Raw genomic sequence first — 57,500 nt, 5'->3', positions numbered from 1 at the left:
AGAGAGAGAGAGAGAGAGAGCGCTAGAGAGAGAGAGAGAGAGAAGAGAAAGAGAGAGAGAGAGAGAGAGAAGAGAGAGAGAGAGAGAGAGAGAGAAGAGAAAGCGAGAGAGAGAGGGAGAGAGTGCTAGAGAGAGAGAGAGAGAGAGAGAGCAGTGAGAACATTCCGAGATAAATGGGGTGCCAATACTTTTTTCAGACAACAGTCTGAGATCAGTGATTAAACAATTTCAAGCTTCAAACTGACTTTCTTTTGCTCACCTTCATTAATGATTGAATCGACGGCGTCTCGGTCTCCTAGATCAGGTTTAATGCTTACACCTTGTTTAGGAGAAATGCTTGTGCTACGGTTGCTATGGGTTGCTATGGGTTGCTATGGGTTGCTATGCAAGTCATCTTACAGTCTATAAGGTTTTTAGAGAATGAAAATCTTAAGAGATTAAAATCAAATCACATATCGGACACTGATACAGAAAAGAATTGAAAGAATTTTCATCTTCTTGCATTCATTCATTCATTCATCTTCTACCGCTTATCCGAACTACCTCGGGTCACGGGGAGCCTGTGCTTAGTGGTTAGCACGTACGCCTCACACCTCCAGGGTCGGGGTTCCCACCTCCGCCTTGTGTGTGTGGAGTTTGCTTGTTCTCCCCATGCCTCGGGGGTTTCCTCCGGGTACTCCGGTTTCCTCCCCCGGTCCAAAGACATGCATGGTAGGTTGATTGGCATCTCTGGAAAATTGTCCGTAGTGTGTGATTGTGTGAGTGAATGAGAGTGTGTGTGTGTGTGCCCTGCGATGGGTTGGCACTCCGTCCAGGGTGTATCCTGCCTTGATGCCCGATGACGCCTGAGATAGGCACAGGCTCCCCGTGACCCGAGGTAGTTCGGATAAGTGGTAGAAGATGAGTGAGAGTGAGAGAGAATAAAGATGTTAACTCCATGTGGTCTTTGAGGACAACAACCCCCACATCAATGCACAATTATCAGACTTTTGTTCACTTTTGAGTCTGGTTCCTCTCAAGGTTTCTTCCTCTTCCATCTAAGCAAGTTTTTCCTTCCCACAGTCGCCTCAGTCGCCTCAGGATTGTTCTTTGGGGATAAATACAAACACATTTAAATATAAGTCTAATATTAATCTTCACTTTTTGTATAATATTAATCTATAAATAATAATAAACTTTTTGTATTGTGTTTCTTATGTTCTGTAAAGCAGCTTTGAGACTTATTGTTAAAAGTGCTATACAAATAAATTTGAATTTAATTGAAATCAGAAAGGGTGCCAATACTTTCACCCCCAGCTTGTTAAATCAGCGGTACGACCAACTACCATTTCAGCAAGAGCTAATTAACGACGAGAAAAGATGTCGCAGGTTAATGATGATGAATAATGACTAAAACCGTCCTCACTGATTAACTCATGAAGTCGTAATATTTTATTTTTCCGTTTGTGTTTTGATCGTTTGTCTCAATTGTTGTATAATCTATTGACTTATTGTGTGTTACGATGAATGTGGTGATTTTATGTGACATTCAGAGTCTTATGGGGAAAAAAAAAAACATTGGCATCTTCTTCATCAGCCTATAAAGCCTCCAGGTCTTCGGCAAGACTGATTTCCCAAGACGGCGCTTTATCGGCACACACGATCAATTCTCAGTGAAACTCGGCCCGACGTGGATGGGAAGAGAAACGATACGGTACGATACAGCTCTGTTTCTCTGCACGGGTGCATAGCTAGTGATCTGATGTTGTGCTCAGTGGCGGTAAGACAGCAGTTTACATCTCATTTGTGGTCAGCAGGCGACTAATAACTTTTCACATCTCCTGCGTTGAAATGAAAGAGAAAACAGAGCATCAGCTCTCTGTAAACTCCGGGGGAATTAATTCATCCGTGTCGTTACGGTATTATGTGTGAACGGAGATCAATGTGCACAGTGTTTATTACATACACAGTGTTTATTACATACACAGTGTTTATTACATACACAGTGTTTATTACATACACTGTGTTTATTACATACACTGTCAGAAGTAAAGGTTCTATAGAAGTCCGGAAAGATGTGTTTTTATGTTTTTATTACGATTTCTCTTTGTTATGTGATTTTTTTATTATTCAGGTGTTTTCTAGGAATCCAGTAGCAAGAACATAGATATAAAATAGATAATAATGCCAATACTTTTTCCCCCAACCAGTCATCTCAGTGATATGAGAAAAAAGAGAGAGAGAGAGAGAGAGAGAGAGAGAGAGAGAGAGAGAGAGAGAGAGAGAGAGCAAGAGAGAGAGAGACAGAGAGAGAGAGTGAGAGAGAGAGAGAAAAAGAGCAAGAGAGAGAGAGAGAGAGAGAGAGAGAGAGAGAGAGAGAGAGAGAGAGAGCAAGAGAGAGAGAGACAGAGAGAGAGAGTGAGAGAGAGAGAGAAAAAGAGCAAGAGAGAGAGAGAGAGAGAGGGCACGAGAGAGAGCGTGAGAGAGAGTGAGAGAGTGAGAGAGAGAGAAAAAGAGCGAGAGAGAGAGACAGAGAGTGAGAGAGAGCAAGAGAGAGAGAGAGAGAGAGAGAGCGTGAGAGAGAGAGGGCGCGAGAGAGAGAGCATGAGAGAGAGAGGGCACGAGAGAGTGAGAGAGAGAGAGTGAGAGAGACAGTGTGAGAGAGAGAGAGAGAGAGAGAGAGAGAGAGAGAGAGAGAGAGAGAGAGAGAGAGACAGAGAGAGAGAGAGAGAGAGAGAGCATGAGAGAGAGAGGGCACGAGAGAGTGAGAGAGAGAGAGTGAGAGAGACAGTGTGAGAGAGAGAGAGAGAGAGAGAGAGAGAGAGAGAGAGAGAGAGAGAGAGAGAGAGAGAGAGAGAGAGAGAGAGAGAGAGAGAGAGAGAGAGAGAGAGAGAGAGAGAGGGCGCGAGAGAGCGAGAGAGAGAGAGAGAGAGTGAGAGAGAGAGCGTGCGCGAGAGAGAGAGCGAGAGAGAGAGCGAGAGAGAGAGCGAGAGAGAGGGGAACAGAGAGAGAGACATCACTTAATTTAACAGGGTAATAAATCATAAAAGGAAATAGGTTTTCACAGCAATGCCATAGAAAAGCCATTTATATATAATTATGGGAATATATTCTGTAATAATTCTGCTTTTGTATTTAATTTCTGTTAAATGTTTAAGGATATTTAAGACAAAAAATAAAAATATTTTCAATTCATCTGCTTAAGCAGAATTAATTTTTTTTTTATATTTTTAAGAAAAAAATCACCCAAAACTTACAAAAAGATTTTTTTATTTTTTTTTTTAGGAAACAAGTTTTTAATACCATGAGTTTCTTCTGATTTTTTATTTTTTTTTACCCACAAAGTAAATAAATCATCATCAAATGGAAGCAACAGTTGACGGAATTCACGTTGTTTTATAATGAAAACACATTGGACTGAATTCTATCCTGAAAACACTCATGCACTTTGAGTAAAAAATAAAAAAAATTAAATGTCATGACCTTAGGATCTACTGTATGATGCAATAACGGAAGTTACAATATCCATTAAAAATGGGACTATTAAAAAAGAAATTAAAAAAAAAAAAAAACAGACATTTTATCAAGTTTACAGACATCCATAAATTTGTACCTGGTGACTTTTATTTTTTTAATTATTATCACTATTTTGCACTAAGTGCAAAAGTGAGCCCATGAACAGAAATCTCTTGGAAAAGAGAATGATGTGAAATCAACCATGCTTTTAGATGCTGGTTAAAAATTCACAACGTCAGACATGTGCTTTTCGTCCTCCCTGATTGGTGAACTATGACGCTCGAGCTACTACAACATCAGAAAAAATACACATTAAAATACCCCTTGTATATTTTCATATCACCATATTTCATAGAAAACGACCAAACATTATGTGACCACTCAACATGCAGCTGAAACAATCAAGTGTTCCCATGCAAAGAAGGGCTTCCGGAGGCAGACGCTGTTCCAGAGTCTCTTTCCTAGAAGAAACATGTTTGTTAGCTAGCGCTTTAGCAGCTCCATCGCTCTGAAGCTTCCTGCGGCTCGGGGCGGAGCCGAACGCCCGCTCGGGATCGAAGAGGACAGGAGCAGGGATCACTCTACGGGGACGGAGGAGTCTTAAGAGAGTTGCACGAGCCTGTTTGACTTCCTCCGCCGGAGCCCTGGTACTAAAAAAGGCAGAAAAGAGAAAATCTATATCAGCTGTGCTTAGGCGTACGGTTCAGATCCATTTAAGAGTGTTTTATGTCTTGCTATGACTGTTCCTGAAAACTACACTCTAAAATAAAAGAGGTGTCTATGGGGCTTTTTACACCTGGTCACTTCATGTGTTTTCTGTGATCTGATATCTACCCGATGGTAAAAAGACCAGGTCTAAATGCCCTCCGAAACGTTTTGGAGACGGATATAAATCCGACGGTACAAACCCCTTCAGGAGGTGGTCTGGGACGCATTTCAGATGAAACTGGACAGGTGTAAATGAATGTGGTTGTTCAAGCCACATACGTCAGCACTATACTCCTCCCAAACGGAAGTACGTCACTCGCAGGTGATCTTTCACCCAGGCGTCTCGTTGTGTCTTAAAACGCGCTGCTGTCGCCAGCGAAAACGCAGCAAACAGTAAACGCTGTTTTTTGTAGCATAAACGTCGTAACCAGTTTTTTCGTCTTCTTTTTGATTGCGTTCTGAAAAGCGCATACACCAAAGTGTGTTCCGTTTCAATTACCCTGGAAATGAGGTCAAATATATTAGCATTTTGGGCGGGAGTAGAAAGATCGGATCGATATCCGATTCGCCGAGACGCGTTTATGTGGCCTAATGTAAATGGAACAGTTTTAACAAATCAGATAGCTATCGGATCAGAGACAACACATGAAGTGACCAGGTGTAAAAAGGCCCTATATAGACCTCTGGGGCTCTGTATTCATCCACTAGAAACTTTACCCACCATTAATGGTTTTGTTTAGAAACTTTGTAGAGCGATGAAGCTTTTATATTAAAACGATTCTTTAACTGAAAGAATACATAAGACGAAATCCGCGCCATTCCTTGAAGTCTCAGATACAGCAGGTTTGATTGAATTTAGAACAAAATGTGAACTGTAAATTCTGACCCAGTTGTAAAATATAAAATGCAGATAGAATTCAAGATGCATTCTGTACGCTTTCACGTCAGGGGTTAAACATTTGAAGGTCTTTCTGCCGAGGACTTGTTTAGGGAAGGGGAAATCTGTGCATGAATAACACAATGCACTCGCACCAACCCCGCCTGCGGGACCACACTAACCATCTGCTGTGCGAGAGAAACGATTTGTTCCGTTTCCCCGCAGGCCAACACACAAACAAACTCATTAACATGTAATATGCCGGAAAGATCATTAATTGAACGTATGGGAAACAAACATGCTCAAGGACTACACTGTTTTTCTATCTTTCCTCTCGTTCCCATGCTAACAAATCATTAATTTCTTCTGAAGCTCAACCATGAGGATAAGATACTGTCACTACAGTGGAAGAAATGTAGAGACGGGGTCTGGGATGTATGAGTTTAGTGGCAGAGAGATGAAGCCTGCGAGGAGCGTAATAACCTTGACTCAAATGGCATGGGATGAAAATGGAAAAATAACAAATGAGCACAGTTTACAGTTCCGACTAAAATCAGGAAGCTCAGGAGAACCGAGATATGAACGTCAAGCAGGAACTGACGGCTCATTTAGCATGTTTGTTTTCATCTCTCAGCCTCTCGCTGAATTCTAAAATGAAATTGGAACCAATAAGCATGTGTATGTATGTAGGGTTTGAGTCCGTCGAACAGAACCCTTTGTTTGGGTTCCGCCTCTCAGCGTGGTCCTTTAAGATCAAGCGAGTACAGCGATCACACACAGATCTCAGGGAGGTTGTTCACTCAATTTCATTCAACTGTACTGGAAAATTTGATTCTGACTCGACTCTGACTCGACTCTGAATCGACTCACCTGGAGAGCAGGATTCCTAAAAATTCTCAGTGTAAAGAGTTTCTCCTAGTGACGAAATTTTAGGATAATTCTTAGAAATGTGGGTGTGTCCCTTTGAAATTAAAGAGAAGATCCGAGTCAAGATACTGTAAAAGTTCTTCATAAAGCATCTTAACGCTTAAAACAGCTCATAAGATCATAAAGTGTTAGAAGAAGCTTTAAGAGTTTCTTCATCAAAGGAGAAAATGGCTGAAAGGTGAAGATGGAGAAGAAATGTATTGTGTATAATATTTAATAATGATAGCGAGATGAGGGGGCATGGTGGCTTAGTGGTTATCACGTTCTCCTCACACCTCCAGGGTTGGGGGTTCGATTCCCGCCTCCGCCTTGTGTGTGTGGAGTTTGCATGTTCTCCCCGTGCCTCAGGGGTTTCCTCCGGGTACTCCGGTTTCCTCCCCCGGTCCAAAGACATGCATGGTAGGTTGATTGGCATCTCTGGAAAATTGTCCGTAGTGTGTGATTGCGTGAGTGAATGAGTGTGTGTGCCCTGCGATGGGTTGGCACTCCGTCCAGGGTGTATCCTGCCTTGATGCCCGATGACGCCTGAGATAGGCACAGGCTCCCCGTGACCCAAGGTAGTTTGGATAAGCGGTAGAAAATGAATGAACATTTATAACATTTAGAACATCTCTAACATAATCGGTGACAAACGTGACCTACACGATATAACCTCAAATATCTTAACATAGAGACAAAGTGAAGGTTTATAATAGAGCAGATTTTTAAAATGCTCCTTTTTTATTAGACAACCAATCACAGTCTTCATAAGAATGTGTCACCTAGCAACAGGTTTAGCCCCGCCTCCTCTCTAAGATAAAAGTTGTATTTTCCTTGTTCAGAGTTGCTCTATGACCTGAATCACTCTGAAGATAAGATTCACAGTTAGAGATGTTTAAGCCCCATTAGGAGCTCTCTGAGATCATTATTAGAGTCTTTATGAATACGAGCCCTGATGTATTGTATAATTATCACAATGTTTGTTTTATACAACGCTCTTACCTCGATGAGAGGATGCCAGCGAGCGATGGGTTTACGAGGGTACGTCAGCATCTCGTTCCAGTGGTCCCTACCCAGACTCTCACTGTCGTTACCCACCCGACACACACCGATGACCTCGTTGTGACCTACGCTGTGAAAGCAGCCGAAGGACAAACACTCTTTACTGCAGGTTTCCTTCAAAGTGCAAATGTACAAAGAAATATTTTTGCATGAATTCTCCCGAAGAAGCTGTTCTTCAAATGAATAAAAACAGATTATTATAATTAAGTTAGAGCAGAAATGATGAATTCTTGATTCTGATTGGTCAAAGGTGTTTAATTTCTATAACAGCAGCCCTGACAGGTTTTGATAAAAATGAATGCACTTGTTCTAATATGTTATCGTTTCCATAGTAACTGCTCATCTACAGAGAGATGAGTCATATAAACAGACTAAATCCAGTGCGCAATTGTTATGTCAGGATGATGATGATGATGATGATGATGATGATGATGATGGTCTTTTCTGTTGACATTTATCTAATGTTTATGGAAGGAGTCTCCGGTGTCAGAGGTAAAACTATAGATTTACGTTTTCTGATATTTTCAGGACAGATGAGTTTACTCTTTGTAGAAAAAAGAGAGAGAACGTATTTATATCTGCGTAACGTAAATAAGAACAGGAAGTAACTTTTTTTTGTCTGTTCCACAAACTAGATTTATGTTCTACTGATGCTTGGAGAGTATTGAGAGACTTTTATGTACACTACAGATGGAGTGTTGACGAGTGTTGCGGCTCACCGATCGTAATCCATCACAGCTATCAAAAGGCTAATCTGATCGATGTTTTCTGGTGGGACATCGAATACTATAGCCTCGTTATAGACAGGGTTCAGGGTGTTCCGCTTAGTGGAGGTCTTCCTCTTCTTTAATCTACGGCCTTCGCACATCAGAGAGACTTTCACGTAGGGGTCTGAAGAATGAGAATTAAAGAATTAAATTATTAAAGAGTTAAAGAGTAAAAAAATAGCAACAGTACGGTTCATTTCGACATTGAATTCATGCTAAGGATCAGGATTTGGTGTATAATCTCTTTCTCTCTCACTCATCTTCTACCGCTTATCCGAACTACCTCGGGTCACGGGGAGCCTGTGCCTATCTCAGGCGTCATCGGGCATCAAGGCAGGATACACCCTGGACGGAGTTCCAACCCATCGCAGGGCACACACACACACTCTCATTCACTCACACAATCACACACTACGGACAATTTTCCAGAGATGCCAATCAACCTACCATGCATGTCTTTGGACAGGGGGAGGAAACCGGAGTACCCGGAGGAAACCCCCGAGGCACGGGGAGAACATGCAAACTCCACACACACAAGGCGGAGGTGGGAATCGAACCCCCAACCCTGGAGGTGTGAGGCCCCCCTGGTGTATAATCTATTTGTTTTGAATTTAAAGCCATATCTTTGTGTATTAGAGCTTTCTCATTAAATATCTCTCTTTCATAACCCATCCTTTAAAACCTTTCACAATATTATAGATTTCAATTAAAATTCACTGGCTTGAATTTTATTGGCTTTGCACACACTGAGATATTAAACATCTTTCCTTGAACATAAAAGAAACTAAAAGAAAGAGCAAGCATCATTTGTGATGTGATGCGTTTCCTGGTTTTTATTTCCCCATGAAGAATGATATTAAATAATGAAGCTGTAGTCAAACCTGAAGCTCCGGTGATGTCCATGGCTTTAAGGTTGCGAGCTTTTATCACCGTGATGGTCAGTCGGCCAGCAGTGGGCAAGTAACAGAGCGAGAACATCAGATCACCCAAATCCACGTTGTCCTGTGAACGACAGAAGAAAAATAAGGCTGTGAATACAGTTGTATTCCTAGTGGCTCAAAGGGAAACATGTAATTAAGATTCAGCGCTAATGTCCATGTGGATATGAGTCTGAATCCCACCGATGGAACCCTGAGCGAGACCTTTAACATGAATCGTAACATCTCACCAACATCTGCAATGTTAGCGAGTGGAAACAGCTGAAATATATTAGTTTAACTTCATAGTTTCATTCAAAAGTAAGATGATCAATAAAATAAAATTAAGATTAATAAACCTACTTCAACCTTTTCTACTCAAGTTAAAATACACAGTACGGTGTAGTGAAACGCTTCCCGACTGTCTGTGTCATAAAAAAGATAAAAACATAATAAAAATAGTTAGAATAAAAAGTCAATTACCTGCTCAAGCTAAGGGAAAATATAAAAATAGAGAAAAAAAATGCTTAAAAATTTAAATAGCAAATAAACTTAATTAATAAAAAAAAAATTAATTGTGTGTTGAGCTGTTGTAGGAAAATAATCAACAACATTAAAGTAGATTATTGACATTTTTGGCACTTTGTACAAATTATTACAAATTGAATCTAGTTATATTATAATAGCTACTAATATAAGGCTACTGAGACATTTCTGGAAAAAAAAAACACAAAAGTTTAAAGTTAATCTTTAGTTTTTTGCAAAGTTTTATCTTTACACACCACATCCTCATCTCTCTCACTCATCTTCTACCGCTTATCCGAACTACCTCGGGTCACGGGGAGCCTGTGCCTCTCTCAGGCGTCATCGGGCATCAAGGCAGGATACACCCTGGACGGAGTGCCAACCCATCACAGGGCACACACACACACACTCTCATTCACTACGGACAATTTTCCAGAGATGCCAATCAACCTACCATGCATGTCTTTGGACCGGGGGAGGAAACCGGAGTACCCTGAGGAAACCCCCGAGGCACGGGGAGAACATGCAAACTCCACACACACAAGGCTGGAGGTGTGAGGCGGACGTGCTAACCACTAAGCCACCGTGCCCCCCTCCACACCACATCCATGTGGCACAAAATAAATCAATACTTCCTGACCAATCAAAATTGAGAGCTCAGCCCGAGCGCTGTGATGTAACAAATGTTAATTAAGTAAAGCTCGGTTCATGTACAAGGGTCTGATGGATTCCTACCTGACTGGCAGGTAACGGAAGGTGAAATAAAAATTCTGTTCTCTGGAGAACATCCATGAGCCTACAGATGTGCTGCAGCTTTTCTAACCTGTGTGTTAATTGCTGTCTGGTCGTTGCAGCCTGATCTCACACTGTATTAATAAAGTAAACCTCAAAGGCTTTACTCGTTACTTGCCAATGCTCGCCCAAGATGTTGCTGTAATTGTAAATGTGTAACAACTTCAGAGACACGTTTTATGATTATAGGGTTCTGCAGTTCAGGGTCTCAGGAAGTCCATTCACATTACAGACAAAACCTGAGAAAGGTTTGAGAAAAAAAACCTGAGGAAAAAAAACCCCCAAAAAAACCCCACAAGACCCTAAAATCACAGCGTCTATTAAACTTAAACATGAAAACCTTCAAATATATATATAAATAAATAAATTAATTGATTAATAATAAAGCAGAGTTAATAAGCAGAAGCTGGTTGAAAATTAAATGTAAATTAAATAATAATAATAAAAAAAAATACACAAACAAAACAAAACAAGGTCAGAGTTCATGTTATTGCAGAATTTCTATGTCTTCTGGGTTTTCTAGTTTCCTCCTCCTCACAAACACTCTGCTGACATAGAGATTGACAAAGTGCGACAAACAAACCAACGAACCGTCCTAGTGAGCGACAACAAAGATTTCGGCATTGGCACAGGACCTAACACACCAATAATACTCCAAGTTCCAAATTCTTCCTAGTCAAAAAAGAAATTGATGATGTCTGTAAGTATTAACTCCTCAATACATCTATCTATCTATCTATCTATCTATCTATCTATCTATCTATCTATCTATCTATCTATCGTTTCAGTTTGTTATTTCTTTCCTCTCCATACAAGTGATGAGAAAGAAGAAGAATTTTGACCTACTTGCTTTCTTGGGGTACATTTTTACACCTCACATCTCCACTAGCGCCTCACCATCGCTTTTTATTTTTGAACCTAACAGACACATTAACACTTGCTCTCAAAATACCTCAGCTGCAAACTCACACTGAGGTTTTCTTTCACTCGTTTATGTTACTTTTCATAATGAAAGCGTTTGGCATTACACGGGAAAATGATATGTTTCGACTCATATAAAAATATTATAAAATATTTATAAAGAATGCGTCAGTTCCTGACGCCTTCATGATGAAACCATATTTCTCCTGGACATTTCGGAGCTTTCTTATGTACAGATATCAGAAGGGAATACTGGGCTGTGATTCTTATTATATTCACCCTGGAGCAAATTGAACTGCTGGGGATTTCAAGTAATTTGACTTGTTTTAAAAAGAAATAAAGCATATCAATGTATCCTCAATTCGTATTAGTGTTATTATGGGGTTGTCTGATAAACAAATATTTACAATCTTCATCATTCATATTTTCAGATACAGATCTCCACATTTCTAGTCATTTTTTAAAAATGTTTTAGGCTTTTAACATTCATTCATTCATCTTCTACCACTTATCCGAACTACCTCGGGTCACGGGGAGCCTGTGCCTCTCTCAGGGGTCATCGGGCATCAAGGCAGGATACACCCTGGACGGAGTGCCAACCCATCGCAGGGCACACACACACACACACTCTCATTCACTCACACAATCACACACTACAGACAATTTTCCAGAGATGCCAATCAACCTACCATGCATGTCTTTGGACCGGGGGAGGAAACCGGAGTACCCGGAGGAAACCCCCGAGGCACGGGGAGAACATGCAAACTCCACACACACAAGGTGGAGGCGGGAAAGGCTTTTAACAATTGAATAAAAAACAAAAATCAATAAATAAATGGAAAATAGACAAATAAATAAACATTTTTTAATAAAGCAATTATCTGTCACTACACCTTATCTTATCCAACTGTTAACAGTGATAGGTTACAGACAAATAAAAAAAATAAAAAAAACAGACAAATGGTAAAAAATTAAAATACTGACTAAAATCTGACGGACAAACTCAAAAACTATTCTCTCAAGATCTCAAGATGTAACTTTTTTAACATCATTCCCTCCTTCAAAAATATAAGCTTTATAGAATGGCCAGCTGTCTCAAGAACCAAGGACCTGAGATATGAAGAAACATCTGAGAAACATCTGGGCTGAATAAGTAAATAGACACCAGAGATATCCAAAACCAGGTGAACACGTCATGAAGAATGCCTTACAGGTGATCTTAACTCATTAAAATACAACTATCCATCTCAGGTGTAAAATGTATGTGCTACACCATTGGCATTGTGCTTCTCTGACAGCTCCTGGTGTAGATTATGAACATTTTAAACATAATTACAACAAATCCAATTTGTTTTCTTATAAGAAGCAGAATATATAATAAGGCAGAGCTCTTCAGTACAGTTTTTGACCATCATTTGAGCAGAAACCTGATTCTGCTGATCACCCAGAGAATGCTATCTTCACCGTGAAGCATGGTGGTGGTAGCACCATGGGATGTGGATGCGTTTTATTAATCAGCAGAGCCTGGGAAATTGGTCAGGATTAATGGGGAATTCAGATCTGAATGATATGAAGCTGGAGGTTCCTTTTACAGAACTATGATGATAGGTGTACTGCCAAAGCTACACTCGAGGGGTTAAAACCAAGAACCCGAGTGTGTTAGAACGGTACTGTAAAAAAGACATAGAACTAAATCTGGTAAAGAATCTGTGGTAAGATTTGAAAATGACTTGAATGTAGAGCGAAGAATGGACAGAAATATAAGAAAAGAAGTGCAAAGCTGATGGATACATATCATATCCCAGATGAGCGATGAGGAGTACACGAGCCGTACGAGTTAACTAACAGACAGAGTGATCAAAGTTCTCCTGAGTCACACTCCAGACGAAAAAAGTTAATAGGGCTAAGATCTGTGTGCAGTTATTTAATCTGAGCCTCAGGGAACACCACCGCATTCTTCTTTAATTCTCTGCTTGCACATCGAACGCAGACAGCTAGTCTCCTTCTGAACCTGACCAATCATATCTTAAACTCCCTCAAGACAATTACACAGCAGGGAGGTAAGGAGTGGGGAGAGGTAGTGAGATTAGAAACCACTTCCCTGCTGTTTATCTCAGGTCACTCTCAGCAGCAAGCGACACTTCTTCTACCATTTGGGAGAGGAAAAGGTCGGTGTGGTGGCGTGCTAAGATCTATAATGAAGAACAAGATATGCCCCTTTTCCACCAAAAAGAACCGGGTGCTGGTTCAGAGCTAGCACTGGTGCTGGATCAAAGTTGGTTCCACTGGCGAACCTTCTAAGAACCGGTTTGCCTTTCCATCAGTTAGAGAGCGTCACAGAGCCGAGTCTGACGTCACCGTATACGTGTCACGTTACACAGCAACGTTAGCGCAGCAGCGACAAACACAAACACATCAACAATGGCAGATGTTGCTTTAATGTTAATGCTCATGGCTTTGTGAACCTACATTAACACCCAAACGCGGCGAATCCAACGTGTACGTGCAGCTCCACGTAATCTGTATAAACGGAGGTTGTTATCGAGAAAGTACATAACGTTATTTTATCATTAACACAGGAAAAAGTTAGCCTTAGCATGTAGCTACCTACTATCATGTGTACTGATAATGTATCATATCGCGGTAAAGTAAAAGTGTATTAAACATTAGTATACTTAAGGTACATTATCAAATGCGCTAACTGCCTAATAGCCCCGCCCACAGCCCCGCCCACAGCCCCTGACACAAGCGGTTCTTAAGTCTAGACCAGCAACGTTTTGGTGCTACTTAAGAACCACTTTTCCTGGTTCAGAGCCGGTGCTTTGGCTGTCGAAAAAGAAAGAACTGGTTCTAAATTAGGCTCCGAACCAGCACTCAAACTGCCTCGGTGGAAAAGGGGCGTTAAAGAACTGAAAAAGGGCAAGAACCTGTATCGCCTGGGAGAGAGGTCTAAACAACCAATCAGGAACTCGGATTTCTGTTATCAAACTATTAGAATTGAGGCTTGTAGCACTTGGTCTTATGGTAGGCATCAAACTCTTCTTCATACACACAAGATGGATATACAGTACAACAGCAGTCAAGCTTGGTATTTACTGTCACATTTCATGCCGTGTCTCTTCCAGCTAGCAGGCACGGTAATGAGTTAGCAACCTGCAAAAAAACAGTAAGGAGATGCAGGCAGATGGTAAAGACTTTACTTTGTTAGTGTGAAAATATTTCAGACTCAAGGAAGCCAATTCTGCAGTCAACACCACAAGGCTACCCCAAGAACAATGCTTTAATGGAGCGTTAACACTTTCATATCACGTCCTATAAAACAGAGAGGTACAGTATGTGCGGCACTTTTTTAAATCCCACACCCACTCTATTCCAAGTTATTTTTGCTGGGAAATAAAACAGAAATAATTCTGTGTGAAAAAGCCACGAGTTTTGCATTGCTATTCAAGCCACCTCGGCCTGTTTGGTGTGTTTAACTAGCAAGTTAGCAAGTTAGTACTGTAGCAGGTTAGCTTGCTAGTTAGACAAATTCACTCTAATAGATTTTTACTTCACATTAGTGAAGGTGAAACATTCTTCACTTATCATAACAGAAAGCAGTTAAATCTCTGAGTTGTTCCCAGCAATGGGTTCAAGCCCCAGCACTGCCAAACTGCCACTGTTGGGCCCTTGAAAAAGGCCCTTAACCTTCTCTGCTCCAGGGGCACTGTATCATGGCTGACTTCCAAAGTTGTGAAGAAATAATTTGATTGTGTTGTAATGTAGATGGACAATATAAAGCTTTCTTAAAAAAATAATAAAATTCTGCAACTTTCAAGCTGAAAAATTACTCACATGAAATTAGGAAAAGGGGGCGGGGCTTTTAGGGGGTCCAATAATATCGAAGAATTCTAAACATCTACACAATTGTCAATCCTTCCAGATTTATATGTTGATTGGCTTATTTGCCATTTTTGTCAGGGGAAAAAATAAGCTCGTATTTTTGATTAACATACTTTGATGTTAAAATGGGATGTGAGATGTGGTAGCCTAGTGGTTAAGGTGTTGGGCTACCAATCGGAAGGTTGTGAGTTCGATTCCTATGTCCACCAGGATCCCACTGCTGGGCCCCTGAGCAAGGCCCTTAACCCTCAGTTGTATAAAAATGAGATAAAAATGTAATTCGTTCTGGATAAGGGCATCTGCTAAATGCTGCAAATGTAAAATGCAGGTCTGCATGTGCCTCTTATTTTCATTTGCATCCTCTTAACTTTGTATCATGTCACAATATTATCTATTTTGTATTAAATAAAGTTCATCGTGAAATAAGAGCTTAATGGAAGCTAAAGGCTTCGAGCTGCAATCTCTCTCGTGCTAACCTCAGAAGAATTTAGAGAATGTTAAGCTCCCGGTTGATATTTTACCATCCAATTTGCATGCAAAGACAAATAAACATAGGTCTGTGGTTGTGAACACGCTCCTCTGCTCGATTTCATGACAACATTAGGACTTGATTTGGTTTGAAACGCATGAAATGAGGAGGATCGTGATTGGGACTGATTTAATGGCATGCTGTGTGAAATGAAATGCACTCACTCATGCTCTCACACACAGTGATGCTCAGGGAAGCTGGTAGCCATTATGTGACTGGAATTGAGGTTAGGGTTACGTCTGGCTTTTTGAGCCAGATGTAGTAGGTTTTTGTGGCATTTCAAGCACAATTAGGCTCTATTCTGCTGAAAGAATTGTAAAATTGGCACGCGAGCCTGAACTCAATGAATGCACAGTGTACACGTGAACATGAAGTGTTTTTTAAGGGTAGATGGTGGAAAAAGAGGGTTGAGATATAATTAGCAGTGCTAACATCATGTAAATGACATGTATGCATTATATATTTTTCCTCAAAACAGCAAAAACAATAATAAATCATATATTTTAGGCTCCTTGCAAACTAGAATTTTTAATTCTATTTCTTTTTTCCATGAAATTTAGGTAATGCATTAATTTAATCCAACTCTCATGCATTTGTGTCAGTGATTAAACCTATTTATTTTGCAACTTGACAAAATGTTTTATTTCAGACAAATTGACTCTTTATACACAATCGTAGCACAATATGCTTTATAACACAATATGTGCTAACTTTCTAGCCTAGCTAGATCTTTAGATTAGCTCTATAATCAATATGAAGGCAGATTTAGTGTAACTCTGGTGATGAGGAAGTTGTTTGTCTCTGCAGTAGTTTTGGATTCAGAAAATCAAGAAAATGAAGAAGCATTTTTCAGCATTTGGATTCTACACTTTGATCTAAAAGACCAGAACAAAAGCTCTGTTTAAAAAGAGTCACTTCCTGTAAAATTACACAAAATCATGTGCTTGTGGTTATGAACAAAAGAGAAAACCTGAATTTTCTTGTTCATCCTGCCCTAATCGACAGATCTATAAGCTGATCTTTTGCTAAAATACACCATAATCTGTACCTCACTCCCATAATATCGTCGCTGTCAGGCGGAAACCTCGTATGTCCAAATTTGGTCAATTTCATATTTTTTCACATATCGATGCTATTGGTCAGTCCCCACGTGGGTCTGTTATTTTTACAAGTTATTAACCAATCTAAAGTCTTGAAAATAGCTTTAGCGCAAATCTCATAACTCCATTGGACACTTCAACTGTCCACCTCTTCCTCACTCCGCGGGAGAGCTTCACGGCATATTTCTCCTCAAGAAGAGTCGCAACGAATCAACACGTCTTCTGAGGTAAATGTCTTCAAAACACTGGGCTCAAAGAAAAAAAAATCTTGACCCCCGCTAGTTCTGGTGCTCGTCTGAGGACAGGAATTTAGCGCAAGACAATCCACTGCAACGCGGACTAAACCCTGTGCACTGCAGATAAGGTACGGCGTTTTTTTAATTTCCTGAAAAATAACGGTTTTGGAGATACGAGGTTTCCGCCTGACAGCGAGGAAATGCTAAATACACCATAATATGTACCTCACTCCCAATAATATGTACCTCACTCCCATAATATGCTAAATACACCATAATATGTACCTCACTCCCATAACTTTATCAGCCCCAGATTTAGTTTGCATGTAAAGCTACAACATTAAACATATTTCAAATGCATCTTGTGGCTTCTGGTTCATCATGCATACAGAACATATATCAGTATGTCTTATAAGAGAACCCTAGAAATGATTCAAGTGCTTTATAATAAATCGGGTTATAATTTCAGCTAAGAATTCCACTCCACACCACTAGAGGTCCCTGTCACTAGAATTCCAGGCCAGTTCAATAAGCTGAACCCACACCTGAGTGTCATTACGTATTAATTTGCTCAGCGTTCATCTACTCCTGGATTTCATGATAAAGCTTTCTTTCCAGTGTCACTTCTGAGCCTTGAGGTTGTTAAACATGTGCTTCTCTCAGTGCAGCCATTAAGAATGAGCACGTTACTGAGGTGTGAAAGTATAGAGGATGTTTTCCTGATAAACTAGCTTTTATTTCTATTTATCTAAAACCGCTATATATTCATTTTAAAGCAACAGCAGTCTTTTGCCTTGAGTTGCATTATTTGGCATTAGCTAAAATTGGCTTTTGGATCAGCTAGCTATTCTAACTTAGCAGGAAATTGTTTAATGGTTGCAAATTAAGGGGTAAAAAAAATGAGTATTTGCTAACATCAGCATGTGAAGGTGTTAAGTGCCAGATTGCTCATCATCTACTTCCCCACTGCAGTCTGGTGGATTAGCCATATTTAAACACACACAGAGCTAACTGTGGCGCTTACGAACGTCAGAACAGTGGCATGATTATTGAGGCTTAATTGAAATGTTTGGATGGTAAACTGGGTGATTAGATTTAATTGAAATACAGCACAGACTCACTGGTTGGATTTGTGAAGAAGCCTATTGAGAAATAAGAAGTAAAATCCTTTTTAGAAAATATAACCATCTGTACAAATATAACGTTTTAGTAATTTTCAAGTGAAATATAAATACGGCAAAATTATACATTTGTATTCAAGTTTTTTTCCCCCACTCTATTTTCCAGTGGCATCTATAGAACCAAATGGCATGCACGATTGATTTGTTATGCTGTCATTAGGTCGAATGGCATCGGGCAGCGTTTAATTCAGTCGCTTAATGAATAATGCATTCTGGGAGCTAATTAGATAAAGGTCATCAGAAGGGGATAAATCAGGAACGCTAACTGCGCTAACACTTCGTCACTTTCTCAGTTAAACCTGAGATTGCCTGCAGATTTTGGTCAGGGTTTTTTATTTTTATTTGTTTTCTTTTTAATATTACATGAACATCGAAGTTAAACTTGAACATCCCACGCTGTGAACTTTGGATAGGGCTAAACAGAGTGAGGTTATTTATTTCCACTTCGAGACGTCGAGACAGGAGCTGTATCACCACCCACATGGTTTTTAAGCTTGGGTCTTGGTGGATGAGTCCTAATCGCTGTGATATGCGACCTGATGTTAAAGAGCTTTCTGTGTATTAATCCTGTGTTCAGCTGATCTGTATCTTTTGATTACTGTGAATAAAATAAAGAAAATAAAGACCAAGCACCAGATTTAGATTATAACAGGATATGGTAGGGGTGTGTGTGTGTGTGTGTGTGTGTGTGTGTGTGTGTGTTTTGGATGTGTTTTTTACTTTCAATTTCTTTTTATGCTGAAATTGCTTTGCCTAAAAAGAAGAAAAATCCTAAATGCAAGCTGACAGTTGATCAATGTTCTCTGTTCCCAAACCACCTAAATACTTCATGCTCTTGGAAATAATATTCATCTCAGTACATTTAGTTTTTCATAAACATCATTTCAACAACCATCTACACTTCGGTTCATGTTCCCGGTAAAAACGACCCGCGGAACTCACTTTGGTGGAAAACTCAACGGCGTTTTTAGAGATAAGCATTAATCAGTCGTTTTCCATGATTGCGACCATCTCTCCGTTCCCATTCTTATCTAACTCAGAGAAATGCATATACTGTATGTTAGCAGGAAACGAAACCATTCAGCTGGAAAGATGGAGAACACCTACGAGTATGAAGAGCGAGAAAGCCATAATGGATGGGTGAAAGACTGATGGAGCGAAGCACATAAAAGCACCAAGAATGAGAAAATGGGATTTAAAAAAAAAAGAAAATAGAGATTTGTTCTATAGAGGAGGGAGGAGAAGTGAGGAGGAGGATGGAGTGGGAGGAGGAGGTAGAAAAAATGGTGAACAAAAGAAGCAGAGTGAGTGAGAGATGGTTATAGGTAAGGATCGGATGGAATGGTCTACACGGATATGTAAAATAGACCAGATTTTTTATTATGGTTAACCACTGCTTAATACTCTCACTCAGTCATCTTCTACCGCTTATCCGAACTACCTCGGGCGTGCGTATCTCAGGAGTCATCGGGCATCAAGGCAGGATACACCCTGGACGGAGTGCCAACCCATCACAGGGCACACACACACACACACTCTCATTCACTCAGGCAATCACACACTACGGACAATTTTCCAGAGAGGCCAATCAACCTACCATCCATGCATCGAACCCCCAACCCTGGAGGTGTGAGGCAAACGTACTAACCACTAAGCCACCGTGACCCCCCACTTGAAGAACCATTTACAATTTACGCAGTTTAAAAGAATCCTTTTATAAAACCAAGAATCTCTAACTAGCCAAAGAGCCCTTGAGGAGCCATGCTGAGCATTAGTATTCATCTACTGTAGTATTTACCCCTAAACCACATTTTTTTCAGGTAATCTTTTTTTTATAAAGGTCCAACTAGCATGCTAAGGATATTGTCCCTCTTTGGGATTTGAGATATTTACCATTTAGAAAGTTTACCAAGTAGATTCCCTTTCAGCAAGCAATCCAAAAGAATCCCTGAGAGAGACCATGCTGGACTGTAGTGTGCACGTATATTAACGACCATCTACTGTATGAAGAGAGCTAGAATCTCACTCAGACTTTTCATTGAGAGTATCGATAGCGGATTTGCCACGTGTAGATGATTTACTTACCGAAGAGACATAGTGAATGTCCCTGCACAACTTGGTCTCACGTGGAAAGTCCACCAGATCCAAGAAGTTGTCTACTACCACCTGTCCAATGATGTCATGCCGTGAAAAACGATCAAAATCGTAAACTGTGAAGTGGAGCTTTCGTGTTGGAAGTTCAGCATACGCCACGGGGAAGAGGAAAACCTCATCAAAAACGGGGTTCAGAGTCTTTCGGTGCACCTTGGTCTGGTGCTTGGTCTTGCGGTCAGGAAGAAGGTAGATCTTAACGTAGGGATCCGAGGTCCCAGAAAAGTCCTTGGCAGGAAGATCTTGGGCACGGTGGATCTTGACTATGAGCTGCTCCAGATCGCAGTCGTACTTCAGGATGAAATGTAGGCGGCCGCAGGTTCCCCCTCGACTGCTGCGGTTCTCCTCGCTGTCTAATGAGCGCTGCTTGTACAACTCTGGTTTGAGTCGACCGAGACTCATCCCCGTCAGCGAGTCTTGCCTCTGGAACTGTGCAACCATGAAGTCAGGGTTGGACTGGTTCATGTGGCGCCTTATGGAGCTTTGCCTAAAAACATTTAAGAGAGAAGAAGAGAAAAAAATCTAAGTAAAGAAAAATCTAAATCTCTCAAAGTCAAATCACATATTTTTTGTTTCTGTTTAAAGATGTAGATTAAATCCGTTTCCATATGGCCCCTTTAAAGGGTTCTCAATTTGACCCTCCAGGGGAACCTTCATTCATTAATATAGAATGCTATAACAAGATTTCCATTAAAAACAGGATTTCTAGTGGAGTCCCTTTAAAAAGCTACAACTAAGTACTTTCATTGTTTTGTTCGAATATCGTTTGTCTAAAAATAAAATGTCTTTCACTAAGTTTTTAATACAAAACTCTTTTAGCAAATCTGAATCACATAGCAGGGAAGGAAGGCTTTGAAGCACCATTTTTGTTCAGAGTACTTCATCACGCATTCTAATGGACTTTACTGACCGAACACAAGTCGAGGACGGATCCGTGATCTGCCTCTGCATACGGCCATTGCCGTAGATGCTGTCCTCTCCAGCCTTAGACTCTACCTCCATGGCGATATCTGGTGAAGTGTGGCTAATTTTCAGAGATGTTTCAGGCACCGGGACGGGTGGAGGAGAGCCGGGTGCCGGCGGCGAGACCGGCGTTGGAGGCACAGTCGTCTCCTTAACCACGGAGCCTCGTGGTTGGTTCCGGCGGTCGAGAGTGGCATCCACTTCTGTGTAAATGGCCTGTGGTTGGAGTGGTGGAGGAGGTGGAAGAGGGTGCTCTGTTTGGCCCTCTTTGGTTCCAGGAGAGAGTCCTCGTTCGCGCCATGGGATCCAGCATAGCTTCCAGGAGACAAAGAGTGAGACGCCAAACAAGGCCAGTCCACAGGCGGTCACCACCAATGATAGCAGGCTCACCGAGACATCTACAGTCGGGGACAGAAAGCACTATGGGTAATAGTGATCAAAATAAAACCTCTCAATGGGCTTGACTGATTATAATTATGCAAGCACAAGGCAAGGTGTGAGGCGAGCTAAATATAGTGCTGGTGCATTGCTGCAGAAAAAGCTTTCATTTATTCTCATTTATGTATTTATGTACACTTACAGAGTAATAGCTCATTTAGTTTCAAATTAATCATGAGAGTGGCTGGTATGAAGGTTCTCCCAGGGCTCAGGCTTTCAAAGATAAATAAATAAATCTATAGTAAAAAAAAAGTCAATAGTATTGTTGATCTTTGTGAACTGACCACAACAGCTCCAGTAATGGGTCAAACAACCCACAGGATACTATGAAGAAGCAGGAAATGAGGCCATGCCATGTCATCAGTCATGTCAGGTGATCACACAGAGTGACATCCCTAAATTCTTCTAATTTTGTATCTTCACAGAATATTTACACATCAGCAGCAATAACCGAGAAAACCCGCATGAATTATAGTTCAACATTAATAAAAATAAACAATGCTGATTATTTACAGGGTGACTTTTTTCCCTCCAAAATGACTTTGGGAGAGAAGAGAAACGATCAGCTGATGGACTCAGCACACATTTAACCGATCAAAAAATGAATTACGCAAAAGGACAGAGGTTCAGGTTCGAACTTTCATGTCTGCTATTCTAAGGAAACATGGCATGAAGCCAGGAGAGCATTACTGACTACAGAAATCATGAATCTGCTTGAGAAAGTGTGTGAAAGCTAAAGAGAGATAATGTTCCTTACGTCATTCTTATCTGGCCAGCGATGAGACCGTGATCGAATTGCTCAAGTCTAATAGTTTCAGCGTTAAGCAGTTGATGGATATATGATCTAATATCACTATCACGGTTAGTCATTATGTCATGATTAGCCATTAGTGGAGAAGCTGAAGAATACCAACATTAAAATTTGTCCTTTGCAACTGTGTATTTTATACAAATTAAGCATCACTTTGTACATAGTTATGCATGTATGTGTGAGTCTGTGTACCGATGAGCCTTAAAGGTGAGGTCTCCGTTGTTTGAAGGCCAATGTTGACATTTGAAATCACCAAAACAAACACGCCCCAACCCAAATGGGTCCCACCCGTTTTGATAGCTCCGCCCCACACACACACACCAGACAATTATGGCGGAACCTGTTGGAGCAGCTGACCGAGGGGATATTTTTATCAATAAATGAACTTGATGAGTAATACTATGGTAATACAAATGTGTTTTTGTAGTACTGTGTGTCGTACCATGAAAGGTTTAGCTCCGTTTCACGCGGAAGACGTTCAGTTCTCTCCAGCGCTGGAAAGCTGATCCTATATTAACACGTCCTACTTCTTACCTTATTGTAAGCCTTTCTTCACTTTCTTTCTTTGTTTTTATCCTCCATGTCAATGTTAAAACCGCTTTCTGCTAATGTCACACATGCGCACTGAACACTCTCTCCGCCCATATTGACAAGACACGCCCCTTTCTGCTCATTGGCTACATGTTAGTTTTGTTTTTGTTTTGTTTGGCATCCCAACTCAGTTTTCTGAAGCGTTTCTCAAACAACGGAGACCCCACCTTTAAACAGCTTCGACTGTAATCGAATGCAGTGTGTTAATTAAGTCCATGTCGCGTCTCTGTTCATTAACTTAAAAGAAATGGTGGCACATATAATTAAAGACTGAGAAAAACTGGTTTAATTACATGCCTTATCTCCGTCCTGCATCCTGGTGGTTTTACCTTATTGTTCTTTTTTGCACTCCGGAGTAATTGAAGTTGAAAAAATAAATGAAGTTGAAAAAAAAAATCATGCCTGAAGTCTCTTTATCTTTAGTGTTCAAACTGGCAACGTTCTAAACAACGTTCGAAATTCTCCGAAAACGTGCGATCATGTGAAACGACCAAGAGAACGCTTCTGAAGTCTATATGTTAAAGCGTGCACACGAATCCTGGCATTTCTCACAGACGGAGCAGTGAGGAGAAGTGAGAAGTCACGACAAAGTGTGTGAAGAACCTGCTGACTCCAACACGTGCTGCAAGAACACCGGAAAACCAAATCTACCGCAGATCCGCTAACATCCAGGGAGGGTTTTCAGATATTTAGAGCATCAGTGAATTCTGAAATCTAGATCTACTTCCAGGAGAAATGGAAACACAGAATTACTGAAGATGGATGAAGAGGCTTAGTGCTGAATCTCCGCCAAAAGCCAAAAAATAAAAAGAAAGAAAGAATTGGTATAAAAAATAAGGAAAGAAAGAATAATATAATCGAATAAGCGGATCAAACTGTGATACAGTTCAAATAAGAATCAGATAAGAGAGAAAGAAAGGAAGAAAGGAAGGAAGAAAGGAGGAAAGTAAGTAAGGAAGAAAGAAAGTATAAAAATCAGTGGATCGACATGTGATACTGTTATATCGATGCAATTTTATTAAAAAAAAATAATGGAAGGAGGGAGTGAAGGGGAAGAAACCAAATAGAGTAAAGAAAGAAGAAAGAAAGGAAATAAAGAAAAAAAAATGAGTGAGAGGATAATATAAACAAAAAAAAATAATAATTGGATCCAGACCATACTACAAACAAACAAACAAAATAAAAATTTAGGGATGAAAATGATTTTTGTATCAAATTAAAAGAAATGGAAGGAAAGAATAAAGGAAAGGAAATGAAAAGGGGGCAAAAAGCAAAGTGGATCCTTTTGGGGCAGGATTTCTGAATTCCCAGTAAAGCAGCAGCTTAGTCATGTGACCTGCGGTGTTGGTTTAATCCGTCAGTGCATCGTATTCGACCGCAGCGGTGTGTGAGAATGTGAAAATGGCAAATCAGGCAAACAATTACTCATGTTACACACCACAATACACACAGCGTGAACCAACTCAAGTATTATTACCACTGAGCTGTTGAGTTCTAGACTGTGATTGGGCAGAAGGTGTTAATTAATTCACAGGTTTATATTAATACTCTAATATATCAGTGTTACTACAGTAACGCCTCGTTCATAAGGACTTTATTTGTATAGCACTTTTAACAACTGACATTTTTACAGGACATAAACATAAGATAAAAAGTTAATATAAAGATTAAAGGTGGGGTCTCCGTTGTTTGAAAAATGCTTCAGAAAACCGAGTTGGGCCGACTAAACTAACGTGTAGCCGATCAGCAGAAAGGGGCGTGTCTTGTCAATATGGGCGGAGAGAGTGTTCAGTGCGCATGTGTGACATTAGCAGAAAGCGGTTTTAACATTGACATGGAGGATAAAAACAAAGAAAGAAAGAGAAGAAAGACTTATGATAAGGTAAGAAGTAGGACGTGTTAATATAGGATCAGCTTTCCAGCGCTGGAGAGAACTGAAGGAGCGGGAAGTTGGTCACATATTCACAGATTGGAGTTTCCTGAGTCAATAACTCCTGAGCTAAACACTGTTACTACACAAATAACACCTCTTTTCTATCGTAGTAATGTAGAGACGCAGCTACAACCGTGTTTTGTGTAGTAACAGTGTTTAGCTCAGGAGTTATTGACTCAGGAAACTCCAATCTGTGAATATGTGACCAACTTTACTTAAGACGCCGAGGCGCTTTTTTCCTTCTCGATAGGTGAGTAACGTTGGTTTTGTTTTGTTACACAGAACTAATATATGTCTTTGTCCTTTACATGATTATGCTTGTGTGTCATTTTTGCTTGTTTGTTTATCTACAATCGTATTGTTCTTCCCTTCAGATATGATAAAGACACATTTCTTTCCATTAGTTGCCTGGGTTACGTATGTATGTATGTGTGGGCGGAGCTATCGATACAGGGGTGTGACCCGTTTGGTTTAGGGGTGTGTTTGTTTTGGTGATTTCAGATATCAACATTGGCCTTCAAACAACGGAGACCTCACCTTTAATATCATACAAAAATTCAAGATTAATATTAAACATATTTAAATGTGTTTGTATTTATCCCCAATGAACAAGCGTGAGTTGACTGAGGCGACTATGGCATGTTGTATGTCTGTGAGGAGATTTTTAACATTTTATGGAAGGAGTCTCCAGTGTCAGAGCTTTGGAACAGTCAGAGGTTCTGTCTGTTCCTCTGTAAAATGAACAAATGCTAGCAAATAACCTGCGATAAAGCCATTATTTTACTTTGGCTGATACATTTAAAATCTTAATAATAATAATAATAATTCTGGTGGTGTTTAAAACACACACACTGAATCTTAAACATTATATGAAGCTCCAAAATGTATAACTTTTACCTTGTATTCACTGCAGCAATGTCACAACACAGCAGCACTATTAGCGCACTTATTCCCAAGTTTTCAGCTGGTGTAAAATCATTGTTTTGCTCTTTCCCGTAGCCTGAACCTGCTGATTATTTAATGGCTGTGTACCACAAACACTGAAATCTCCAGCAGAGTAGAGTCACTCCTCCTTCATGACCAGCTTCATGGAGGCTCTCTCATTAAACCTGCTAGATTTTTTTAACCTGCAATTATTCCGGGCTAATCCTGACCTCCTGATTCTTACATTTCTGAGGAACAGATTCACAGATGACGGCTGAAATGAAAGGCACAATCACTTTGTGATCTATTTAACGATAACAAGCTTTAAAGGGTTTTTAATTTAATTGTAGTATAATGTAATGAAATATAAATATAATACATATAATTTATTTAGACATGTTGTAGATCAAGTCAAGTGCAATATCACCAGAGATACTTACAAATATCATCAATCTAGACCAAACAGGACAAAGGTACAGTATGTGGACCATCAGACTTGTCCAGCATGACAACGCTCCTGTGCACAAAGCAAGCTCCATGAGGACATTTAGGCTTTTCACACTGTTCTTTTAACCCCAGGAACAGTAATGTCTAGTTATAAGTGGGTTACGAAGCACGGCTTTTCCCCAAGGTTTGAAACTTGCTCTGACGAAGGATCATCACAGCTTTTACAGTGTTAACTCCACATGGCGGTGCTTAACGTGTAGTGTAAAATGTTGCGCTGTTTAAATGTTATGGCTAGTTGCTTAGCAACAGACACCCAATCAGAAACTGAACAGAACTTCAGCCTGGTATCAGGTGAAAATCAGGAGGTAGCTGAACAACACTAAACAAAAACAGCTAGGATGGGGCTGGGCGCACCGTAACAAGGGTGAAATACGCCACACGGAAAAATTAGTAGAAGTCGGATATCGCAAACGAACGGCTGGACAACTTTAAATGAGCCAAAATAAAATTAGAAAGCTGTAAAACCTAACAGAACCTGCTCAGGTGTTTTTTCCTGACTAATATAAAAGTAAGAGATAAGCCGTTATTTAAAGCGAAGGCACACTTGATCTATCTGATCAGGCTTGTGAAAGTGAAGTGACATACGGCTAAGTACTGTACGGTGACCCATACTCAGAATTCGTTCTCTGCATTTAACCCATCCAAAGTGCACACACACAGCAGTGAACACACACACACACACCGTGAACACACACCCAGAGCAGTGGGCAGCCATTTATGCTGCAGCACCTGGGGAGCAGTTGGGGGGGTTCGGTGCCTTGCTCAAGGGCGCCTCAGTCGTGGCCGGGCCGAGACTCGAACCCACAACTGCGCTATTAATGAAGTAAAGTATAACAAGTTAAAAAAGAGAGGGTTAACTGGTAGATTATGAGCAGCTTGAAACCTCAAACTACAGAACTCATGCAGACCCAATAAAAAACCCTACGGTTTGTTACATTTGGAGAAAAAAGAACTCGAGTGTCCTGATTCAGGCTCGACCTCATTGAACACCTCAACAGCTTCTCGCTTTACTCAGTTTCTCCTAAATCTCAGCTTTTCATGTTGCTCATGAACTCCTCCTGTGTTAGAAAACTTTGTTACAGCTTCAGCTCTGACCGTTACACAGTGCTACCACTGGAGACTCCTTCCATAAGTGTTACATAAACGTCGTCCTACTAAGAAGAAATCTTCTTAAAGCACGAGTCAATCAAAAATAATTCACACCTTAAGATAAGCTAAAAAGCTGCAATGAATAAATCATTCATAATAAAGATGTCACTAATATTTTTATTCGATTTCCAAACTGCCCAGAAAGACGTGCAGCACATATCTCAACACTTATACACGTCAAATGCTGTAAAAGGAACCGATAATCAAACACGCCAAGGACCTCAAACATCTTAGCCATTTTAATTCATCTTAAATCTACTTACAGCTGCTTTCTATTCACATTCGTAAGTCGAGGAGAAATCACTCTCAGGGTTCGACCTCAGCCCCATGCCCAGGTAGGGTTTGGGGTTATTTGTATAGAATACTTACACTGTCTCTGACCAGAGTGTGAGAAAGATCATCAGATATGAGACAGAATGAGACAGAGCTCTGCACAGCTCTGCACTATTCCCATTTCTCCACCGCTACACTATGCGTGTCATGAGAGGTGAACACTGTGACCCAGCTAGTCTCGCGCTACAGGTAGTCCCTCACGTGCACTCGTGCATACTCCCAGAGCTCACGTGTGCATCATGTTAAACGCAACAAGTCGTAACGCAAAAAAAAAGGTGTACAGCAGGAGAACATCTCACCTGATTCGGTATACCTCGGTCTGGCCAGGTCCCGGAAATAGTAAATGAAATCCAAGCAGTTTTCGTTCTGCACCTCCCCTTTAGAGCAGAGATCCGAGAGGAGCTCCAGCGCTTTCTGGCAAATCTCGGCCTCCCTGTCCACGGGCATTGCCCACCAGCATCCTCGTGATGGAAGAGGCGCGATCCACGGCACTGATCCGCACCTCTGTGTGTGTGTGTGTGTGTGTGTGTCCTCTCTCTCTCTCTCTCTCTCTCTGTGTGTGTGTGTGTGCGCTCTCTCTCTCTCTGTGTGTGCGCTCTCGCTCTCTCTCTCTCTCTCTCTCTCTCTGTGTGTGTGTGTGTGTGCGCTCTCTCTCTCTCTCTGTGTGCGCTCTCGCTCTCTCTCTCTCTCTCTCTCTCTCTCTCTCTCTCTCTCTCTGTGTCCTCTGTGTGTGTGTACTCTCTCTCTCTCTCTCTCTCTCTCTCTCTCTCTCTCTCTCTCTCTCTCTCTGTGTGTGTGTGTGTGTGTGTGTGTGTGTGTGTGTGCGCGCGCTATCCTCAGCTATACCCACCCTCTTTCCCGACGCGTGAAAGGAAAGAAGAAAAGCTTCAATTCATGAATTGCATCATCAAATCTGAAATGTCCTGTCGCGTTCTTACCTGCCTTCGTTATTATTTATATTCATTTTTTTTTTTACTTTATTGTTGCTTCTTTTTTCCGACCTAGATTTACTGCGTCCGATCAGGCGCCACCGGTTGAATCCGTGGGGTGAACGAGTGCGCGTGAGACTCTTTCGGTCCTGCTGTGCTGTCCACGCGCACCAGGGTGCTGATAGAGAGAGAGAGAGAGAGAGAGAGAGAGAGAGAGAGAGAGAGAGAGAGAAAAAAAAGGAAGAGAAGAATGACTATGGGAGGCCGTTGAAGTCAAAACACAATGAAACGCCTACAAACACACACACACACACACACACATACACACCTACTGCATACGAACTACAAACTTAACGTAACATTCAAGCACAGGTACAAATGTATGAGAGAGTGTGCATGCGTGCAATCAAACGTTCCGTGTGTGTGTGTGTGTGTGTGTGTGTGTGTGTGTGTGTACAATATTTTAAATACAAATATTTTTGTCCTAAATGGCCTTCCATAAGCTGAAAGAGCCGAGAGAACGTGCGCGCTCTGGAACCCAGTGCGCGCTCTCCTCCTCCTCCTCCTCCTCCCCTTCCACCCCTTGTGCACCGGTTTTCCAAGCTTCTCCCTCGTAACCACCGCTCCACCGGAATTTCCTAATGCACGTGCACACTGGAAATCTATCTCTATCTCTACCGTTTCAGTTTAACTAGAGAATGATGATGATGATGATGATCATCATCATCATCACCGGCTCTTCTCTGGTTCTTCTCTAATCGTGGTTCATGCATGTTGTTCAACACACAGCAGATGAATGAAAGCTCATCACGTGCAGTGAAGTGCTGAATATTGCATGTGTTGATGAACTAATGTGTGTGAGGAGGCTTCTACAGAGTGTGGAGTGTTCTCCATGATGCTGCTGGAGCAGTCAGGTGACCTTCACTTTCACTTACACCAATCAAACAGGGTTTCATTTATAACTCCATTAACACAAACCCTCACAGGAAAACCCTCAGGCTTTTTTTCCCATTCAGGTGTTTATATTACAGTTCATATTGACCCGTACTTCCGTAACCCAGTTCTTTTTTTTTCTTTCTTTACAGGAATTACATCAGGCTAAATTTACACAATGCTGACTGCAGACCCAGTTTCCTAAAGAAGAGCGCTGTAAAAAGCACTTATTTGAGTCTTCCTGTCAGCTTATTTGAGTCTTCTCCTCTGAACTCTCTCTCAACAGGACATTTTTGTTTCACAATTGAATTCACGATGTCACAATTGTTCTTTGTGGTTATTTTTCACGCCGTTTTAATAATAAGCACTATAGGACATTATGTGGAATTTCTAGACCAATTAGTTGTAGATCAATCAATCAATAAGTTTCTTAAATACTCAAGTTACCACAAATGTGCCATTGCAAAGTTCTTCATTCTGATGTTTGATTTGTGAATTTAAATAAAGCTATTGATTAGAATTCTGCTGCCATGTGATTGGCTGATTGGATAATTACACTAATGAGCAGGGGTCCATATGGTTCTTATATAGTGGCCAGTGAGGGAATATCTTGATTAATAATGAAGACTCGTACAGTATTATATACAATGTGCATATTTCATTATCACTGACCCTATTTTAATAACATCATTATATATGACATCATTGAACCTTATATAGGGGGACACGGTGGCTTAGTGGTTAGCACGTTCGCCTCACACCTCTAGGGTTGGGGGTTCGATTCCCGCCTCCGCCTTGTGTGTGTGGAGTTTGCATGTTCTCCCCGTGCCTCTGGGGTTTCCTCCGGGTACTCCGGTTTCCTCCCCCGGTCCAAAGACATGCATGGTAGGTTGATTGGCATCTATGGAAAATTGTCCGTAGTGTGTGAGTGTGTGAATGAATGAGAGTGTGTGTGTGTGTGCCCTGTGATGGGTTGGCACTCCGTCCAGCGTGTATCCTGCCTTGATGCCCGATGACGCCTGAGATAGGCACAGGCTCATATATATATATGATCTATTGTCTAGTTAGTTGTACACTTTTAATAGTTTAAGGTTTATTCTACTTCCTCAGGCTGTCATTCATGACCCTAATAATTCTAATTCTGCGCTCATCATTACTCCGATCACTCAGGATCTGTCTGCTCATGTTATTTCTTCACCATGTCTCAGGGGTTCGGTCTTGACTAGATGAGCGACGAGGACGCAGCACAAGAACTTCCACTTTCACACTGCAGTGACTTGTCAAATGCAGCAGGTCAGAAAACTTTGAAGTGGAGGATTGTTTTCTGCTTGGAACACGTCGCTGTGTGTGAACCGTGAAGCAACAACGATAACAAATCGCACTTGAAATGCATCTAAATTACACCGTCGTGCTCTTCGAGTGTCCCTTTTTATTTTCTGATACATTGCAGTAGGTTAAAATTTGTTTGTATAATACATTAACATCTTGCTGTGTTTTGTAATATCTTTACAAATGTAACATAGATTTAACATACAAGTAAAAGACAGAATAGAAAACGTACATTTTCTGAAAAGAAGAGCTTAAAAAAAGAAGCAGAAGGTCAGACACTAGGACCTGAAGGGTCTAAAAGTGCAAGATGAAATTTAACCTAATACATTTAGCCGATACAACGTCATCGCTAATCTGATCACGCTTCTGAGCAAGAAATTAGGAATAAATTTGTTAGAAAATGTCTAGAGGTTACCACCTACACAATCCCCACCTTAACCTTTCAACCATTTCAGAGGAATTGATATGAATTTCAGTTATTAGTTATTAAGTTTAGTTATTAGTTATGAAGTTATTAATATAATATTTCTAGTTGAGAGGCAGCTTCATAGTTGTTTTCAAAAGTAACATTCAAAAGTGATGCATCAGAAAGTAAAGATATTGCAAATAAAGGAAAAGTGATGTCATTTATCTGATTATGAGATTATTAGAAAATAAATAGGAGCATTAAGTCTATTTCTATTAAACTTCCATGAAACAAGCAAAATGATCTGCTTAAAGAATAAAAAAAAATGTAGGAAGATTTATTTATATTCAATTAATTAGTACATTATATACTATATGGTATAGAATATTCATTAAATGAGTTGCCTATAGGGGGCACGGTGGCATAGTGGTTAGCACGTTCTCCTCACACCTCCAGGGTTGGGGGTTCGATTCCCGCCTCCGCCTTGTGTGTGTGGAGTTTGCATGTTCTCCCCGTGCCTCGGGGGTTTCCTCCGGGTACTCCGGTTTCCTCCCCCGGTCCAAAGACATGCATGGTAGGTTGATTGGCATCTCTGGAAAATTGTCCGTGGTGTGTGATTGCGTGAGTGAATGAGAGTGTGTGTGTGTGTGCCCTGTGATGGGTTGGCACTCTGTCCAGGGTGTATCCTGCCTTGATGCCCTATGACACCTGAGATAGGGACAGACTCCCCGTGACCCGAGGTAGTTCAGATAAGCGGTAGAAAATGAATGAATGAATGAATGAAAATTAAACATGTATAATGCGTGTGTATAAGTATATACATAATATATATAAATTTTTTTTATACGTTATTACATTACATTATTTTATTTTTGTTGATAGCGTGTTTTATTTATTTATCATTTTTGGCACTGATTAAAAAAATCTGTCAGTTTCTATAAGGCCTGCTGTACTAATATAAACATGAACATGGTCTAGGTTCTCCTTGTACAGTCTGGTCATCATTTCTGGCAGGTTTTATACAGTCAGTAGTGTTTGTACTGGTTTAGAACACACTTTATTAGAGTTAATGGTAAATTCACATATGTACGTTTTCACAAAAAAGGATAAAAATAGACCAGACACTGGCTGCTCGAGCTTAATGAAACTACACAGTTTTTTTTATATTGCATGCATGTTCATTTAGCACAGTTTGTTAAATCATATTTTTATTATCTATTTTCCCTCAAGTTAAAATGCTTGAAGTGCATCATCTGCTTGTCTGGACCATGTTACCGGTGACAGTAAGAGTGTCTGGATGTCCAGGTTTTACTGGTGGATGATGAAACAGAGTAAAAACTCTCAAAAAAAAAAAACAATCCTCTGCTAAGGAGCATGTACTGTACTGTATGTTGTGTATAGATTTAGACCGCGTGCTGGCCGTCAGTTCGACATCATCCGTATGTGGTCCATATGTGAGATAATAAAGACGAAGTGAGACCTGGCTCATAAGATTATTCCTTTTGCCTCCGGCCATGTTACTTGGTGTCCATGGCAACTGACAGGCAGAGGATCTGCAGCTCTCGTTCTCACATACCATTACATAAACAGCTCTCGCAGCTTCTATAGGCACAGAATTGATGTCTTCTGACATCCTGATTCGCCGGATGGTAAAGTATCGGTGACGGTTCCCATCCTCCCATAGAAATCCTCATTATTTTTCATGATGCCTTGTCGACCTAGCCCCAGTTCGGCTGTAACACTGTTATAAAAGCTTTATTATTGCATTTTATTAATGCACATACAGTATAATCAAGCGTAATGGATTCTTATACACACAAACCGTATTAATTGGTTTGGTTTTGCGACTTTTTGTGACTTATGTCTGAATCTCTGAAACATCATGGTTGTCAGTTTAACTGTAGAAAAGAGAAGTGATATGATTTGTTAGACATCTAGACTATACTGACATCTAGACTATATGTGTGTCTTCACCTCAGATTCAGAACTGTCACCTCAGCAAGCACACACACACACACACACACACACACATGTGATGGCCTGATGTGTCTTGTTCATGTGAAAAGGTTATAAAAGACTGACATTTGCCCCCCCTGGGGGGCATCTAAATGGCAGAGAAAAGATCCCACATCAGTGTTGACATGCTGTGAAGCAAGTAAAATGTTGTGTGTGTGTGTGTGTGTGTGTGCTTGCTGAGGTGACAGTTCTGAATCTGAGGTGAAGACACACATGAGAGGTCAGAGTGTTACAGAGTAGACAGCATGAGCAGGTATTAAGAATCTCACCAAACCTTTGGCCACCTCAAGACAACATTTTTGACCACACGTGTGAAAGCAGACATATTTAACAGCATGTGAGGTTCAGCTCCACCTCAACAGCTGAGGTCATGTATATCTGATCTGATCTTCGTCCATGAAATCAGAGAGAGGGAGACATCTAGAGATGGCACCTGCTCCTGAAAAAAAAAGACAATAGGTTAAGGAGTTCCTCAAATGCCCCTTTTCCACCAAAAAGAACCGGGTGCTGGTTCAGAGCTAGCACTGGTGCTGGTTCAAAGTTGGTTCCACTGGCGAACCTTCTAAGAACCGGTTTGCCTTTCCATCGGTTAGAGAGCATCACAGAGCCGAGTCTGACGTCACTGTATACGTGTCACGTTACACAGCAACTTTACAATGGCGGATGTTGCTTTACTTTTAATGCTCATGGCTTTGTGAACCTACATTAACACCCAAACGCGGCGAATCCAACGTGTACGTGCAGCTCCATGTAATCTGTATAAACGGAGGTTGTTATCGAGAAAGTACATAACGTTATTTTATCATTAACACAGAAAAAAGTTAGCCTTAGCATGTAGCTACTTACTATCATGTGTGCTGATAATGTATTATATCGCAGTAAAGTAAAAGTGTATTAAACATTAGTATACTTAAGGTACATTATCAAATACGCTAACAGTAGCCCCGCCCACAGCCCCGCCCACAGCCCCTGACGCAAGCGGTTCTTAAGTCTAGACCAGCAACGTTTTGGTGCTACTTAAGAACCACTTTTCCTGGTTCAGAGCCGGTGCTTTGGCTGTCGAAAAAGAAAGAACTGGTTCTAAATTAGGCTCCGAACCAGCACTCAAACTGCCTCGGTGGTAAAGGGGCAAAAGTGCCCAAAGATTCATAACCAGCACAAATCCAAACAGGATCTCGTCTTCCTCTTGTAATGCACGCAATAGTTTGCCCAGACATATTCAGGGTCATCTAAAAGCTCTTTTTCCAAGCTACATTTCTCCCAGGCTTTAGCGTTTGCTTCTCCAGCTACTTTTTCTACAGCATTTCTGACCAAGGAGAAGTCACGAAGGCTGATGGAACTAATATTAAAACTAAATCTCTGTCATTTTTTGGTTCTATTATTATTTACCAAACCTCTGCATCCTATTGTTCAACCAAATCATTAATCAGTGCCTCCAACACTGATGGAAAAAAAAATAGATTCGAAAATAGATCGACGTGTTTATAATAAAAGCCGATATTTCGTGACTCCGTTGTCACGTCAACGCGGAACAGAAAGACGCTTCAGTATGAAAAACGTCGACATGCCGTGAATCGTGATAAAGCTGAATCATGTCACGAAGAATAAAAGAACGTGTGTTTGCCAGTGATTAAATTTGGACGGATAATACATTGATTTTTTTATTTTTCTTCCCCCCGACGGCGTTCAGAACCGATTCACTCGCTTCTCGAGTCACTTCTATTTTAAGCATTTTCACATTCTCCAGAAGGTTCACGGGAAATAAGTGTGTATATATTTCAGTTCCCATCACACCCTGGAGGAAAGCCAGCATGGTCTGTCCTAAATCACCCTTTTCTCTTCACTTCTCTGGATGAGGGCTCATTGTAAAGAAATTGCCTGAGGCATGCAGTCCAGCTCTAGAGAGGTTTAAATACGTTTTCGCTGCTTCTTGACCGTGTTCATAGGGTACGAGTGGGAAAAGTGGGATTAATGGGCTTCTTGTATTGCCTTACTCTAAGACCGTGGGACATTGTTGAACCTCCTCCAGGGAGTGAGTGTTGACATTTATAGCAGGAGGAGAAATCTATACAGGGTGAGCGAGAGAGAGAGCGCCAAATAGAAGAAAGGATTCTCAGGACAGCTGATGTGAGATCTCTCATCAATTAGAGCTAACGGTCCTGATCAGCTGTCGAGATATATTTATATGATGGAGACTCGAGGTGTCGGAAACCTTGCGGTCATTAATATTATTGTACAGCGTTCGTTCGGTAATCTTCAGTAACTGCCTGGTCAGGATGGTGAACGGTTACACTGCTGTTACTATGGAAACGGTTCTGAGATGATGCTCTAGAAAAGTTATCCGTTGATATTCCTCAAAACTTGATCCTGGGATGTTCTATCGAACGTACGCTTTGTTATACGTATTTATTTTATTCTGCTCTGTTTATAGTAACACAGAAGCTTCAGGATTTCTGTATTATGTCTGAATTCTGTCTGGTCACACAAAAATAAATAAATAAATAAATGCAGTACCTGAAGCTATTAATATCTCTCAGGCAAGAAGCAGGATAGAAGCCTCTATAAGCTTCTCCATTCCTCATAAACCTCATTTTCCACAGGGAGCATCACAAGAGCTTTAGAGAAGTTCATTTGCACTTCCTGTGAAGAATCCAGCATGACTCTGAAACATCTGCTCTTACTGTAAGCAGATCACTAACATCTGGAAAACACACGAGATGCTCGTCCCTTTAAATATACCTTTCATATGTGAAGTGAAGGCCATCAATTTCATTTTCATCTTTTTCATCCTTAAATATATCTTTTTTTAGTTCAATTGTATTGTTTTATTGTGTGACAAAAAATGCATTATGTGCCATTTAAAACCTTCATATAAAAAAGAAAAAAAAATGTTAAAAAACACACAACCACAGCATCTGACCTAGAGATAAATATTTAAACATTTTCACCATTTATGCCATGAATGTGTGTTCTTTTGCTAGCTAGCGATCAAATTAGATGTTAAAAAATGTTTGCTAGCATGCAGTGAATAATTTGTAGGTATCTGCTAGGTAGCTAAGCTAAAGCTTTGTTGTTTCGTAACGGTGAGTGTAGACACTTGATATATTACCAATCATGTAGGTGTGTAAGGACTGTGTTTATCTCCACCGTTATGTTGTTTATTTATTGTAGGTGAACACGTCTTGATCACTTGGCTAACCGATCCTCAAAACCTCCTCTATAACACAGAGGGTATTTTGTTCTATGTTATTTGTGAATCTGAGTACTTTGTCATTGCTCTGATATTGATAATTATACATGATTATGATTATATCGGTTATCTGATTCCACGCTGATTCCAAGCTGACCTGCTGGAGTTCCATCACATCTCTCTTCTGAGACTGTAAACATGCCATAAAGACACGGAGCATCACATCACTCGCCTCATCCTGCCTCGATGATCAGAACTAAATCAAAATTCACGTCTAGGTTCAAGTTCACGACTACGTCGAAACTTCATTATGCAATTATGCAAATAGCTTTGTTCCGTTTGAGTTAATTAGCATAATTTTTTAATCAACTCTGATTAGTTAGTGCTGCTCGTGAAAGATTTTCTGATAGTGTCATGATGAAGACGTTCGCATTTTTGTCTCAGGCTGCTGTGAACATTGGAAATATACGTTGGGAATATGTTCATGATAAAATAGAATTAAAATAAATCTCTTTGTTGTGTAAAACATACAAGCATATATATATACGTATATATACGTATTTATATACAGCATATATATATATATATATATATATATATATATATATATATATATATATATATATATATATATATATATATATATGCTTCTAGTTCTACAAAATAATTTCTTTACCAAATCCAGTTCCAAACTTTTAAATTATTATTATTATTATTATTATTATTATTATTATTATTATTATTATTATTATTATTGTACATGATCTGAAATGATTCAATAACGATGCCAGCTATGGGATCAGTGCCATCCTACATCCTAATCCTACTCATTGCTATAATGCATGTTCATGATGCCTTATAAATACTGTACAACATATGAATAATTTCTCGCTGATTTTACACGCAAATAAATAAATAAATCCTAAATATCTTCACAGTCTTTTATTACTTTAATATCAGCATCCCATGAATGGACACTTCACTTTGTTCATGTAAAGGGTTCATGAAGAAAGGAAGCTCCCTGCAGTCATTTTCCCACCTGATCAGATGTTTTCTCTTGTCGTGGTCGTCTCTTATCTCTCAGGTTCATGGCAGGAGATGAATGATGGGATGCTGTTACCTCCAGGTGCTTCCTCCAGAGAACGGCGGGTTGTTACGCTCACCGACTCGGCCTCAGAATGAAACATTGACTATCTGTTTGGTTTATTTTTTTAACAGCAGACATGTCGGATGTGTGTATAATGTGTGTGTCAAATTCTACCCCTGATATTACAGAAATACAGCGAGATAAAAATCTCTGATCTATCAAAAAGAATAGAAGTATCATAGAAGTTAGAACTCGTAAATCGTAATTCCCGACAAAGCTTTTTTCCTTCTGTGGAACTCCAGTCGATCTCCTCAACACTGAGATCAGCTAGTGAGGCTAATTCAATATGGCTGCTCTGAGCAGCGGCATTTCTACGGCATTCACTAAATTCCAGGGGTTTCGTTACCACGACGTAAAGTGGGCGTGGTTTCTGGTGGTCTTGGAAAAACGCCCTCTTTCAAAAAAAAAAAAAGAGCATACCTAAGATGGATAATGAAAGACAAAACAGTCATACAGGTAGATTTTATATTTTATATCTATTATGCTTTATTATCTTACAGTTAAGATATTTTTGAAAACAAATAAACAACCAAAAACTACGGTTAGGGTTAGATTATCAAATAGGCCACGCCTACCCGATGACGCAATATATGTTACGCTGTTCTGAAATCCCTGGAAATAAGTACATCCTGCATATCTACAGTTTAAATGAGTTAAAATGTGTAAATAAACTACAGTGAGTAGAGAAAAATACTTCACTCAGCAGCACAATTAGCTAGCTGTCGATTTTATTTTAATTCTTTCCCTTTTCATTTCTTTTTTATTTTATTTCTTTGTAGCTTAAATGTGCAGCTATCAAAAATAACAACACAGTCAAAAAAAGATTTGCATAAACCAAATGCAGGATTATATATATATATATATATATCTATACACACACACACAGAGAGAGAGAGAGAGAGAGAGAGAGAGAGAGAGAGAGAGAGAGAAAGAGAGAGAGAGAGAATAGACTGAATAATAATCAGACTGTAGGTTTATAGTGATCCTGTTATGTAAATGTAATAAAGGAAAAGTGAGCTGTATTTGAACATGTTAACAATGTTATCTTCAACTGATGTATGTCTCATTTTATTTATTTATTTGTTTATTTATTTATTTATTACAGTGAACCTCATTCTCTCGTCTCATTTCTCTCCCCTCATTTGCATATAAATACCGTTGTGATTTCACTGTGATTATTTTATCTGCACTCGAGCTGCTCTCCAATCTCCAGTCCCTAACCTCTAAATCAACAGAAATAAAAAATAACGTCCAAACTTTTATGGCATCTCTCTCAGGAGACGAAGTTCCGCACTCGCGTGTAAGACGAGTGCCGCCGCTTTATTTCCTAATCATCGCGAAGAGCTGAAGGGATCACAGACACGTTTATTAAAGTGGCCCTCGTTCTTGTTCCTCGTTAGGCTTCGCCGTGGTTCTGTGTTCAGAATTCATTACGATTTTCATGACTCGACTCGTGCGAACAATAACACAGGTGAAGGTCAAGGGTCAGGGTGAGCGCTGTAACTAAAAATGGATAAGAATTTGCATGAGTGAGATAACCGAGAAAGAAAATGATGAAATAGAAAATGAATGAAGCAAACTTAAAACTGTAGTGTGATAAGATCCATAAATAAATAAAAATAAATAAATAAATAAATAAATAAATAAATAATTAAATAAATAAATAAAGGAGAATAATAAATAAATAAATAAATAAATAAATAAATAAATAAATAAATAAAGGAGAATAATAATAATAATAATAATAATAATAATAATAATAATAATAATAATAATAATAATAATAATATATTGTACATCTAAAAACTTGTATTTATTTATTTATTTATTTATTTATTTATTAATTTTTAGCACACTTATCAAACATGGGCCTCATTATAAAGGGGAAAAATGGGGTGAATGTAAGATATATAGAAATAACTGAGTAACAAATAAAAATATATTACAGTTTAAATTAAAAAAAAGAATAGAAGAGAAGAAAGAAAAGGATTTTTTGAAAAACAAGAGACAAGAAAAGAAAAGTCCAGATGACAAAAAAAATATATATTGTCCCTTGTTAGTCTTTTTTGCTGACAATAAAAACCCTTTAAAGATTTGTGAAAATAAATCCTTTATATGTTTCCACATAGATTCCGATCAGAATTGAATTCAAATCAGCTTTGCTGCCTTTCACTCTATATGATTTGCTTCGATCTGGATCGATAAACTCTAAAGTGAGAATGAATTGAAACGATTTGTTAAAACACGGGGCTTTAGGACCCATTTGTCTTAAAGTTGGAAGAGGAAAATGATGAATAACGTGAGTCGTCTCTCCAAGGTCTCAGAGCTTTGATTCCGCTTCCCATAGAGCAACAGCCGCTTCCGTCCTAATTAAAGTGGCTCTGAGGAAAATCCCAGCAGGAGATGAATGAGCTCTCAGAGGATGGCAGGAGAAAGTGGGAGGATCTGCACAGATCTCTGAGAGCCTGCTTTAATCAGGTGTCCTTCACATTGTGCTGAATCTTCTGTGGTTGTGTGTTAGTGTCATTTAATACACACTATTTAATACAAGTTTTCCCTCTACACAATTCTTCTTTTGTATTTGGAAGAAGAAGAATTAGAAGAATTAGAAACAGTCTTCTTGCTGTTTATAGATCATTTTAAAGGTACACTGTAAACCTTTACTGTAAACCACAGTACGCTTCATATAATCTTGTGATTTAACCATCTTCAAATGAGCCTACAACCAATTAGATTAGACCTAGGTTAGACTCAATAGAGGCGTTTTAATCCAAGCATCTGGCTTTAAGATCTACTTGTTTCTGCTTGGTTTTAGGTACAACATGAAGTATTATGGGGCATGGTGGCTTAGTGGTTATCACGTTCGCCTCACACCTCCAGGGTTGGGGGTTCGATTCCCACCTCCACCTTGTGTGTGTGGAGTTTGCATGTTCTCCCCGTGCCTCGGGGGTTTCCTCCGGGTACTCCGGTTTCCTCCCCCGGTCCAAAGACATGCATGGTTGGTTGATTGGCATCTCTGGAAAATTGTCCGTAGTGTGTGATTGTGTGAGTGAATGAGAGTGTGTGTGTGCCCTGCGATGGGTTGGCACTCCGTCCAGGGTGTATCCTGCCTTGATGCCCCATGACACCTGAGATAGGCACAGGCTCCCCGTGACCCGAGGTAGTTCGGATAAGCGGTAGAAGATGAGTGAATGAATGAATGAATGAATGAATGAATGAATTAAGTATTATATATGATGATGATGAAATTTGGTGGGATTCAAGCTAAAGTTCAGTGTTCAGTTTTTGTCTGATAAAAGTCTTGGTCTTGTCCTGGTGTGTCAGTTGGTGTAGATCTTGTTCTGTTGATGCAGGATGTTCTTTCTGTGTTTGGTCTTTTGTAAGTCCTGTGAATTTCATTTCAGACCTGTTCTCAATAGCATATGAGTTCTTCATTTCTGAAAGCTCTTGGTATGGTTTATAGCTTTTTGACGTGTTCACATTTCCATGTGTGATCTCAGTCATTACCAACACGGCAGTGTGAAGTCACTAACAGGAGAATGGATGCCACCATAAGTCACTGACTATCTGCTCATTTATCAGCATATTAAAGTGTGAGAAATGACCACATGGCTTCGGACAGACTGACCAGAACATGTCGTAGGCATCAAAAAGCACCAGGTTCTCCATCAAGCTAATGGTTCTGTGGAGGTAAGAGATGGTGTGATGGTGTTAGATGCTCAGGATTGATATGCACATGGATAATCATCAGCACCTTCTGAAAAACACTCTGATATGCACTAATAGTGTTCACACACACAGTCATCTGCAATTTAAATACGTTTACACATGAGAACGTGTCTCTGAGAATAAAAGCTAACGGTTTAGCAAAAAAAAAAAAAAAAAAGTCAAATTATATGAATAAATATTTAATAAAAAAAAAAAAAAAAACACTTCTTCCAAAACATAAGTATACAATTGACAATTAAAAAAAAAAATCATGACTATTATTTAATTAATATTATAAATTATAAATTGTAAATATTTATTTTAAAAATGATAATAAAAAAATAATAATAAATTATTCTTCATATACAACTCATATGAAACCTCTCTCTCTCTCATCTTCTACCGCTTATCTGAACTACCTCGGGTCACGGGGAGCCTGTGCCCATCTCAGGCGTCATTGGGCATCAAGGCAGGATACACCCTGGATGGAGTGCCAACCCATCACATGGCACACACACACACACACTCTCATTCACTCACACAATCACACACTACGGACAATTTTCCAGAGATGCCAATCAACCTACCATGCATGTCTTTGGACCGGGGGAGGAAACCGGAGTACCCGGAGGAAACCCCCGAGGCACGGGGAGAACATGCAAACTCCACACACACAAGGTGGAGGTGGGAATCGAACCCCCAACCCTGGAGGTGTGAGGCGAACGTATTAACCACTAAGCCACCGTGACCCCATATGAAGCCTGAACATTAAAATTTAATCATAAATATAAATAAATAAATAAATAAATAAATAAATAAATAAATAAATAAATACAAATTTGTCATTTTTAGCAAGCTGATGTAAGTGGAATAAAACAACTTAGGGTGCTACTGTTAAAAAACTCCTAAAACTTCTACTTCCTGTCCATTGCATGACTCCATCATTGATTATTTTCTGTAACAACCTTAAAGTCAGTAAGGATTCGTGTCGCTAACTACGATGTGATGTTATTCGGTTCTGTTCGGTGAGAAGTTCAAGTTTAACCAAACAAACACTTAAACACAGAAACAAACCAAAGATCTCACCGTGTTCTCTGAGAGTTTGTTTGTGTCCAGATGTTTTTCTGCACATCACGTCTGCACAGAGTAACTGTACTGTACTGTATCCTTCCTATCGGCTCGGACCGATCTGTTTTAATCTCCTTTGTTTCCACCCACAGAACAGCTGCATGCTGGAGGCTTTTTTTACCATTTTGTGTAAACTCTTATGTCGTTAGTGAAAATTTCTGAAATACTCGAACCAGCAGAGTGACACAGTTAAAGTCACAAAGACCTGAGGTCACATTTTACTGCATTCTGATAGGGACATCACCTGAAGCTTTTGACCTGCATCTGCATAATGTATTCCACCAATGTGTGTGTGCATTTGTGTGTGTGTGTGTGTGTGTGTGTGTGTGTGTGTGTGTGTGTGTGTGCACATTATATTTTTTGCAGCATATTGAATCTGTAATTGCAGCCCCTTTCTTTCTTTCACTCTTTCTTTTGCTCTTTCTTTCACTCTTTCTTTTGCTCTTTCTTTCTTTCTTTTCTGCTGTGTGGGATTTTCAGCCTCACGCTCAAACGTGCAGTTGCTCATCGTGGTTCGAGTGAGGCTGTTGCCACGGAAACCGTCACACCGACGGTGCAAAGGCACTGGCGAGAAAACGCTCCATTCTTCAGCTGATGAACGTCTTCACCATCGATCTCCTCTAACAGGCAGCTTCGTGCCTTCTGACCCATGGAGATGTCCTGACCTCACACCCATTAACCCAGCATTTCATTAACCTTTCATTAACACCAGCCCTGGCATTTTATTTTCCTGAAGCTGAGATGCAGAATTTTCAGATCAAGGTTAATAAACTCTGTTTAATGAGATTCAGAATGATTTTTTAAAAATTCTAATAAATAAATAAATGAATAAATAAATAAAGCTCAGTTCTGTCTGTGGCTTTAATGTGAACCAGGAAATTAGCCTAAGATGCAGAAAAACATTTTAAAGAATGAATGGTTCTGATGTTAAATTAAATTAACTATTATCCTGCAACATTCCACCTAACATTAAAAAGAAAACTAGTATAGAATTACGAAGGAGTTCGTACACAAAGTCCCAGAATGCAATGCAGCAACCTGACTCAGGGACTCGGTTCGGCTAGTGAGCGATCTCCGGGTGTTTGTGTTAAGCTCAATCCCATTGAGTGTCTAACAGCACAGCATTGTGGGTAATGTATAAAATTTCATTAATTAAAGAAAAACCAGAGCGTCTTCTTTCTAAAAGAAATAGTTGACGATCACAGAGTAATAATAAAGATGAATTAGGTTTCTAAAGGAGGGCACGGTGGCTTAGTGGTTATCACGTTCACCTCACACCTCCAGGGTTGGGGGTTCGATTCCCGCCTCCACCTTGTGTGTGGAGTTTGCATGTTCTCCTCGTGCCTCGGGGGTTTCCTCCGGGTACTCCGGTTTCCTCCCCCTGTCCAAAGACATGCATGGTAGGTTGATTGGCATCTCTGAAAAATTGTCCGTAGTGTGTGAGTGAATGAGAGTGTGTGTGTGTGCCCTGTGATGGGTTGGCACTCCGTCCAGGGTGTATCCTGCCTTGATGCCCGATGACGCCTGAGATAGGCACAGGCTCCCCGTGACCCGAGGTAGTTCGGATAAGCGGTGGAAGATAGATGAGTGAGTGAGTGAGTGAGTGAGTGAGTGAGTAGATTTCTAAAGCATTCAGGATGGAACTTGGTTGTTTTTCCAGATTCCAGATGAAACGAATCACGTCTGTGATTTAGATTCGGTTAACGTAACTGGGGGAAAAAACAACCTTGAAGACAGACATCACGTTTTAATAAATAACGTTTAATCTGAAAATAGCGCTAATAGCATTCTCTAAATCCACGTTCTCATTAAGGAAACATGACTAACGTGTTAAACGCTGATGAATAATCTGACATTAACACTAATATCTGAGACGTGTTTTGATGAATAAAGCATGTCTGATGGGAGGAAAAAAGCCGACCGGCACGAACATCGTCTGCTGAATAAAAAATAAAAAAAATGTCCAGATTGTAATGAATGAAGCCTTTTTTTATTTTTTGCCACATCACGGAGGAGGCGAGTCTGATTCCTCGTTTGTGGCCGTGGGATCCACGTGCGCTGGAGCGGATGGTGTTGTCATGGCAACACTCGGATGCTGGGCGCTCAAGGGCTTTAATTGCTTTATTGGGAGAAGCTCTTGTGCTCTAAATTCCTTCACCATGAGCACACACTCGTTTCTAACAACGAAAAGAGCTGTTACCAGGCTGGAGGAATTTCATCACATTCTGCAGGTTCCCAGGACGAGCTTATGGAGGTCTTATGTAGCCCTATGACAGAGCTTCCTTAAATCTGCTTGTAATCTTATACATTTTGCTAATAATCTTATACATTTTTATGTAGTTCCCAGTTAAATGCTTAAGGAGGTTTTATGCAACATTATGAACCCTGCCTTTAAGTAACATGAGGTAGTATTTCTGCTTATGAAGTGTTTATGCATGCTTATTACAGTGTCATTCCATCGATCAGTACTGACTGATAAAATATGTTAGAACAAGCGTTTATAAACATTTATTTTACATAAGTCTGTGGTGGTCATACACGCCTAACAGCAATGTTATAACACTGTAATAACAGATGACCTGTGTCGGGATCGGCCCTTATGAACGTTGTGTGTACAGTAGCTTCATGTCAGTTCTTATGAAAAGGCTTATGGAAGTGTTATAAAGCCCTTTGATCTCCGAACATAAGTAAAACAAGGTTTGTATTTTTGTTTATGAAGTGTTGCATGCTTATTAAAATATCATCACACTGTACTGACAGAAATCTGTTGGAATGAGCATTTATAAACATTTATGTAACTTTATAGATGTCAGTTATATATGTAAGGTGTTGAAGGGGCTTATGGAGGTGTTGAAAGAGCTAATGGAGGTGTTGATGGAGCTTATAATGTCGAATCCCTATAAGCTCTGTCGTAAGTAAAGCAACGTTCCATAAATCTGCTAAATAGGTGTTTATTAATGCCTATGGTGGAAGATTAACACTGTCTTAACAGATGATGTCATTTATAGAATAAAACCTTATAAACATTTTGTGGAGTTCTAAGCTAATTGTGAAGAAAATACTTTTGGAGGTGTTATAAAGCCCTTTGATCACTGACCATATGGCAAGTGAAATTAAAGAGCAAGAGAGAGAGCGAGAGAGAGAGAGCGAGAGAGAGAGAGCGAGAGAGAGAGAGAGAGAGAGAGAGAGAGAGAGAGAGAGAGAGAAAGCTTCTACATAAGAGACATAAACCTTTGATGGTCTGATCCATAAATCTACAAAAATCCTTTTTCCTGCTTCCTTAACTTTTACTCCAACATTATTCCTGACATCCTGCTGAGATTTTCTTGTCTTTCGCTCCGATGCTTTTTGTCAGATTCACAAATTTGATATTAAAGCAGGGGTCACGGTGGCTTAGTGGTTAGCACGTTCGCCTCACACCTCCAGGGTTGGGGGTTCGATTCCCGCCTCCACCTTGTGTGTGTGGAGTTTGCATGTTCTCCCCGTGCCTCGGGGGTTTCCTCCGGGTACTCCGGTTTCCTCCCCCGGTCCTCAATGGTAGGTTGATTGGCATCTCTGGAAAATTGTCTGTAGTGTGTGATTGCGTGAGTGAATGAGAGTGTGTGTGTGTGTGCCCTGCGATGGGTTGGCACTCCGTCCAGGGTGTATCCTGCCTTGATGCCCGATGACGCCTGAGATAGGCACAGGCTCCCCGTGACCCGAGGTAGTTCAGATAAGCGGTAGAAGATGAATGAATGAATGAATGAATGAATGAATGAATGAATATTAAAGCATCAATAAAAACATCCTGCTTCTGTTTGTAAGCATAACAGCGATAACATCGTATTTAAGTTTCCTGCCTGGAATATCTATGTTTCTTTTCTTCTAATAAACACAGAGTGTCTTTCTTCTTATTAAATCTATAAGTCAACGTTATTTTACACGCTGAATCAGTGTAAGGTTCGAAACTAAATGCATTTAATTAAATGCTAAAGTTTTAAAGGCAGAATCACACACAATATATTATTAATGTTAAAACACTTATAGAGTCTTTTTCTTTTTTAAACGAAAATTAAATTTTAGTTGAGTTTAACATTTTTGTTTGGTAAATAAAATATAAGATAAAACGGATTGAACCCATACGGTTAGTTTCAATTGTGGTGTCTTTTGGCCCTTGCGATTTTTATCTATTTATTTATTTATTTTTTTACAAATAGAGCATTTTTTATCATCTAATAATGTGAAAGTGAAAAAGCGAAAGTGACGTGACATACGGCTAAGTACGGTGACCCATAATCAGAATTCGTTCTCTGTGTTTAACCCATCCAAAGTGCACACACACACACACACACAGCAGTGAAAACACACACACACCGTGAACACACACCCGGAGCAGTGGGCAGCCATTTATGCTGCGGCGCCCGGGGAGCAGTTGGGGGGGTTCGGTGCCTTGCTCAAGGGCACCTCAGTCGTGGTATTGCCGGCCCGAGACTCGAACCCACAACCTTAAGGTTAGGAGTCAAACTCTCTAACCATTAGGCCACGACTTCCCCCATAAAGCGTGAAATAAATCATTTAGAATGTTTTAACTCATATTTTTTTAAAAAAAATTCAGCTTGTTTCTGCATTTTGTTTTTGTTTTTATTTTATTGTTTAGCACTGACTTAGCAAAAAAAAAAAAAAAAACTAGAATTTCTTTTCAGTCTTGAATTTGTGTAGCAAGGTTTTATTTTCAAACTGATCTAAACACAATATATTTTTAAATTATTTTTCTTTGGATGATGCAACACCCTGATGGTCACGTGACCTTTGGAACGTTCCCGATATTCCACAGGGGTGTTTAAAGCATAAGATGTTAAAGATTCACACACATTAAGGCACAAATAATGATTACTGATGTACTTTTATACTGTGGGTTACTGCTAAGGACTCTTTACTTCAGGTAGACATTTTATGAGTCGATCCTTCTTTTTGTTTCTGTGTGTTTCCACATTCACGCCTCAGACAGCACCACCCCAGAGCAGGAGATTTTTATATCTTTACCCCAGGAGCATTTGGCTGAGTTCAGAAAATCAATACGGTCCACATGTCTGGAAATACACAGCGTAGTAGTTTCTGTCTGTTTGATCCTCACAGATGCTGTATAACACTTACGCTTTTATTATGAAGACCGGTACAAACGAACCACAGGAGATACGATGATATACGAGGTTAAAACTTTATCTGCTTCCCAAATGATGTACAACACTATATGCACTGTGCATTATGTACTCTGTGTCTAGTGTATGAATGTTAGAAGGGTTTATACTGTAGTATCATCTCAGTATCAGTCCCAGTTGGTCGCGAATAACGTCAATGACGCACGTAGCGTTACGCCGCTACAGCGGCTTTAGCAGAATGTTCTGAATTTTTTTATTGTTGAAAAATAAATCACACAGCGTGAGCTAATTTATAAGAAGTCCGTAAAACGACTCGTCCACCGGAATGGCGTCGGCCATCTTGAATCTTTTTGCGTACAGAATCAGCACCCGGTAGCTGGAAATTCTTTCTTCACATATCCCAACTTTGGAGGTTGAAGTCAGAGCACAGGGTCAGAGGTCATGACACAGCACCACTGGAGCAAAGAGGGTTAAGGGCCTTACTCAAGGGCCCAACAGTGGCAGCTTGGCTGGGGCTTGAACCCTGAGCCTTAACTGCTTGAGTGACCTCTTATGTTAATTAAAATATGTAATTAATGTGAGAATTACAATTAAAGTCTATATCCTTGATACTTTTTTAACGCTCACCATCATCTTGTCCATACAGCTGTGTTAGTACTTTTGTTTATTTAATTATTTCTTTTGTTACATCATATTGTATTTTACATTCACAGCATTTAGCAGACACTCTTATGCAGAGTGACTTACATACATTTTTTTTTTTATTTCAGTTTATACACCTGAGCAATTGAGGGTTAAGGGCCTTGCTCAGGGGCCCTGCAGTTGCAACTTGGTGGACCTGGGATTCAAACCAATGACCTTCCGATCAGTAGTCGAACACCTTAACCACTGAGCTACCACATCCCATGTGGGCATCTGCGTATTTTGATTTCAATGAAAATGGTTCTTGTTCATTTATTTTTTCAGACTAATGGGTAAAAATACAAGAACTTTTAAGTTGGAATACAGTGGTCTAGACACCATTTAAATCACTCACTCACTCTCTCTCACTCATCTTCTACCACTTATCCGAACTAACTCGGGTCACGGGGAGCCTGTGCCTATCTCAGGCGTCATCGGGCATCAAGGCAGGATACACCCTGGACAGAGTGCCAACCCATCGCAGGGCACACACACACACACTCTCATTCACTCACACAATCACACAATCACACACTACGGACAAATTTCCAGAGATGCCAATCAACCTACCATGCATGTCTTTGGACCGGGGGAGGAAACCGGAGTACCCGGAGGAAACCCCCAAGGCACGGGGAAAACATGCAAACTCCACACACACAAGGCGGAGGCGGGAATCGAACCCCCAACCCTGGAGGTGTGAGGCGCACGTGCTAACCACTAAGTCACCGTGCACCTGCAGATCATGGAGCTGTCGGGCTTCCGAAACAGAAATGCTGTAGAAATTTAGTCCCTTATGGATTTATGGCTGATTCACGAGTCTTGGGCTGATTGTCGTCAACTTCAGAAAGTGTGTAGTGATTATTTGGAGTCACTGATTAAATATTAACTGTTAATAAGATGTGTAGAGATTACAGGCCACCTGCTAGCGCTAATTAAGATAATTATATGATTTTAAACGATTTCAACTGTGCGTGTGTTTTGTGTGTGTGTGTGTGTGTGTGTGTGTGTGTGTGTGTAAGAGTGAGAAAAAGGGTAATATGCAAATGATTTTATACAGCATTTCCCTCTGCATTTAAACACCGCACTCGTCTAATCACGCACTCGTCTAATCACACACTCGTCTAATCACGCACTCGGTTTAATTACTTGTCTGATGTTACATTTCACCCTGATGCTAATATGGTAATGATGTAGAATTTAGAACTAGCATGTTAGCATGACAGCAATATCAGGACGTCATTAACACAGTGATATTTAAGAAATCTGTATTTGAGAACGAAACGAATAAATTACGGTTCCATAGAGCAACAAAGACTAGTGTGCAAAATAATCCATAATGAAGGATTTTTATAATACTTTATCCTTCTGTTCTTAATTTAGAGAAATGATGAATAGAAAATAGGAAGTCGTTCATGTTCAGTTGAAGATGAAGATTTGGTTTCCAAACCAAATTTGTGTCTGTTTAACATTTTAGAGTCGAATTTGGTCATTATTTAAATCATTTTGTAGAAAATAGTCAATAATTTTACTCAGAATTTAGAAAATCATGAAAAAAACTAAAACGGTGATTTTAGTCTGAAAATCACAAAACATTTTAGGAATCAATTCAAATTCAATTTCACAGTTTTGGGTTTTCCATCAAATTTCAGTCATACATTGTTTTTTTTTCTTAAATTTATAATAAATTGCTTAGAATCTAATTAAAAGTAAGTAAATAAGTAAATAAGTAAATAAACGTTCAGCATGAGATAAAACGGTTAAATTATAACAAAATAAACTTCTAATTAATACCAAACATAATGTACTGGTTGCGTCATACGTTTTTATGCAAATAAGTGATCAGCAGTTATGCTAACTTTAGATTAGCCAAAACACCAACACACTACAAAATGTCAGTTTTCCAAAGCAAACAAAACATTTTCTTACAAACAGACATAAACTATTTCTCTTGCATATTTATTTATTTATTTATTTATTTTACTAGTGTATATTTTAGATATACACTACCTTCAAGAAAACAAGATTTGTGAATGACGATTGGTCGGAAGGCGTTGATTTGTTTTCTGTACGTTGTTGTTGCTATAGTAACAGCTCACTCACGTGGAATCGTACAGCTGATGCATCACAGATTTGTTTTTCTGTAAGGAGAAGTTTCAGAGAAAGAGTCTGTCGTCTTCCTGAAACACTTCCTGTTTGTTTTATGAGTTTACGTATTTTAAACAGGGTTTGTGATTCCGGACGCAAAAAAGATTCAAGATGGCCGACGCCATTCCGGCGGACGAGACGTTTTGCGAACTTCTGTTAAATTAGCTCACGCAGTGTGATTTATTTTTCAACAGTGAAACAGGGTTTTAGGCTGATGGTATCAAGTCTGTGTTCTAGTGAACAAGTGGTGATGTTTTCACCGATAGAGCTTTCAAAGCACTTTTGTTTGTCACAATGTCAGGTTTTGGACATCTTGAGACACCTGTTTTTTGTAGTATTATATAGAGAGATGGAGAAACCTATTTTGGAGACATTTATTGTTTTGTTACAAAACAAAACACTATAATTATGAATCAGTGGATTTGGGGAAAAAAGGGAACAAAAGGAAAATAACAGTTTTTATTTATTTATTTATTTATTTTATGAAACACTTCTTGATTATTACGAATTTTTCATGGTTTTCAGGTCACTCCTGTAGAGATAAACGCCTGCACTTGAGTTTAGACAGATTATGAAATACAGAAATCCCCCGATGTCTGTGTTCACAGTTGATAACACACATGAGCTGCTGAGATTAGGAGGATTTCACTGATATCACTGAGCTCGGGGTTAGTCGGGCAGCACCGGAGCTCCACCAGCTCCATTTATTCTGATAAAGTTGACAGCGTGAACTGTGAAGCAATCCACTGTGAGCTCGCACCTGCTACATCTGTGAAAATGAGAGCGAGAGAGAGAGAGAGAGAGTGAGAGAGAAACTATCTATCAGACATCCAATTCAAACAAGCCTGTGTTTATCACCCACAATTCTACACTCATACACTGTTTGATGCGATGCTAGAACTCGAGCTAACGCCACATCGACACGGCGATAGGAGGCCGTGCTCCGAGACACCGGTGTCATTTGATGGGTGGGAACATCCATCCATTTATTCATTTCTGGTTGCCATAGAAACAGTGCACACATGATCGTTCCATACTATAGAGACATGCATTAAATTCTTCACCTCCTCCTCATCCTCATCCTCCTCCTCTTCTTCAGCATCAACTTTATCACCACCACCACCACCACCACCACCACCATCATCATCATCATTATGAATCTGAAAGCATGTTGAAATAGTATCGTGACACACACACACACACATACACATACACACACATACACACACACACACACACACATATACACACATACACACATATACACACACACACACACACATACACAGGTTACTATATTAAAAGATGCCTCTAGGTATTTTAGCTTAATTCGCATATATTAATGGAATTTAGCCAGTTTTTTAAGCCAGTTTTTTCTGAAAGCATGTTGAAATAGTATCATCACACACACACACACACACACACACACACACACATACACATACACACATACACACACACAGACACACACACATACACATACACACACACACACACACACATACACACACACACACACACACACACACACACACACACACACACACACACACACACACACACACACACAGGTTACTATATTAAAAGATGCCTCTAGGTATTTTAGCTTAATTCACATATATTAATGGAATTCAACCAGTTTTTTAATGAAGTGTTTCATTTTTTTATCTTGACATAAAAATGTGAGTCTTCATGACTGATAACATGAATATTAAAAGCCTTAACGCGAGTAACATCGTGTTTATCTAAATGCGAATGCGAATACCAAAATTAAAAACGTAAATCAGAAATCTGGTTGCCAAATCTTTTTACAATATGACACAATAAGAATGAAATCTTGTCTCAACAACATCACATGCTGCTTTAGTCTTTGCTTTTTATTCCTGCTCTTGGAATGGGACTGGAGTGGAACCCCACGTGGTCGTGTGCTGTCATGGGGTGTTGAGATGTTTTTCTGCTCACCACACTTGTACAGAGTGATTACTGTACTTCATCCTGCTTGTGGTTACGGTCCATCAATTCAATTCAATTCAGTTTTATTTCTGTAGCACTTTTAACAATGGACTTTGTCTCAAAGCAGCTTAAGAATATAAGAAATACAGTACAGAAAGTTCAAGATTAATTTTAGTAATATTTGAATTTATTCCGGGGGTCACGGTGGCTTAGCGGTTAGCACGTTCGCCTCACACCTCCAGGGTTGGAGGTTCGATTCCCGCCTCCACCTTGTGTGTGTGGAGTTTGCATGTTCTCCCTGTGCCTCGGGGGTTTCCTCCGGGTACTCCGGTTTCCTCCCCCGGTCCAAAGACATGCATGGTAGGTTGATTGGCATCTCTGGAATATTGTCCGTAGTGTGTGAGTATGTGAGTGAATGAGTGTGTGTGTGCCCTGTGATGGGTTGGCACTCCGTCCAGGGTGTATCCTGCCTTGATGCCCGATGACGCCTGAGATAGGCACAGGCTCCCCGTGACCCGAGGTAGTTCGGATAAGCGGTAGATAATGAGTGAGTGAGTGAGTGAGTGAGTGAGTGAGTGAGTGAATTTATCCCCATGAACAAGTCTGAGGTGACTGTGGTGAGGAAAAACTCCCTTAGATGGAAGAAGAAGAAACCTTAAGAGGAACCAGACTCAAAAGTGAACCTCATCCTCATTTGGGTGACACTGGAGGGTGTGATTATAAACTGTTATAAACACCAGAGTGTGTTATTATGAATCATGTACTTTCTACAGTCAGATACAGTCTGATAATTGTGTATTGATGAGGTGGTTGTTGTCCTCAAAGACCACATGGAGTTGGGATCTTCTCTCATGACTCTCATGTCTCTCGTGAAGCAGAATTTAACTAGAGAACATATCTAGATGCCTCAGGTTCTTCACAGGGTTGGTTTCTTCTCAGTGAAGGTCCAAAATCTTCATGAAGAGGAACACAACATCAGCAGTTTATCCCAGAACACTGGGTATGAGGTGGGAATAAGCGCCATTCCCACACATTCACACCTACGGGCAATTTAGCAGAGCTAATCTGCCTACTAGCAAGTTTTCGGACCGTGGGATGAAAACTGAAGAACCTGGAAGACATCACATGGAGTGAAAGAAAACCTGAAGCTCAGAGACTTGGTCTTTAAAACAATATACATATATTCTTTATAGTCTTTATAAACTCTTACAGGCTTCTTACAGAGAGACAACCAAAAAGTTAACTGAGAAAAAACTACAGCGAATATACGATATCTGGATGCCAAATATTAAAATTTCACTCATATTTGTTTCTGACATGAAATAATTTCATGTTCATTCTGTTTGAGATTCTGTTCATCAATTCTAGAGAAAACAAAGAACACGTGTAAGGACGCCCAAAGTGCTCCAAAAGGAGTAGCTTGAAGGTTGGGTGCTAGGCGTAGAGTCGGTTACCACGGCAACACCACATCCCATCAAAGACTGTTGTGTAATTTTTCTTTTACACTTAATCAGTGGTGATTAGCGTTCAGGTATTGATGTCGTGATGGATGACTGACCTTCTGTGGCTCTCTGTTTGCTTTTATCTGCAGAGCGTTTGATCTTCAAGTCATGAAGGATATCTGGGTGAATTTGAATGATCCTCAAACGCCACCATGTGGTCAGAGACACGTGCAGCAGTCCAACAGGAAAATTAAATATTAAGAATAATTTAAAAAAAAATATTTAATTAAGCTATGCTTGGGATTTCCAGTGGCTCAGAATGGCTTATTTATTTATTTATTTATTTATTTATTATATATTTACATAAAATACATACATGTAATTTGTATTTACTACTGATTATATTATTATTATTATTATTATTATTATTTTATTATTATTATTATTATTATTATTAACTACTGATTAGCTCTAGATTTTATACAATGCTGTATATAATAATAATAATAATAATAATAATAATAATAATAATAATAATAATAATAATAATAATGCACAGTTTTCTGAAACAATTACACAACTAAACACGGTAGAATGAAAACAATGATTAAAGAACAAAAGCCATAAATTGTGTAAATAGTATAGATTTTATATCTCTTTATATCTTTAAAAAACCTAAAATATGTTTAACCTAAAATATATTAAACAAATGAATGAAATAGTGAACTAATTGCTCTAATTCATTGCTTAGTCATTTATTTGATTTTTTTTTTCAAGACTTTTAACAGCGTTATGGCTCCATCTGGTGGAATGTCAAACTAATTTACCTTTTTTTTCCCCCCTTATCATTCATAACTTTTGGAGATTTTTTTTTTTTTTTTTTACTAAGACAGAAACATATTAGTGAAGAATGTGAAAAAGAAGTGAGGATTTCATTCATTAACCAGCAGCTTATTATTCACTTATTTATGTTTATCTTCATTGCTTGATCCTGCTCATGGTGGAGGTAGTAGATTCAGGCTGCTCATGGTGGAGGTGGTAGAACTGACATGGATGCTTTCTGCGGTGTCCTGATGACTCCTCGTTTATTCAGCGATTAAAGTGAAATGAATAGAAATAGTGCAGTGAGGGATCTTTGTTTGGGTGCAGGGAAGATTTAAATGTCAAAATGTCAACCTGTATTTCATGAACACATTAACCTGAGTCTAAAAACTAATCGGGTGAATTAATTAATTAATTAATCTACTGATCAAACTATGGGGAGGCATGGTGGCTTAGTGGTTAGCACGTTCGCCTCACACCTCCAGGGTCGGGGTTCGATTCCCGCCTCCACCTTGTGTGTGTGTGGAGTTTGCTTGTTCTCCCCGTGCCTCGGGGGTTTCCTCCGGGTACTCCGGTTTCCTCCCCCGGTCCAAAGACATGCACGGTAGGTTGATTGGCATCTCTGGAAAATTGTCCGTAGTGTGTGATTGTGTGATTGAATGAGAGAGTGTGTGTGTGCCCTGCGATGGGTTGGCACTCCGTCCAGGGTGTATCCTGCCTTGATGCCCGATGACGCCTGAGATAGGCACGGGCTCTGCGTGACCCGAGGTAGCTCGGATAAGCGGTAGAAGATGAGTGAATGAATGAATGATCAAACTATAGAGTTTTGTTACCCAGAGGGTCGTGTGATACAACAAGGACAAAATAACGGAGTCGTTTCTATTGACTTTCCTAAAAAACAGTCCAAAAATGAGTTAGGCACTTGATCACAATCACTTTTATTGTAAAGATGGCATATTCCAAAATATTCCGAATATTTCTTTTTTTTTTATGTCAGGGAGCAAACGTGGTAACAAACAACTAGAAAAGATCGACACGACACTTCGGTAGGAATATTGGATACACTCGTTATAAGGAGAAAAAGAAAAATAAAGGCATAGAATAAAAACATAAAACGACGTGTTTTTACGAAGCTGGATTCAAAACGAACGTTCGTAGAAATAATCTTTAGGTTTAGAAAACGGATGTTGAGATATGCTTCGAATTTCACTTGTTGTAAGAGACACGTGAACCAATAAAATGCTACTGTTACTGTACGTCATCGACCGGCTAAAATCTATCACCGATTCGGAAGAAGGTCTTGAAACAGGTTCATATCCAAAGTGGCCGGTTGTCATACAATGATTCAAATATATTTTTAAACAAAACTTGAAGTAAATTTCACACTAGCAGTCGCACAGAATAATACACACTTTGCATGTTGTTATGCTGCTAGTTAGCTGAAACACCTGGATGCTAATGCTTCAGATTTTAGCTGTGGCTAATAACATGAGGTCTGGACCTCACAAGTCTTATGGCTCTTGTTAATTCTTTACACGTTAAAAATGTTTAATAATAAGAATTATAATCAATCGATAGATTTTTTTTTAAGTGTACAGTGTAAGAACAATATTTGTGCCAGCAAATGTTCCTGTCTTTGGTCCAGTTTTGTGCCGTTCGTACACCGAAATCATCATTACATTCAATTCAGAGACACTTTTATCCAATTCATAAGCGAGAATTTAATCCGAATGTCTAACAAAGAATCGTATTTCAGTCTGTAACACTAGAAAATAAAATCCAGACCAAACTATAGTGTACATTTATTGTATTAATAACTTATTCTGAAGTTTATCTGAATCCATAAACAAACAAACAAATATTTTATATTATTGTCTGGAGAATTGCTTTGTAAAAGTTTCGCAAAAAGTTTTTTTTTTTTTTTTTTTAATTGAAGCGTTTCTCTTCAATCACGTTTCAGAAGCAGAATACGAAACTGAATCCTGTGATATTATGAAAGCAAACGACCTCTTTGTGTTTATTTTGTCCTAACGGGTGTGTAAACTTTTGCACAGGTTACTGCATCCAGTCTCGTTATTATAATACAGATGGGATCAAGAAGACCGAAATGAAATTTTTGCTGATCGATAAAGAAAATGAAAATAAAATCCTTCGATGGACCGTCGTCCGCGTCGCGTTAAGTTACTGAATCTTACGACTTAAACAGAGCTACAAAATAGAAATCAAAATTAATCTTCAACATTCGACTCTAAACAGCTCTGTATGTCTTTTATATGACAAATTACCACTATACTACATTCTAGTAAAAAAAAAAAAAAAACAAAAAAAAAAAAGGAAAATGTAAAAAAATTTTCCCAAACTGCTGCCAACCGTGAACAGGTTGAAAGATCCCACTGAACCAGAGATAGAGAGCTGTGATTGACACTCGACCCCACCCCCTTCCCCATCCCCATCCCCTTCCCCATCCTCATCACATCGAGTCCCTTCCCATGATCCTCTGCACCACTTAGCAGGGATGGACGTTGCAGGCCCGGATCTCCTTCCTGTCTTTGCAGCTGGTTAACTGTGTGCTCTTGAATCTCTTCTTGGAGGTCATTAGCCTCTCTTGGATCCCTCCACCACATGATTTGGTACAGTCGCTCCATCCAGACCATGGCTTCATTTTACACCCTGGAGGAAATGTCATGTGTGATGATACAGAATAAAGTTCTGCTAAATGAGACAAGTGCAAATAATAATGGGTTTGTTTAATGAAATACTGTAATGTCCTAAACTGATGTCGTGCTGTATGACATGCTCTGGTACGTCTTGTGACGTTCTCAGCTACACCTTGTG

At 39.7% G+C, this 57,500-nt stretch overlaps 2 protein-coding genes across 5 annotated transcripts in view; both read right to left on the bottom strand.

Annotated features, from left to right (window-relative positions):
- Positions 1-3,370: 3,370 nt before the first annotated feature.
- On the bottom strand, positions 3,371-28,334 carry syt9a (synaptotagmin IXa). Of its 2 annotated transcripts, XM_060878527.1 has the most exons (7): positions 27,998-28,334; positions 20,960-21,410; positions 19,984-20,536; positions 8,697-8,817; positions 7,768-7,939; positions 6,989-7,118; positions 3,371-4,145 (listed from the first exon to the last, which is right to left on the bottom strand). In XM_060878527.1, the coding sequence occupies exons 1-7, from the start codon at positions 28,143-28,145 to the stop codon at positions 4,077-4,079; spliced, it is 1,644 nt and encodes a 547-aa protein (XP_060734510.1). In that variant the 5' UTR covers positions 28,146-28,334; the 3' UTR covers positions 3,371-4,076. The 2 variants fall into 2 exon arrangements, with proteins under 2 accessions (XP_060734510.1, XP_060734511.1); XM_060878528.1 differs by lacking the exon at positions 3,371-4,145 and having other exon boundaries at positions 7,032-7,162.
- Positions 28,335-57,150: 28,816 nt separating this feature from the next.
- Positions 57,151-57,500, bottom strand: part of spon1a (spondin 1a) — an 82,821-nt gene continuing 82,471 nt past the window's right edge. For all 3 annotated transcript variants that reach the window (XM_060878524.1, XM_060878525.1, XM_060878526.1), the window contains exon 16: positions 57,151-57,335. In XM_060878524.1, the coding sequence (XP_060734507.1) occupies positions 57,172-57,335 (164 nt within the window). In that variant the 3' untranslated portion in view covers positions 57,151-57,171. The remainder of the gene's footprint in view (positions 57,336-57,500) is intronic.

This window comes from Tachysurus vachellii, chromosome 9, assembly GCF_030014155.1.
Source record: "Tachysurus vachellii isolate PV-2020 chromosome 9, HZAU_Pvac_v1, whole genome shotgun sequence".
Classification (NCBI taxonomy): Eukaryota; Metazoa; Chordata; class Actinopteri; order Siluriformes; family Bagridae; genus Tachysurus; species Tachysurus vachellii.
The sequence above is the reverse complement of the archived record's forward strand: the minus strand, read 5'-3'. Positions and strand labels throughout refer to the sequence as shown.

Excerpts from the sequence above, each read along its gene's own strand:
- syt9a (XM_060878527.1), bottom strand. The coding sequence starts at position 28,145 with ATGCCCGTGGACAGGGAGGCCGAGATTTGCCAGAAAGCGCTGGAGCTC. Across the intron at positions 20,537-20,959 it reads CCGTCCTCGACTTGTGTTCG|GCAAAGCTCCATAAGGCGCC; the intron begins GTCAGTAAAGTC and ends AAATGTTTTTAG. Across the intron at positions 8,818-19,983 it reads ACATTCACTATGTCTCTTCG|GACAACGTGGATTTGGGTGA; the intron begins GTAAGTAAATCA and ends TGTCGTTCACAG.